The 72,089-nt window shown below is 36.2% G+C and overlaps 5 protein-coding genes across 6 annotated transcripts in view; 4 read left to right on the top strand and 1 right to left on the bottom strand.

Annotated features, from left to right (window-relative positions):
- LOC110682130 (protein HOTHEAD-like) overlaps positions 1 to 1,810 on the top strand; it is a 3,246-nt gene extending 1,436 nt beyond the window's left edge. Inside the window, exons 3-5 of the mRNA XM_021858377.1 lie at positions 4 to 392; positions 595 to 1,130; positions 1,448 to 1,810. Of these exons, the coding sequence (XP_021714069.1) occupies positions 4 to 392; positions 595 to 1,130; positions 1,448 to 1,514 (992 nt within the window). The 3' untranslated portion in view covers positions 1,515 to 1,810. The remainder of the gene's footprint in view (positions 1 to 3; positions 393 to 594; positions 1,131 to 1,447) is intronic.
- Positions 1,811 to 41,619: 39,809 nt separating this feature from the next.
- LOC110682129 (homeobox-leucine zipper protein ATHB-40-like) lies at positions 41,620 to 43,864 on the top strand. Its single transcript, XM_021858376.1, has 3 exons — positions 41,620 to 41,872; positions 42,052 to 42,359; positions 43,419 to 43,864. The coding sequence occupies exons 1-3, from the start codon at positions 41,794 to 41,796 to the stop codon at positions 43,674 to 43,676; spliced, it is 645 nt and encodes a 214-aa protein (XP_021714068.1). The 5' UTR covers positions 41,620 to 41,793; the 3' UTR covers positions 43,677 to 43,864.
- Positions 43,865 to 47,106: 3,242 nt separating this feature from the next.
- LOC110682128 (protein PIN-LIKES 1-like) lies at positions 47,107 to 50,374 on the top strand. The gene is made up of 10 exons (XM_021858375.1): positions 47,107 to 47,371; positions 48,042 to 48,121; positions 48,221 to 48,345; positions 48,483 to 48,604; positions 48,696 to 48,860; positions 48,962 to 49,075; positions 49,267 to 49,367; positions 49,464 to 49,516; positions 49,616 to 49,801; positions 49,967 to 50,374. Exons 1-10 carry the CDS (start codon positions 47,237 to 47,239, stop codon positions 50,089 to 50,091), a joined length of 1,206 nt encoding a protein of 401 aa, XP_021714067.1. The 5' UTR covers positions 47,107 to 47,236; the 3' UTR covers positions 50,092 to 50,374.
- Positions 50,375 to 60,198: 9,824 nt separating this feature from the next.
- Positions 60,199 to 64,866, top strand: LOC110682126 (protein MID1-COMPLEMENTING ACTIVITY 1-like). Of its 2 annotated transcripts, none has more exons than XM_021858371.1 (8): positions 60,199 to 60,439; positions 61,066 to 61,728; positions 62,724 to 63,121; positions 63,448 to 63,557; positions 63,695 to 63,766; positions 63,936 to 64,042; positions 64,219 to 64,309; positions 64,587 to 64,866. In XM_021858371.1, exons 2-8 carry the CDS (start codon positions 61,324 to 61,326, stop codon positions 64,637 to 64,639), a joined length of 1,236 nt encoding a protein of 411 aa, XP_021714063.1. In that variant the 5' UTR covers positions 60,199 to 60,439; positions 61,066 to 61,323; the 3' UTR covers positions 64,640 to 64,866. The 2 variants fall into 2 exon arrangements, with proteins under 2 accessions (XP_021714063.1, XP_021714064.1); XM_021858372.1 differs by lacking the exon at positions 60,199 to 60,439 and adding an exon at positions 60,465 to 60,825.
- An 82-nt stretch (positions 64,867 to 64,948) lies between these two features.
- LOC110682127 lies at positions 64,949 to 66,401 on the bottom strand. The gene is made up of 5 exons (XM_021858374.1): positions 66,223 to 66,401; positions 66,052 to 66,114; positions 65,894 to 65,968; positions 65,405 to 65,777; positions 64,949 to 65,277 (listed from the first exon to the last, which is right to left on the bottom strand). Exons 4-5 carry the CDS (start codon positions 65,758 to 65,760, stop codon positions 65,220 to 65,222), a joined length of 414 nt encoding a protein of 137 aa, XP_021714066.1. The 5' UTR covers positions 65,761 to 65,777; positions 65,894 to 65,968; positions 66,052 to 66,114; positions 66,223 to 66,401; the 3' UTR covers positions 64,949 to 65,219.
- Positions 66,402 to 72,089: the final 5,688 nt, after the last annotated feature.

The following is a 72,089-nucleotide window of genomic DNA, read 5'->3' as shown; positions in this document are numbered from 1 at the left end:
CAGGGCAATATTCTCAAAAACCAAGAGCTCATGGTGTAATATTTAGGGACTCAAAGGGGATAAAGCACAAAGCATATGTAAAAGCAGGGGAAATGAATGAAATAATATTATCAGCAGGTGCATTAGGAAGCCCACAATTATTGATGTTAAGTGGAATTGGGCCAAAAGCCCATCTTAAGGAACTTGGGCTTGAGTTGTTAGTGGATCAGCCAATGGTGGGCCAAGGCATGACTGATAACCCAATGAATGCTGTGATGATTCCTTCACCAAATCCTGTTGAAGTTTCTTTAATTCAAGCGGTTGGTATCACTGAGTTTGGTAGTTACATTGAAGCTGCTAGTGGTACAAACTTTGCCAATTCCATTATTCACTTAATGCCTACTTCTTACAAGGTGCAATATTTCACTACTCTTATTATTATTTAGCGAGTTTATTTAACATTGTTGCGTTACCTGAATATGATATTATCTAAACTTATTTTCTTGAAAAGTGTTTAAAATGATTAAAAAAAAAAAAAAAAAGCCTTAATTGAAATTTCGAAAAACACATATTTCTAGCCCGGACTAAGTTTTGAAAGTTTGATTTCTTTTGCAGACTAGCCAACCCACAAGCAACCAAGAATACATTAATAAAGTAGCAAGTGAAAAATTATATGCTGGCCTAATACTTGAGAAAATAATTGGGCCTATTTCTTCAGGACATCTATTACTTAAGACCAAAAATCCAAGTGACAACCCTTCAGTCACATTTAACTACTTCAAAGAAAAGGAAGATCTAACAAGGTGTGTTAAAGGGATGGAGACCATAATCAAGGTAATTAAATCAAAATCATTCTCCAAATTCCGGTACTCGGAATTAACAATCGAAAGTCTTTTGACCACCATGGTGAACCTCCCTCTCAATCGATGCCCTAGGCCGGCCAACGACACCGGACTATTTACAACACTTGAACAATTTTGTAAGCAAACGGTCATGACAATATGGCATTACCATGGAGGTTGTCAAGTTGGTAGAGTGGTTGATAAGAATTACAAGGTTTATAATGTTAGTGGTTTAAGGGTTGTTGATGGTTCTACATTCTATGCCTCTCCTGGGACTAATCCTCAAGCTACGGTCATGATGCTTGGAAGGTATGCCACTAATTTATCATTTTTACATTGTTTTTACTACGTCTAGACATTTGTGATTGTGTGCGCGTGTGTTCTTTACACCTGAAAATAAATCCCGTATATTAACCTATTGATACAATTATTTTGGTTGGACTTTATCTGAACTTATTTCGTATAGGACTTATCTTATAGAGTTAAGTGGTGAATTCGTAATGTAGATGTACATCTTGAATAGAGAACTATAGAGTTTATTAGTCCGAAATGATAAATGCAACCTTTGTGTGTGTTATATGCTACAAGAAAATAAACTAATGGTTTAATTCATTTGTTATATGCAGATACATGGGAAGAAGGATTTTGCAAAGCAGAACTGCTGCATTAAAGAAGAAGAGTTTCAAGGATTAATCATTTTAAAATGTCACTTTTTTTGTTTTTGTTTTTTAAACCTCTTTTTCCTCTAACTTAAAGGGGGAAAAAAACTCAAAATTGTCAGAGAATTTTCATTGATAGCATACGTGTCTTCTTCCATTGTTAATCATTTGACTAGAAATTTAGAATTGATTTTCCTTTTTTAAGAATTGTCAATTCAAGGAACAACAAATATTTTTTTTTTGCTTAAAAATAAAATGTAAACATGCTATACTATGAAGCGTGGACAAAACTTTACTGAGTAAACTAGCTCGCACTTTGGATATGCTCAATTAATGTTCATATTAAGGAGACTATAAACTTAAATTGTAGATTGGTAATCAATGCTTCAAAAAAGTTTAATGCTTGATTACCCTTTCATTATTGTTGTATGTAACCACAAACTAGGACATTGAAATGTAATGCCGATAAAATAATAATAAAGACAAAAACTTACTATAAATTGTACGGGGCAAGTAAACTGAGGCATTCTACCACGGAAAAACAATTTAGATCATATAGGAAAATAGCACATAAGCAGATTCGTCTAACTTAATTACTTCGTATCACATTACTAGTTCAGATCATATTGTTATCGCAGAAACAGTTTATATACTATCACTATGGTAAGATGAAGGTGAATTGTAAGATTGGACCAAGTTTCAAACCCAACATCTGAGAAAATAAAACACCATTGGGTCTGTAATGGGCCCAAAAGTCCATTACTTGGGTATACTTTAACTAATTGGATCCTAAAGCTTGACAAATGCTTAAACTAACGGACCTGTAAAAGTACAACTGTTGGCCCAAAAAAATTGATCCTCTTTAAGAGCCAGTCCGGCCATGTATTATATTGCTTACTTCTCATAGTTGACTTTGACCGATGCCAAATAACGAATAGTATATTACTACCTCCCCCCATGTATTATATTGCTTCATGCATATTGTTTGCAATGATTAGACATTTTTCCTCTCTACTTTATGTCAAATCGTTACAAATAATATGAAACGGAGGTAGTAGTATGATTTAGGAGAAATATGTTTTCCCTTCTCTTCCTTACTTTTCTCTTCCTTTCCTTTCCTTTATTAATATTGAATCAAAAAGGGTTGTAAAGTTGCCCCAACAACTCCATATATCTTTAATTGCGTATAAGTAAATGGAATGAAATTGTTTAATGTACTAATCTATAAACATGGTCATAATTTTATCACACTAGGGGATTATAGACAATAATGAAAAATATTTAAACTAAACCACTTCAAATTCCTATTAATTACCAAATTACCTTAATTTTGACTAAGAGAACACAATCTAGGTCACTTTCTTATGAAGATTATTTAGGTATGTTCTTGTCACCTTAAAAAATTGTTGTAGGTCACAAGTTCTAATAAATAACATTCAAGTCCAATAAATTCTAGTACTTGTATTCTCTCTACAATTAGGTCTAATCAACTTAGATAAAATGTAGCCGGGTTATGTAGCGAACATATTCTAAGTTAATTTTCTTATAAATTATTCCTCCCCTTAGGCTAATTAGAATCGAATTTCCAAACTATGTAATGAGAATATTCTCCAAACCTCCATAATACCCCCAAAAATATATTCTCTATATGTGTACTCCATTTATCTTCTTTTATTTTTATTTATTTATTTATTTATTTTTATTTTTTTTGAGGTTAAACTTGAACTAGGGCATTAATTTTTAGTTGTACTCTCCTAGTATGGAGTAATAACCTAGCGACAGCTATAAGTGATAAGTGATTTGACTATGATAGGAGAAGGGGAACAAGGCATGACCTACACGTATTATGATACATGTAAGGATTATTATGGATAATCGAGTGGTAGTTGGATTATAAACTTTGAATTGAGTATATGATAATGTTTTGAAATCATATATAAATGAATGCATTGAATCAGAACTGTTTTATTTATAATCTATCATGCAAAACCCTAATAATACTATTATTAGATATTGGATTTAGTCCTAAAATAGTTGGAATAATTCTATATTTACACAAATTTATCTAACTATATATGATCATGACGATCAAAGAGGAATAACTTCATTTCCTTAACTTCCTTCATTCTAGTGAACGAATAGGTGATATTCGAGCTCATAAGTCCACAACCTAGCAAAGACTGAGATATATAACAAGTCGTCCTATCAACTGATGAGTTATCCTCACTTAGAATAGGTTATATTTAAATATACGAAGTATATCATATGACATGACTAATAATTCTACATGAGAGATCAACAAAATCAAATACAGCTAAAAATAAAAAGTATAGTATAAATATATAAGATCAGAACAATATGATTAATGTATGTATGTGTATGTAGTATACTTCATCAATCGAACTAATACATACATATTGTTGTGTATTGTTGTACTGTATACTGGAATGCAATTATATACATACAATTAAACATCATACAGTACATAAAATGCCTAGTGCGTGCATGATTTTTCAGACATTACGATAATGAGCTAAAAAATTGGTTTGTTACTCGGCTAGATATAGATATGTTACTCGTACTATGTTGGAATTTTCTTTACTTGTACTGGTGCATGGCTATAGCTTAGTGCAATAGTGCTTGTTTCTTTTTTCTTTCAAGCTAAGTGATAAACCATTATATATACAAGTACAATAATGTAACGTATACATGCAACACTTTTATGCGTACTTGAGATATATGATATGAATTGAATTTTAGAGATTGGATAAGAAAAATAGCTAAGGTCACACACATGGAACATGATTGATCGAACATTATTTATACATTCTTAATCTCTTTAGCTTGTTTTATCCTTTCATATCCTTAATATAATTAGGTAATGAGCAATATAGTGATCTTTTGTTTGTTACTCATGGTTTTCATTTTCTTTCTAGGTTTTCCATGTTAGTTACTAGTAAGATTGTTAGAGATATCGGAAAATATATTTTCCGATATCTAACAAAGATTTTCTCATCAAAAAATTAGGATAATAATGGTGTTTGGACCCCCTGTGGGCCCACGTTCATTAAATACATAAATTACCAAAGTGCCCTTAGTTAAACCCTAAACAGGAAAATTCAATCATCATGCACAGCACGCATCCCGAGAAACCCTAATATAGTCCAACAGGGCCTAACACGGCCCAAAACGGCCAGAAGCCCCAATCCTAACCCTAATCAAGTTAGTTAATTCTTTCCTATAAATGCTAATCTTCACAGATTAGCGAGGTAATGAATTCTTTCTCCACACACTCTCTCTCTACAAATTCTCTCTCTAAACACAGTTTACTGACTTAACCGTCGGAGGGGCTTTCTCGGGAACACCCCCCGAGGCAGTTGACTTTCGTTGTTTTGCAGGACTCGGTTCGACCAGACGAGCAATTCCCCTTCAACTTCGATCCGAAATTCTTTTGCAGAAACAATTGGCGCCGTCTGTGGGGATTCGTCAAACAAAAAGTCATGGTTACCACTCGTTGAACCGATCCTTCCCAAAACGCTGGTGGGCAGAATCAAACTCAAGGTCAGTCACGCCCACCTCGTCAGTCGCGGAACAACCCGCAATCAAACCGTGAAGATGAAGGTGACAACATGGAGGTTGAACAACCCGTTGATCAAGGAAATCAGCAACCTGTGACTAGGCAAGATCTAGAAAAGCTGACCGAGCAGTTCAACACAACTCTCCAAGACACCCTCAGACAACTGACTGAAGCTGTGAAAAACAACCAAGCTGGTCCCTCCCGCCGGCCACTGCAAGACCAGGGACGCCAGGCGTCGCGAAACAGTCAAAGGGCACAACCCCACAATGTTCCCCGACGAAACGGTGGACAAAGCCGTAGGGCACAGCCTGTCGGTACTACTAGATCCGCCCTAAGTAGATCTGGAAACCGTTGTCGATCTCCTCATTATCGGCCTGTCATATCACCGGTCTGCATAGAATCCAGTCGGAACTCTACTGCAAGCCGACGCCGGAGGGAGGGTGAACCAGCTAACCGGGTTAGAGACCCAGATGCTAGACGACTCATCGATGAGATGCGCTTACAGCGGCGCGAGATGGACGCCCGAGAACTCATTAACAGACACAGGGTAATCGAGCAACGCCAAGCACGTGATAACGATGAGAATCGGACACGGAGTCGTAGGCAAAGTCAGAGTCCGAGATCGCCTGATCAGCGATCACCTTCTCGTCGAGAGGATGTAGGAGAATCAGAAGATCCTCCAAGGCAGGACAGATCTGAGCGAGATCCCATATCTCGTCATACAAGCCATAGACCTCGGGAAGAAGAAAGAACTCGAAACCGAGATGAGCAGCCACCACGGTTGCCATCTCATTTGTCTGCGCCGCTGACTCCATTGAGCCAGGAGCTAATGAATGCCCCAAAAGTAGACAAGGTCAAGATGCCTACCATAGAGCCTTTCGCTGGAACTATCGATGACCAAAGCGAAAGACAACCTACGAACCTTGCAACATCAAGTGCTCAAGGTCACACCCGTTTCAACGCCCTCTTCGCCTATCATGACGTTCGGTGGAAAGTTAGAGCGCCCTTTGCAAATCCCTCATGACGACCCTTTGGTCATTGAGATGAGAATTGCCAACTTAAGAGTTAGTCGAGTGCTCGTCGATAGCGGGTCATCAGCAGACCTCATCACCCTTGATTGCTTGAGGTGTTTAAAATACAATGTAGAAGATCTAACACCCGTAGACAGACCCTTAATCGGCTTTGGAGGACAGTCCGTCTTTCCCAAAGGGACAATCCGTTTACCAGTTCGACTTGGTCCTAAAGGGAAGGGTAGATCAGTGATTACCCACTTTTTGGTGGTGGACACACCCTTACCCTACAATGTCATACTCGGACGACCGTTATTGAACAAGGTAAAGGCAGCCATATCAGTCTATCAGCTGCTCATGCAATTCGAGCTTGAAGATAGAACAGTTGGAAAAGTATATGGAGACCAAGGATCCGCTAGAGAATGCTACGTCAATAGCTTGAAGCGAGCATCTGAAGCACCCGCTGAACCATCGAAGAAGAACAAGGTAACCGACCCTTCCGTCCTTTTCACTGAAGAATCTAGGGGGAGTAGACAAACCCCAGCCCGTAGAAGAAGATAAGGAAGAAGTCATTGGCAGCGCTGAAGAAACGGGGCGGGTCGGAACAAATATCGACGCTGCATTGCGCACTCAAATAATTAATGTGCTTAAGGCACATCGTGATGTCTTTGCCTACTTAGTAGGCGAGATGCCCAGCATAGACCCTGCCATTATGACTCATCGCTTAAACATCAAGCCAGGCTACAAGCCTGTTAAACAAAAGTTGAGGCATCAAGGCCCCGAGCGTACCGCAGCAGCTGCAGCAGAAGTAAAGAAGCTACTCGAAGCAGGGTTCATTAAAGAATGTCAGTATACAGATTGGCTTGCGAATGTTGTGTTGGTCAAGAAACCCTCTGGGGCATGGAGGATGTGCGTCGACTTCACTGACTTAAACAAGGCGTGCCCCAAGGATGACCATCCTCTCCCTAAGATAGACAAGCTTGTGGATTCAACGGCTGGACATGCTCTATTCAGCTTCATGGATGCAAACGCGGGATATCATCAAATTCCTGTGGTAGAAGAGGACCAACCGCATACCGCGTTCATCACTAACCAAGGAGTATATTGTTACAAGGCCATGCCTTTCGGCCTCAAAAATGCTGGAGCCATATACCAGAGGTTAATCAACAAAATCTTCGAAGGGCAATTAGGGAGAAACGTCGAAGCCTACGTTGATGACATGATAGTAAAGAGTCGTCATGAGAAGGACCATGTCACAGACTTGGTCGAAACGCTTGCGACATTGAGAAAATATGGGATGAAGTTAAATCCCAGAAAGTGTGTGTTTGGAGTCAAGGGAGGCAAATGCCTTGGTTTCCTTGTGGATGAAAGGGGCATTGAAGCTAACCCCGACAAAATCAGAGCCATCCTAGATATGCAGACCCCTAGAAGTGTAAAGGAGGTGCAGAAGCTGACCGGATGCATAGCCGCTTTGGGCAGGTTTCTTTCAAAGTCGGCAGACAAGAGCTTATCCTTTTTCAACACACTCAAGAGAAAAGTGTTCCAATGGGACGCAACAGCCGAGATCGCCTTCCAACAGCTAAAAGAACACTTGGCCTCTCTTCCCAAGTTGGTTTCCCCTCTGCCAGGGGAGATATTGTTTTTATAATTGGCTATATCAGAATACTCATCTAGCGCAGTGTTGGTTGCCGAGAGGGATAGATCACAACACCCGGTATATTTCGTCAGCCAAGCTTACAGAGGAGCTGAGTCAAAGTATTCCCAAATTGAGAAGTTGGTGTTCGCCCTAGTCATGGCAAGCCAAAAGCTGAAGCCATGCTTCCAGTCTCACCCCATAAAAGTTTTGACTAGCCATCCTATAAAGAAGGCAATCGAAAGGAGAAACCACTCAAATAGAATGATAGATTGGGCAGACCAGCTTGCAGATTTTAGCCTTGAGTATGAGCCTAGAAGGGCAATAAAAGCACAAGCTCTAGAAGACTTCATCGCCGAATGCACTCATCGCCCTAATGATGATGGATCCAAACCATGGCAGTTATATGTAGATGGCTCCTCCTCCAAGGCAGGAAGCGGGGCCGGCATTTTAATTATGTCACCGAGTAGCGAGAAGTTTGAGTATGCAGTCAAGTTCGACTTCAACGCCTCAAACAATGAGGCTGAATATGAAGCCCTCATCTTAGGGCTAGAGTTGTGCCAGGTGGCGGGAGCCATGGCAGTTCATGCCTTTTCTGACTCCCAATTAATCGTGATCCAAGTCCAAGGGGAATTCGAAGCCAAGGAAGATAGCATGCGCATGTATCTCAACAAGGTCAAAGAAACTGCTTCGCCGTTGTCCGAATTTCAGATCAAGCATCTTCAAAGGGCAGATAACCAACAGGCTGATGCCCTTGCACGAATGGCTAGTTCCATCCAGGGGCTCGGCCCTCGCTCTATAATATGGAAAGTTCTCAAACAACCAAGCATCAATGCGCCTGCAGTTCACTACTTGGACCGATCAGATACTTGGATGGATCAAATAGTGCACTACATGCGAGACAACAAACTCCCAGAAGATCCTAAAGAGGCCGACGCAATTAAGAAACGAGCAGAATGGTTTGTTTGGCACGAAGAAAACCTATACAAAAAGTCGTACACTCATCCCCTCCTCAAGTGCATCACCCCTGAAGATGGAGATTATGTGCTACGAGAAATACACCAAGGAGCTTGTGGAATTCATCAAGGGGCTCGATGCATAGCAGGAAAAGTACTAAGGGCAGGGTTTTATTGGCCTACCCTAAGGGAGGATGCAACCAAATTAGTACAAAAATGCGACAAGTGTTAGAAGTTTGCCAATGTGCAAAGGCTCCCCTCGAGCCCGCTACAAACAATCATCGCCACCCTACCATTTGACAAGTGGGGCATGGATTTGCTTGGACCATTCCCAGCAGCTTCAGGGCAGAGAAGATTCCTCATGGTCGCCATAGACTACTTCACTAAGTGGATCGAGGCCGAACCCCTAGCCTCAATCACTGATAAGCAAATTCAAAAGTTCATATGGCGCAACATCATCACAAGGTTTGGCGTGCCCAGAAGTCTCGTGTCAGACAATGGGAGACAATTCTATAGTCGACCGACTGTTGAGTATTGCGAGAGGTTTGGAATACACACAAACTTTAGTGCTGTATCTCACCCTCAAGCGAATGGCCTAGCTGAGGCTGCAAACAAAATCATACTCCACGGCCTACAAACTATGTTGGAAGGGGCCAAGGGGTCATGGGTTGATGACCTACCAGGTGTTCTATGGTCAGCTAGAACAACTCCGAAAGATGCAACGGGCCAAACCCCGTTCGCCCTTTTTTATGGCAGCGAGGCTGTGCTACCAGTCGAAATAGGGATTCCCTCGCCCAGGATCACATTCTATGATTATAGGAGGAATGAAGAAAACAAAAGCATGGATTTAGATCTATTTCCTGAAATAAGGGGTAACGCCGTACTCAGGGCAATCGCACAAAAACAGAAAATGACTCGTCACTTCAATAGGAGGGTCAAGGAGAAGCAGATCGGAGTAGGAGATTGGGTGCTACGCAATATAGAGGCCACATGCCGCAAGCCCGAGCTAGGAAAGTTATCACCTAATTGGGAAAGGCCTTATAAGGTCACAGAACAAGTTGCAAAAGGGACCTTTCGCCTAGAAACTCCCGAAGGCAGAGCCTTAGAAAGGCCCTGGAACGCAGAGAACCTCAGAAGGTTTTATGTTTAAATTCATGTTTTTCAGTATTCAATTTAGTATATTTTCAACGCTTACACGATGAAATGGGAGCATGGGTACTACAAGTAAAGGCTATGTGAACATTTCATCATTGTAAGACGTTTTGTCATAGAATAAGTGCATTTGTTGCCACAATAGTAATCAATTTCCATTAATAGCAAACTTAATATTTTCCATTCGCAATTTTCGTCTCCATTTTACCACAAAGTTACATGTTTATCATTACCGCCTATCCATTGGGCTCATTAGCCCCACGGGGCACTAAACACATTGCCACCCATCCAAGGGGCTCATAAGCCCTATGGATAGTCAGACACATTACCGCCCATCCATGGGGCTCATTAACCCCACGGGGCACTAAACACATTGCCGCCCATCCAAGGGGCTCATAAGCCCTAAGGGGCGTCAGACACATTACCGCCCATCCATGGGGCTCATTAACCCCACGGGGCACTAGACTTATTATCGCCCATCCGAGGGGCTCATTAGCCCCAAGGGGCACCAAAAGAAGACATCAAACGTAATAAATACAAGTGAACATAAGTGAGCCAGAACAATCTGTTATTTCATTGAAGTTACCTTAAATACAAGTCTGCTTGAAAATAAAAGGATACAAGAACAAGGAAAAGCAATAAAAAGGAAACTAGTCACGATGAGAATGAGTGCTAGAAACATCATCCTCGGAAGCATCACCCTTGGAACCACACTTTTTTAGCACATGATATTGATGATTGCCCACGGGGTATTGATCAAAGGTTGGTTGATGCTCGTAGGCTTGACTACCTTGGCCCTCACCACAGAGCGAAAAATTCTTCATCATCTCATCAAGCTCGCTCTTGAGGATTTCTTGGTACTTGCCATAGAGAGGCTCGAACTGAAGGTCAGGGTGAACAAGTTCAAAGGCAGCCTGTAGGCGACGGACTCGCGTTTCTTGCCCTAGCTCGTTAGCTTCGACACACTCTTCTTCAACATAGGCCCTGTCGTCTGGTGTTTGGAGCCAAGCCTTCGCCACCTCTTGTTGAGTAGCACCAGCCGCCCTCAACTGCTCCTCAACACTTGCCAACTTTTCCTTTGCGGACTCCAACTCCTCTAGAGTCGTCCTTAACTGTTCCTTGATCTGATTCTTTTCTTTTCTAATCCGGAGCTTCTTCGTGATAGCAGCTTTCTTAAGGCTCGTCATCTCTTCGAGCTGCGACTGTAAGTTGGCAACCTGCTCCTTAAGCAAATTGACCTCTCGTACAAGTGCATAATTCTCCTTAGCTAGGCCAGCGACCATAAGCCCTCGCTATGCTAACGCGGCGGCCCGTACCGAATACTAAAGATGACAAATAAGTCATGTTAATCACGGTATGATAGTAAAAGTAACGATAAGAAGAAAGAGGGTCACAAACCTCAGCCCATGATTGCTGCATAATTCTAAACTCTTCCTCGTGATCCAAGCTTTTAAAGTGGTCCGCATCAACAGTTGAGTAAAGGTGACCTAAAGCCGACTCAGCACGGGCCTCTTTTCCCGAGCCATTGAGGTCCCAAAACGAGGCCCTACTAGATGAGCCACTCCCGTCATCGCGCCTACTCCTTTTAGGGCTTGGCGGACGCCGAGGAGATGGCACCACTTGTCGAGGGGATGGCACCGTCAGGTCATGGCTTTCTAGCATTGTTGAAGGCTGAGTTTGGTAATCTTCAGGAGCCATACTAGAGGTTTGCCCTGATATCTCCACCGGAGCCAAGGTAACTTTCCCTTGGGTCCTCTACAAAGTAACAGATCAGTGAGATTCAAACCATTAAAATGCATTCAAAGACAACAAAGATAGCTTACCAAGGGTGGGGGAGGTATCTCCCTGGAACCGCTCTTTACTAGCTTCCTCACCGCAGCAGCTTGCAGGGCAAGGGCCTTCCGAGTTTTCAAAGCTTCTGAATCCATGAATCCTGCATAGAATTAGGAAGAAGTTAGAACAACACAAAGATACCTATAATCAAAATGCGTGTGGAAGACCCCCCCTCTAGCATACCCTCTGAGCGGAAGCCAAGGCCAATTGTACAAAGCTTCTTTTCATCCTTTAAAAAGGCTCGGTTGGGTATCCAATTCATGGGTAATTGAACAGCGTCGCCATTGACCACAAGACCCTTAGTTTCCAACAAAAGGGCAACTACAGCTTCCTTCCCGTTCATGGGTGGAACGTCGAAATTTAAACTCAAATTGGGTTCCCCTAAATTTGGGATCAATGGGATGTCCCAAGTACGATAGTAAACAAACATAAACTGGCCACGCCAGTTTTTGACATTTGATTGTTGGTCGTGCACCACTTTGTAGCCATTGCGGATGCGAAAGGCCCACGAGCCATGACCGAAATTTAAATCCTTAGAGGGTATCAATTTGAACAAGTTTCTCCAAAGCCTTAAAGTTGGAGTGTGCCCTATCATGGTACAAACCACCAAAAAAGAGTACACTTTCAGCCAAGAGTTAGGTGTCAAATTGCAAATAGCTAAGTTGTACTCCCGCAACAAAGTCCTGACAAAAGGGTGAAGGGGAAAGCGCATCCCCTGTTTTAGTAAACCCCAATATACGGCGGTACACCCTGGAGGTGGAGTCATGGGAGTGTCTCCATCTTCAGGGGCATACCCCACGTATTGGCCGGTTACACCATATTGCTCAATCATGGACCGTGAGATTTGGCCTAGGCGGATTCTTTCTTGAAACACCGCCCTCAACCCATAGGCTTGCAGGCCTCCCCCGAGTGGCTGCGCGTTGCCCTGGTAATTGCTTTCTTCATTGTCCTGGCCTTCAGCATCCTCCATCACTTCAACTACACCATTTCACAAGGTGCCTATTAAATAAACCATATCCCTCCGAGAAGGCCACAGTCACCTCACCCGGACCATAGTCCTCCTCATAGGATTAGTACGGAGACCCGCCAGGGAAATCCGGCAACACATCGGCATAAGGGATACCGGAAGTAGCAGACCAATCTTGTGCTACTTCCACGGCAGGTTCACCTTGTTCAACCCACCATGGTTGTCTAATGCTAGAAGAACTTGACGATGATGCCATTAAAGAAAGAAAAGCATAAAAGAACAAAGGCGTACCTTAAAGTGTAGTGTCTTACAACTAAATGAAGCATCGGCTAATGCTAAACCACGATCACCGCCTCGACTACCTCTGAACAAGAGCGCACAAGCTTCCTTCCGCCAAACAGTGTTGCAAACACTTTCTCTCACTAAATTTTATCACTGCTTTCTTTCACTAGAAATCTTTTGAGAATGAAATTATGAGTGAGAAATATGTGTTTATGTGGATATATAAAGAGGAACATTTGCTTCGTAAAATTAGCCAAAGGACACTTGTTACTCATGCGAAGGAAGGGTGTCACAGACACTTGTTACTCATACGAAGGAAAGGTGTCATAGACACTTGTTACACATGCAAGGGAAGGTTGTCACAGACACTTGTTACTTATGCAGAAAAGCATCAATTATATCATCGCCCACCCAAGGGGCTCTTAGAAAGCATCAATTATATCATCGCCAACCCAGGGGCTCCTAGAAAGCATCAATAATATCATCGCCCGTCATAGGAGCTCATTATGGGGTGGTCCAAGCCCGTACCGTTCCAAGATAGGCCTAAAAGTGAGACCGTAATCAGAAAAATGGCATTTTCACCACGCTAGAGGCCTTTTTTCGCAATTCCGGTGGGCCGAAGCTCCTTCGAATATTTAATATCACGTAGAGCTCGAAAAAATACACAAGTTGAAAAAAAAATTTGCTTGATTCGGACACCCGGGGACCAAGTTATGGCCTCCCGAAGTATTCGTCAAAATTTACTAAGTGACGGACAACATAGCTCCCCGTGGGTGACGAGATGGGTCATTTTTAAGCATTCTTAAAAATAATATATGGTTTTCAAGACACTCCATCACCCACATGACACCCCGAGCGCCAAATCGACCTCTTTTATAAGTTGGAAAAACGTGCAAACGCGATCGAAAAAGTCCGAAACTGTTGGCCGAAGGTTGAATCATCGCCCATAAAGATAAGGGGTTAAAATGCCCAAGAGGATCATCGCCCACCATGGGTTGACCTAAGTCAAAATCGTCGCCCCTCCAAGCTAGGGCTAGGCCTAACGTGTGCTGGTGCGAGCTAGTGCCCAGCAAGTGTGCTAGGCATCAGCGCCCAACAAGCATGCTAGGCATTAGCGCCCAGCTGCTGGTGCGTGATGGTGCCCAGCAAGCTCACCAAGCATCAGCGCCCAACAAGCCTGCCAGGCCGCAGCGCCCAGCAGCTGCCAGCACTAGCGCTCAGCAGCAGCTAGATGCGTGCCAGGCAGCATCAGCGCCCAGCAGCAGCAAGCTGCGTGCCAGGCAGGGTCAGCTAGCTGCGTGCCAGGCAGCGTCAGCGCCCAGCAGCAGCTAGCTGCGTGCCAGGCAGCGTCAGCGCCCAGCAGCAGCTAGCTGCGTGCCAGGCAGCTTCAGCGCCCAGCAGCAGCTAGCTGCGTGCCAGGCAACATCAACGCCCAGCAGCAGCAGGTAGCTGCATGCTAGGCATCATCGACGCCCACCAGGAGCTCGACAAAAAAAAAATGAAATGATGTGGTCGATTGATTTCATTCGATCCATATTTTTCCGACAACCTCACAAACCGCAGAGTGCGCTTTACGACTTTGTCGTGGGGCTAATGTTTGGACCCCCTGAGGGCCCACGTTCATTAAATACATAAATTACCAAAGTGCCCTTAGTTAAACCCTAAACAGGAAAATTCGATCATCATGCACAACACGCATCCCGAGAAACCCTAATATAGCCCAACAGGGCCTAACACGGCCCAAATCGGCCAGAAGCCCCAATCTTAACCCTAATCAAGTTAGTTAATTCTCTCCTATAAATGTTAATCTTCACAGATTAGCGAGGTAATGAATTCTTTCTCCACACACACTTTCTCTACAAATTCTCTCTCTAAACACAGTTTACTGACTTAACCGTCGGAGGGGCTTTCTCGGGAAAACCCCCCGAGACAGTTGACTTTCATTGTTTTGCAGGACTCGGTTCGACCAGACGAGCAATTCCCCTTCAACTTCGATCCGAAATTCTTTTGCAGAAACAAATGGTGTTGTTACTTCAGCTTAACTATTTATACTTTAATTAAGTTGTTTATCATATACATGCAAGTAACTTGAAATCTTAAATGCCTTGGTTAATGACATTGCATGGTGCATGCATGTACTAGTTACAATTTATTGCAAAGTAGTAGTCAAGTTAAATTACATCAAACTTTAGTAATTCTAATTATTAGTACAGTAGTATTTGGATTCAAAGAAATAGTAGTTATGGAATATGTGTATTGTGTATTTATAATGTTTGTGATCTTCTTACAACATAGATGTAATAATTGTAATTATGGTGTGATGTCGTCATTAATTCATTTGTCTATGACATCATTCGTTTTTTCAATGGTTGTTCTTTTTTTAAGTCATATATGCTTTATTACTGGACATTTTGAGAACGCACAATTTGTAAAAAAATCCTTACATCTATCTCATACAATTAAATTCAATAATAATAATTCTCCTTATAAAAATATTAATGAAATAATAATTGATTCTTATTTAATAAGTTTTCGAAATTAAACCAGATTAAATCAAATCAGATTGAGATTTTTGATACCATGATGACACAACATGAACATGCATCACCATTCACCATGACTCAATAATTTACCCCACACCATATTGTATGCGTGTAATAAGATAAAATTTACCCAAAGATAAAAAAACCAAAAGCAAATGAACCAATGGGAAACAAAAGAATGACGCCTTTCCTTGCTAAAGATGGTGTGCTAATATGGTACTTGTACAATATAAAGGGGTTTCCAGATACCATTGTCTTTGGATCGACGACAATTCATTTGCTAATAGAAGACTCTAGCAGAAATCTATGACTCATTTTTAGATATTCTTCTTTTAACAAACAAAATAAATAAAAATACCAAGTAAATATTAATAATTTACATATTTCACAAAAATTATACTATAAGAAAGCAATACGTATTAGTCGCCATCAACCTACCACGTGTGAAGTAAAACAAAATAGGGAAGCTCCCAAGTCCAAAGAATGAGGTGGTGTCCATCATGTGCGTTGAGCTAAAGTAAAAGTTTATTGGCTTTTTAAAAATTAAAGTTACTTCCCTAAATTCCACCATTCCTTAGCTTATTTATGTCAAAACATAAATTGCATGAGAATACATGCATTGTCATATTACCATCTTCAATATAAGTAATATACTCTTAAGTATTTTTATATTAATCGCATTTTCATGTACGATCAATCGATCATATAAATTTTACAGAGTAACAAATTTAATTTAGAATAATTGGTAAGTATTTCACCTTTCAACTCTATAGACTATGATCATATAAAATGAGTTACATACTACAATAGTTCATAATTCTTACTAAAGAAATTTATTATTGACAAGAATTAAGTGCGAAGATATGTCTAGAGGATATAAGATTATACGAGTATCTAGATAAAGTTTGCTAAAATCAGTGTTAATGTATACAGTAGAAGTTAGTAACTTGTTGTCAAAAAAAGAAGTTAGTAACTTGAAACAACAAAAAATAGTGAATCAATTTTAGTTCAATATATATATTTAAGTGAAGAAAGGCCTAAAGAAACGTTTTTATTTTTGAAAAAAAAAACCTAATATCGTTGTTTTGAAAAGAAAGATTCTTATTGTAAATCGGGACAATTTGGAGAAAAGAAACAGTGATTACACTGTAGGACACATCTAATCTAGCTTGTTAATTAATCACAATTAGTAAGAATTGCCCACGTCTTAAGGATATTAAATATTTAATAATCATGATTTGTGGATTTGTCATAGATTTGGCCTACTCATAGAATCTTTGGATTGTAAAGTATGGCAGCTAGAAGATCCTTCTTAGCTGGTAATATTAATTAATATTGCTAATTTAATTTAATTATTGAAAGGAATAATTTTAGCTTTTTGGTGGTTTACGTGGATAATTAACTTTATTGAAAACATTATTTTATGAGGCTTTTATACCAATGGTGAGGGTCCGAGGGATCAAATTAACTTTCACTTTTGTGTGTTGTTTTCAAGAATTTGACAAATTGTTCTAGTCGTTAATTAATGGAGTAAGATATTATTACAACATAACTTATTTAGGGACCCTTCTCTTCATACATTCCTAAGGATAGTATGATATATTGATATGACTATTGATAGATAAGTTCTTAATAATATTAGCTAGTTATATACAATTTAATCAAGGGGGGATTCATGCATTTTTAGAAACTATAATGGATATCCATGTTGTGAGCTTAGCATATTTGATATATGCGTGTCGTTTTATATTTATTTGATTAGAAGAATCGAGTATCTAGTGGATGTGCATGTATTAATTTAATTGGTAAGATGTAACCATTTTAAGAATAAATAAATAAAATTGGGATTCAAACTCCATCTAATCAATCATCTATATCATGACCGTTATCTTTGAGGTGTACACATTGAAATAAAATGAATCATTGTTGTACCTACTATACCCTAATGCTTATATGGTGTAATGTGACTCATTATTATTAATAAAAATTATCCTTAATAAAATTTCATACAAAAGTACTGAATAAATAATATTACGGAGTAACTTTTAAACTTGTCAAAATAGTACTTTGTATATTCTTGAAATGATTTTATTTCGCCATAAAAAAAATTTCGTAAAACTATAGTATTGCATGCGTATAACGTTTTATTATAGGATAAAGAGAAACAATGCTAAATCATAAATTATTGAATGTTGAATAATCTTATTAATATTTGGAAAAAAAAAGGTATAAAAATGCTCAATTTGTTGGTAAAGTTTAAAACTAAGACCTTCTACATATTGGCTGAGCTAAGCACTGTTGAGTGCTCCTGAGGGAAGATTAGTTCATTATTTTAAGGACACACTTATATATGGTTGGGTCTTAAGACTTTTTTAGTAGTAGTTAATCTTGAAATTGGAGCAAATTGCCTTAAAGTCATTAGCACACAAAATTAGGACCTAAATTAAGGCATAATTTGGGGGTTAAGTTAAAATATAGCTCTAATCCTAGAATTTATCTTACTTACTCATATTAGTATATTTTCTTTAGCACTAGAAAAATAACTTTACGTTTCTATAGTAGACGTTTTGTTTTACTCTTATAAAGCATGCATGCGAGATTAATTTTTAATTAACTAATAATAATTTAATCTAGGCATGTACTTAAAGGTGGTAGGGATAAGCTTGAAAAGAGATTAGTATGTAATGAGGGAAACAAGGAAGTTAACTGTATGCGGATTATACTACATGACAACTCCACTAAGATTGGTTTATTAGTAAAGTTTAGTTATATAATGTCATTTTCATCAGTTAATTAGGGCCATAATTATGGAGAAATGCACATTTACCAATTAATTATAATTATTCTAGCATAGCTTAATTTAATTGGGTTAGGCGATGCTCGAATTTCATAAATGGTGGCCTATTCAAGTGCACCTAGCAACGTACTATGTGCTATCTAGCTATATTTCCTAGCCAGCCATGTTTGAAATTATCATGCATGTATTAAGAGAATATCTTGTTGAGTGGTCCAACATACTACTATATGTATTCAGTTTTTTAGGGGCCGGATTTCAAATTACTATTGGCTAGTACTATCACTTGAGGCGATCTATGTTGCTGAAGACACTATACCTATGAAAAATCACATGTGAGTGTCCCTTTAAAAATAAAAAATAAATACGTGGTAAATTGAATGCATTTTAAGCAGGTTTATAGCTAGTGCTTTATAAATTCTTCATTATCCATTCCATCTTATCTACAAAAGAGAATGAAAATACATCATTAATCTCCAAAAAAAAAAAAAAAAAAAAAAAAAAAAAGCTACAATTACTACTCGCAAAGAATTGGTTTCAGTCTAAAATTTGAGTTGGGCTTTCTAATCTTCCATTTGTGTGTGATCATAAAATTTACCACAAATTATATTCTTTTACAGGCGCGACTAAATAACTGATGTGAATACTATTTTTAAATTGATAATTATAATTATATTCTCCGTATATATAATTGATCAATAAATTTGATCACACTGAATCAACCTCTGAGCTAGTTGATAAACTCTAACAAGTCTCAAGTAATACACATATAAATATAATCATCACATACTATTTAATTATCCAGATTAAGCTTTAATCAAATTCGTTCTCACATGCATATTTCACATGATCAAAACTCACATATTGCATGGTATTCCTATAAAGCAAGATCAATCGAATTCTTAACTTGCGAATAACAAACACCTAATTAGATTAAATTTGATGTATGCAAAATTTTTGGTATTCATGCACATGGCTGACATTTGTGTCCCAACTTCCAACGTTAGCAACTCTAGGTACTTATCCATCCATGTTAATTATATACTTATAGCTAAGCTAAAACAAGTAATATATTGATTAATCTCATTAATTTAGAATAATTATCACCTAATTAGCTGTTTAACACCAAAATTAGTAAGTTTGAAGATGGGAAACAACAATGGCCATTGTCGGAATCAACGTGCACATCATTTAATCTAATGATTCAACTTTAATATAAATATCATCAACACTAAAAATAAAGTTAATTAGGAGTACTTCGTTTAATTGTTTTTCTAATTAAAAGGTTGGATGAAGGGTCTGGAATACTAATTTTAAAAATTTTAAAAGCATAATTAGGGAATCTCAGCACAACATGCGCATCTTATTCCAAATCTTTTCTGATTACCCAATAAACAAATATTAATCAAGGTACAACTTAGCTGATTAAGTTTGCCAACTTGGAAAGGTATCTCTTAGGAAATTGCCAAGTAATTGATTTCTTTAAAAACCTTCAACTTTGTTTATTTTAGATGTTAGTTTTATTTTATTTTTTATAATGTTTTAGTTTGGTTCGTCCTTATCTTTTTTAAAGTTTACCCTAATAAAAATTACCACTTAATTAAATTATTATCTTGTGTAATAATTAGAAAGTAAGTTATTATGGCACCAACTTGACCTAAAATTATTTAACTTTTTTTTTTGTTATTTATTAATTTATACTGTGGGGTACTCAGGGAATTGATGAAGATTATAGAGGGTGTAAAAGGAAATTTTAAAACAATAAAAAGGGAATTAATGGTTGTCGTTTAAAGAAAGCTATCACCCATCAATCTCAATCAATACCATTTCAGGTATTTTAAAAAGTCTAATGATTAGGGGTGAGCAAAACCGGGTACCCGGTCAAAAACTAAGGACCCAGTCCCGGAACCGGTTAGTACCGGGTCTAAGATTTTGCAACTGGTCCCGGAACCGGTATCAACCGGGTCCCAAAATTTTAGACCCGGAACCGGAAACGGTGGGTACCGGTTCTAGAACCGGGTACCCGGTGTTATAGTTGACCAGCCATTAAAAAACTTGAAACCATAGAAAATTTCCAGAATATTGAGATGAACAAATTAAGATCTAAAATCTAACCAATACATGAATTATACACTACCAAATTAGTATGAGTCAAATAATCTATATAAATTATAATTTAATATATAATCGAGCTTCTTCTTCGGGTCACCGCCCTTAACTATCACCTCTTCTCTCATTCTCTTAACATTGACGTGTTCTTCGTTGATGTGGTGGTGGTTCCGACTTCTTCATATGCCATGAATGAGAATTTGTAAGAGAGAACAGGTTCATAATATGTTTTTCGTCAAAAAAAAAAACAAAAAATAAAAAAAATAAGAATTTGATATAGATCTAAGAATATGGAAAAGGGTGGTTGATGAATTATAAGGTGATATTGGCTGGTGAAATTTGTGAAGATAGTGCATTTGGTGGGCGGTGAAGAGTAGTTTTAGGGTTTTAATAATAAGTACTCCTTATAAGATGAATGGGTTGTGAGTAAGTGGGCTGGTAATAACAAAAAAGGCCCAATATTTCATTTGTTTAGTGGCTGACAGAAACCCTAGCAGAAATGAATTGGATGAAATGGGCCTAATGTTGTATTGGACTGTGGATTGTTGGGTTTTTTAAAAAAAAAATAATTTTTTATAACTAAATCAGTACCGGTTCCGGGTACCCGGATTGTCTGGATCCGGGACCGGGTACCCGGAACTGGAATTGGTTTAAACCGGGTACCCAGTGGGTACCGGGTCCGAAATTTTAGGACCCGGTCCCGGAACCGGTTACAACCGGGTCCGACATTTTGGACCCGGTCCCGGAACCGGTGGGACCAGTTCCGGGTCCGGACCCGGCGGATCCTAACCGGTTCCGGGTCCGGTACCGGGTACCCTGGGTCTTTGCTCACCCCTACTAATGATCATGTTCTTCCACAATTTCACCAACAACTTTTGGAAAGCAATGCATATATGTATGTATTTGTTTGTCAAGGGTCCTATTTCGTTGATAGATTTTAAGAATTAGGAGGATAACATCAGTTGTGTTATTTCTTGTCATCGTGAAATTAATTAGTTTAATAAATATGTGCAATGTCTAAGGGCATCATCATAGTTTTCATCCTACACATTTATATATACATGTACGTATATAAATCAATATTCCCATACAAAGTAAGTATGTGTAGAGCACACTTATAGAAGAGTGGCCGAGGGTGAAATTTAGACACTCTGGCAAGAGATGACAGCCTATTTACGACACATATTAAATTCAAAATATATGTTAAATTATTACGTAATGCTTTAAACTCAAATTACAACGTAATTCAAATTACTACGTAATTCAAAGTAAAAATTCTTAACACATTTCACTTAAATGATGAAGAGCAGGGAAAAACAGGTAGGAAAACTATTAAAAATATAGTTAATTTCAAAGATTCTTTATTATAAGGAGTTTAAACATGATACTACTTTCGTTTTTTTTTTTTTAGTTGACGCGTTTGATTTTGTACACTATTCACATAACTTTCTTTGACCTTGTTTTGTGATTTAATATTTAATAAAAAACATAGTCATGTGAGATCTTGTTAGTTCGTTTCACCATCTAGTTTTCGAATATCAAAATTTATCAATTTTTGCTAATACGTAATTAAAGATATTTACATTTAAAAGTATGCGTTAACAAACATGCCTAAATGAAAGGTGTCAACTAATAAAAAACAGAGAAAGTATGTAGCAAGTACGGAGCACATACTCAATGTGAGTTTAATAACTATTGTCACATCATAATTACAAATCTTACTAAATTTAATCACAGAGTCGTAATCTTTATATGTCAAAATTAAACATTGTTTCAATGTTAAATCATCAACTGATAGAAGTAAAAATAACATTTAGAGATAAAAGAAATAGTTCGCAACGCAAAGACATAGTGACAAATATGCTTAGCTAATAAGTGAGTGAGTTTAGTTTAGTTTGTATCTATTCGTCGTTAAAAATTTGCCATGATTAAATTAGAAACAGACATGAGTACGGGTTGTTGAAAAGCATGGCATGAAGTAAAAAAAAGGGGTGAAATGAAATTCGCACTATTAATAAGATAAAAAGCTGGAATTTCATACCCAATTTTAGGGTACTCAATTTATCCACTCAATTTGACCAAACAAAAAACGACACGGATATTGAAAGCCCACTCTAGACCAATCAATTTCCAAGAGCTTTTACTATTTTACCCCACCATTCCAAAGATTAGGCTGCTGCAGCCTTATCTATTAACCATTTTTATTTTCATTTTATTTTTATTTTTGGACCTACATTATATTTTCATGCATGCATATATAACTTTTTTTAAAATAATAATAATATTATTTTATCTCTATTTTCCTACTCATTCTTTCTACTTTCACAGTTGGTTGTAATATGATGAATGCATAAATGATGATAATAAAAACAAAGGCTTTTGCCTGACAATGTAGAAAAAAATCAAAAATATCCTTCTTGTGTTGCCCAATCAAATTGGCTAGGGTAAAAGGTAAGAGTAGGCGGCTAAGTTAGACAGTCTTGTAAGCTTTTAATTTAAATGTGTGATGTGTCGATATGTTGTGATCGAACTAACTCTTTAAGTGGAAATAACATCTGTACATAGATGTTTTGTGAGATGTTTAAATGTTTATCGTTCTTATTTTTGTATAAAGTAAGATAAAAGGTTTCTTTAATACATGGGTGATGTGTCGATATGTTGTGATCAGAGTTGTATTCTCTATAAAAGTAAATAATAAGAGTAAATATACTCTTGAGATATTTAACTGTATTTGTCATTTTTACATAAGAGAAACTATTAATAAAAAAATTACAATACATCAGTGATGTGTCGATATGATGTGATTGAATTGTTTTCTATGAAAATATTACATGACGACCACATATATTTGTAGGATGCTAAAATAAACTTTCCATTCTTTAAACTCAAAATAAATTGAAGTTAGAATAATTCTAAACACACTTCACTCAAACGAAATGGATGATAGAAGAAGGTAATGGGGAAACCATCAAATAGAGTTAATTTATAAGATTCTTGATTATGAGGAGTTTAAACATGATGTGATAATACTACTTACCTTGTTTTTTTTCTTCTTTTTTTTTTTTTTGGGGGGGGGGGGGATACTTGAACTCACTTCTTAAGTTCTAAGTAGTCATAATTACAATTAGATTATTAGTATTAAAATATTATTCCACAACTTCACTTTTGTACTATAATCACCCATTTGGAGTAGGTTTTATCTAGAACGACATTTAGTGTATAAGTGTATAACATACAATTATAATTAACATAGCAGAGAAAGAAAACCTATAGCATAGGTTGTCGAGAATCTCAGTGTAAAGCATAGCTCGTGTACTTAAACTAATTTGATCATAATTAATTTTTGGAAACTCAATCAGAATCCAATAAAGGTCCGATCAAACTTGGAAAATATTTTGTTCGAGTGATCAAGTGGTTAGCTTAGGATGGTTTTTAATTTTCCCTGCTCTATTTCACTTAAACTTCTTAATAATTCGCAATCTTTAAATAATATAGTTTTAAGTGATAGAGAATATCCATAAAATATTCTCATCCTAGGTTTAGGATATATTTTGTATAAGATTATCTTTGATATCTGTACATAACTTATAATTACCTAATATGATTAGGTTTCTCATTGTAACCCTATAAATATTGATCAATGGAAATCACTCTAATCAAGAAGTTTTACATTATCTGACATGGTATCACAACTTAGGTTAGATCTTGGGATCATATACAAAAATTCTCACCCTGCCGGTGGGTTAGAAAATTAAACTCACCGGCGGGATATACAAAGTTTTTTATGCTTCCGCAAACACACATATAGATTTTTTTTTCTTTTCTCAAAGTTTTTTTTAGAATCTTTATGTAACCTTGCGCCTCCTACCAACAATAACAATCGCGAAAACCTCCTCTATCGTTGTTGACAATCACATACACTACCGCCTTCCACTACTGGCAGTAACCACATCTGCCAACCTACTCCATGTGCCGCACTCTATTTCCACCTCCCATGACCAACAATGATTCTTACATTGCCTCGTTGTTTTTTTTACACATAATCACATAGATTTTGTTTTGGTGGTGGTATATCACAATAAGGTCAACTTTTGCACATCTCTTTTGCTATCAAGTTAGCTCCTTTTATTGTTACAGCACTTGGAATCTTTGTGGAGTATTAATTCTTGCTACCTGGTTTCTCTTTTGAGAATTGATTAATTTCAAGCGGTGGGATTTAATCTTTTCTTGAGCAATTTTATTTGCTTTTATTCAATTGTGCATATGATTTCCCGCAGCATTAGTGCTCTCTTTTTCGACGGTGGTCCGATCCTCTCCTTTTCTCCGAATCTGCAATATGGTCTAAACTCGCAACCCGTGCGCGGCCCTTCAACCTCTACTTGGCCCAGCAGCACTCTTTTCTCTTATGCGTAGATTGTGGCGATTGCTTCTCCTCGTCATCATCGACACTCATTGGCTGCTTCTCTTTTGATCGTGGGTTACCATAATATCCTTTACCGTTCGATGCGTGATTCAGATCCAACTCCCATAGAATATTCTCATCCTAGGTTTAGGATATATTTTGTATAAGATTATCTTTGATACCTGTACATAACTTATAATTACCTAATATGATTAGGTTTTTCATTGTAACCCTATAAATATTGATCAATGGAAATCACTCTAATCAAGGAGTTTATATTATCTGACATTAAGTTTTAACTACATAGACAAATAAGATATTTGAAGTCCTCCAATTAAGTCACGTTTAATTTGGCCGGGGTTCGGTTTTTATACATATAAATAAGAATTTTAGATTAAGGAAATGGTTTGTCATCCAAAACACATCCACAATTACAAAAAAAAAAAAAAAAATTAAATAAAATAAAAAAAAAAATTAAATAAATAAATATCATGAATAAAAGCCCTAATTGCTTAATTAAAAATTTAAAGTATAGGAAAAACTCAATGTGCATAACGCCATTACATTAACACGTTACATTAATTGAATATTTAAGGCTAGAGTAGCTAGGTGGCTGGGATATGAATTTTCAATTTGGAAGACAAAAGTCATAAGTTTAAGTATTGTAAAGTTAATTTAAATTGTACAGCCTTTTCATACTTAACAAACAAAGCATCATCATTTTCACATTCATCATTAATTAATTACACATGTACCCTTAAAAATACTTTCAGAGTTCTAGATCCGCCATGTTAATAAGTTAACATCAGGTTTAACCTTAATAGGGCTTGTTCCAATTTACTGAAAACAACTGAACTAAACTAATTGGGGATAAATTGAACTGAATTGAATAGAGCTAAAATAAATTGTTTATGAGATAAGGAAATTAGGAACTAAACTGATTGAAGTGAACTGATTTGAAATTAAGTTGAACAAAACAAACCCTAATTATTAACTTATAGAGTGCTTAATTATTGCAAAATCAAAAACCATCCATTTAACTTATAGGATTAATTTCGCACGTGATTAATTCCCTATTTACACTAATCATCGGTGTTCAAACATGATTTTTAAATTTATCAAACTTTTATATTTGAATTAACTTATGAAAACTAGTTATGAGATCTATTAGTGATCGATAATTAAATGATGCACCCGAGTGTATATTTGTTAAACGCTTACTTTGACGAATGAGATGAAGGCGGCGTGGAGCACGGCATAGGCAACACGAATACCTACCGTAGGACAGACGGAGAGTGGTACCACTATTGGCGGCACATATCGTTAAAAGCCTGTAACCAACAAACGTACAATTTGATGAGTGATGACTATCTGTCTAATGTCTATGTGTGAATTTAGTCTACTCGTACAAGAGAATTGGAGACTGGACAAACTTTATTGGTGGGGAACGATCAGGGTTCGAATCCCAAAGCAGAAGAAAAATTAAAACATTATTCCAATTATTAAAAAAAAAAAAAAAAAAAACAGATTCCATTGGTAGAAAATACAAGTACAAATAGTATACATAGAACACGTATATTAGTGGTCCAAACTTATGAAAATATAATATTCAAAGGGGTATTGACACGTGTCAAATGTTTTAGTTGCTACCCATGTGAGTTTTACTTGGTATACGACACCACCTTAACTTTTATTTTTATTCAGTCAAATCTATCTTTCTTCTTCTTCTCCTTTCCTTCTATTTTTCTTCGTGCCCTAATTTTTAGCTTCTACTACTAGATTTTACTTGTTCTGTATTTTAATTGAGTTAGATGTTAGATATTCTTTTTATATGTTGCTTGTCTTTATTGGTATATGTATGCTATGCGTGCATCCTTTCGATTTAAGATAAATACGCATTCTTCTAAAGTAAGATAGGTACGACTGGTTTTGTTTATATCAATAATTTATGATGATTTATATAAACAAAGTATTAATTGATTGTTGTCATTGGTGTACTTTTTTGGTTTTTTACTTCTTATGTACGTACAACTCATATCAATAACTAGTTTGATGCAATTTATATAATCTTTGTGAGTGGTGCATAGTTATATCTTTAATCTATGTCTTTTTAGTCTTCTTCTCTTAATTAAATAATAATAAAGCCTACAAGAAAACACACCATAAGTGAGGATTGGTGTTGTAAGGGATATATGAGGATTTTGGTGATATTCTACTCAATATGATTTGGGTTATATGGAGTTGGCTCTTTTAATAAAGGAGAATGAGAAATTTTTATTATGTTGATTGGTCTGATTAAATTCTTAATAGTTTCTAATTATATAATTTAGTTATTAATATACAATCCTAAGTACTACATATACACGATTAATTTACCTTTCCCTATATCTAAAGTAGGAGATATTGAAGTTATAACTTTATTTGATAAAATCATTGTACTAAAGCGTAGTACTATATATATATATATATATATATATACCACAAGTAATAGTTATTTTTTACGGATGGAAGTATTATATACAGGGTACTTAGTAGCTTTTATATAATCTAAGTCGTCGGATCGTCTTTTGTAAATATTTTTAATCAAACTGTTTTCATTATAAATATTAGACTATTAAAAGTGATTTAAATTCTTTTTCATATTAATATTGAAATAAACATGCATGTATTTTCAATGCTCAACTACTCTACAAGAACTGCTAATAAACAAGTAGGGTTATGAAATATTCAATGGATATCCTCCATCATTTTAAATGTAAATTGCAATATCTTGATATTTTCTCATAAATCCTCCCCCCCTCCCTTCCCACATATTTTTTCCTTCCTCTTTAACTAGTCACTCAATTTACTATGCAACTTTAATTTGTTTGATAGATATGAAATTAAGAGACCTTCATACCCATTTACTTACAACATTTAACTGTTATGAAATATATACCACTATACAAACTTCATGCTGCAAATCATATCACAAAATATTATACCAATTTACAATAATGCTTACAAATTAATGAAAAGTTACTCTATTACATAAATTGATGATACGATCTAAAAAGTTTAGACCAAGATTCTATGTACGTAAATATGCCAAATTGCCAACCAATCAATTAACATTTTTTATATTTTGTTGAACGCTAATTAATGAAATAGACGACATATAATCCATTCCTCAATCTATGGTAATGTTTAAACTCTTCATTATATATATGATCAGATCACATTTAAACGGTTATTAATAGCTACTAATTAAGAAAATGAAGAATATTTTATTCCTTTAAAAAATGCGCTAGTTGGTCAAATACATACTTAAATTAGCGAGTGAATGACACCAACATCATCAAAATTCACTGCCTTTCTCATTATAGATCGAGACAAACTTGATAATTTTGTTTAGTATATATACCCAAGGACCAAAGCTATATTGACGATTTCAAAATTCCACCAGCCTGCTTTACATAGAAATGTACCATGCATATGATGGTGCATGAATTTACTCCCTCAAATTCATAGTATTATCATTGTCTCGTATTTGGCAACAACAACAATTGACTTAAATAGGTACTTAGGTTTCTACACAATTCCATAGACAATTCAATTTGACAAGCAAAAAGCAAAAGCAACAAATCGTAAAGATCGAGGTTAAATTTATCATTTAACGAATTTAATTGAATTCATCAATTGACCACCTCAAATTCAATCATGTAAATAATAAAATTGACCAACTAAATAAGCTTGATTGGGCGATGAAGGTTGTTCTTGAAGCTAGTTTATGAAATCTTTTGGTAGGTGAAATTTTACGCCAATTGTTACTCTTACATCATATTTGTCAAATCCTATTTGCTCCTCTAATTTTGTGAAGAATTAATAAATCAAAATTTCACCAATAAATTAGTTTGTTTTTCTTAATTACATTGTAAGAATCTAGGCCCACGTTGTCCAATCACAAGGTTGCCAAGTATAGAAGCACCAAATTTAATGTTAATTTTTGTGGAAATCGATAAAAACAAATGTTAATAGTAGAAAGTTACTTTGCTAATACCCATGCTCATGCTTTGTTGTGCCCCATTTGAGGAAATTAATCTCTTTAACTAATATGATAAGATAAACATTAGTTGTATATGACACTCGTATATGATACATATATATTCTCAAATTAATGCACAGGTATATTCAAATTTTGGATCTCTAAAGTTAATGAATTATGCTCATTTCTATGCTGGTTCATTATGAAATAGATAATTGATTACTTAGTAATAAAAAATCCGATAATAAAATGTGTTTCGGTTGAAAACAATGGGACCTTGCCGAAGGTCCACTAAAATGGAGAAGACTGGATTCGATCCAAGCTGTGTTGGGCCGAAGGTTTCCTGCACAGTGAACACACGTAAACTAGCCTCGGGGGTGTTTCCGAGGAAGGCCCCTCCGATGCTAAAGTCAGTACAATGTGTAAAAAGGAAGACACTATGCAAGAGAGTTTGTAGCTTGAGGCTTTTGTGGAGTATTTCTCAATGCAAGAATGAGCATATGAGTTGGAATAATCCGTGTATGAGATAATGCATGTGTTGTTGTTGTGTCTGATCTCGTATGTGATGTTATGAGATGTCCTCTTGAATGTGTTAATATGAGGGCTTTTATACCTCATCATATTTGGAGAGGTTGGGCTTTAGCCCAATTGGCTTACTTTGTGGGCTGACTTTTGACTTTTGAGCAATTGGAGAGTTGAACCTTGACCTTGGGCTTTTAATTGGATCATTTAGTGCTCCGGCCCAATTTTGACTAAATTGGACCCAAACAACTTGCCCCCCAGACCCGATTTGGAAGAATGACGGGTCGGGTTTGATTTAACTCAGAAAAGGAGGGAAGTAAATGATTTAATTGATCCAAAAATTTGAATTTAAACCGTAATTAATGAGATAACAACGGTTAATGATTTGCGGAAGTTGGACGGATAATGGGCAGTTTAATCACAAGACATGTGTTTAATGGTTACTTAGTGGGTACTTAAGAGAAATTAAAGCACAGACTCTTCGTATCCCGTACCTGGAGATATAAACAGAGGCGCGTCATTCTCCTCACTTATTCACCAACACAAACCCAGAATTCTTCGAGAGAGAAACCGAGAATCCGTGTCAAAACTTCGCAAATTCCCCCGAGCATTGAGCTTAGAAACTGAGACTTGCCACTACGAACTCGTAAATCGGCAAATTTCGCTTCAGATTAAGGTAAATTCCTTTGATTTCAGTTTATTTTTCTTCGAATTCGAACTCCTTCCCTTTTTCTTTCGACTTTTCTCTTCGAAATAGTCCATGGCAAGAGGAGTTAGAGGTAGAGCCCGTGCTCCAAGAAGAGCAAGGCCGATTCCCGATCCTAGGAATAGGATTGGGACCTGGAATGGTCGAAGGCCGGAGTCTGACCCTGCTGATGGGATTAGGGCGACTCCCCTTTCCTCGGCTCCTCCTCAAAGAACGGATGAGCCGAGTGCTTCTGGACGGGATGATGAAATTCCCGCTGTCCTTTGGGATATCCTCCCTGGGTTTTCAGAGTGGGAGAATGCCGAAGTCGCTTCGGCCATGATAAAGAACCGCCCCTACTCATGGTGGGTAGAGAACGCCGATCAATATCGATTTGCTGAGCAAATTGAGTTGCACTACGGCATTTTTGAAGCTGATGGATATTGGTGCCGAATGCCCTCAGCATCCGATAGAATCCATCGTCCACCCCCGGGGTATGTGGGGGTGTACACGAGACAGCTTCAGTATGGGCTGAGGTTCCCTTTGGACGTTTTCGTCCGAGACTTGCTGATCCATTACAACATTTCCCTATGTCAGCTAACCCCCACCAGCATCCGAAGGGTGATGACATACTTATGGGTCTGCAAGTTCTTCAGATACGTGCCGAACCTGCACTGCTTCAGAAAGCTCCATCGGCTAGTGCCAAATATTCAGAGTGGGCACGGAAGCCATGGTTCTGGGTGGTATCGGATTGAGTCCCGGCCCCAATACTTGACCATGTGGCCAAATGACTCTTCAGACAAGGACTGGAGAGGTCAATGGATTTGGGTTAGGGCACCCATAGATCCGGGCCACCCTTGCGTCTTCAGCGCTCCCCGGTACTTAGCTGAGCCTGATCCCGAAATGGGAAGTTTAGGTCCCCCCGCAGATAACGGGGCGGATCCGAACCTGGATCAGCAACATATCTTCGGCAAGCTGCCGAACCCGAGGGGGAGTGGTCGAATGCAGCATATCCCGGAGACTTGGCTCCCCGATACGCATTACGTTTTCCAAGAGAATATGCTAGCAGCTGTTGGCCTCAGCCGAAAGTTTAAGGATGGTAAGCTTCTTCGGCTGGGGCCGAGGCTTTTAACTACCTCTTTTTCTTCTCTCGCTTTGCTTTTTTATGCTGTGCCAACATATCTGAGCTAAACTTTTTCCCTTTCCTTTTTTCAGAGCGGGACGAGACCAACGTTGGTATTAACTACGCTCGTCTTGGTGTTAACCGAGAGCGAGTTGTAACTGAACGGGCCCCGTCTATCACTGAGCCGAGGCATAGGGAAGTTCATCTGGACTCTTCCCACTTCCAAATTGAGGCTGTTGCTCTGTATCAGAGGCAGAAGCCTTGGTGGAAGAAGAGAGACCCTTGGTTTCAGCTGCTGAACGAGGAAGCTGAAGCTGCCCGCACAGCCGAAGAGGTTGCACGGGTACTTGAGGCTTGTGAAGGAGGAGAAGGGTCCTCCAGAGCTGCTGAAGCCGAAGCTGCAGCTAGAGCAGCTGAAGAAGACGAGGCTTTGCTGAAAACCTCGGTGAGCTTTCAGACAACTTTTTTCTTTTCTTTTTTTTTTTTTTTTTTTTTTTTTTTTTTTACTCACACTCTTCTTCCCCCCTGTCTGTTACAGTCTGAAGAGAGTAACAGACACAGAGAAGGCAAAGCTCCTGTTCGTCCCGAAGATCAAATACAAGAGTCTTCAGACTCAGATATGGACGAGCAGCCCCTTCTGAAAAGGCGCCGAAGGATGGCCATCATCGGCCCTCATGATTTTCAGCAGAGGCCGATGACCATCGGCGTCGCAATAAGGGAACCTGAGGAAGGCAATGGATCGCCGAGGGTTCCCCAGCCAACACCCCAATCTCCTCAAAAGACCCCTCCGCCACCTCCTGAGATGGAGGTGGATCAGAGAACTCCCGAACCTAAGGGAGGGGTCCAAGAAGAAACCAAGGAGAGTGCTGCTGAGCACGAAAATAAAGATGCCGTGATGTCAAGTGCTGAAGGCTTCACGGCAGATATCGCCAGAGAGGTTGAGGCTTTCGTCCTCACCCCTGAAGAAGAGGAGGTCATAGTACTTGACTCCTCTGAGAAGGATGATGCTGAGACAACCAAAGCTAATCAAGCTCCATCGTCGTCCTTCCCTTCTTTCCAGACTCTGCATTCTGGAGAAATGGGTTTCTCGGCCCCCCGAATTCCAATCCCAGATCACATCTGGGACCTCATATGGGGTCAAAACCGAGAAGGAGCTGCAGCCTACTTCGGCAATTTTGCTGGCATGTCCGAAGTAGACAGGGCAAGGATCTGGTCGCTGAAGGCCACTGCTGGGATGGGCGAATCCAGTAGATCAGTTCCTGACCCAGCCAGGTCTAACCAACTGCTGATGATGCAGGTAATTTTCCTTCATTTCCTCCGAAATTCAGCTCTATTTTTTTTTTCTTATTACTTATTTTTTTTTGTCTTCCTGTTTTCAGTTCGTGCACAATCAGACTCTCACTGTAGAGCTGATTGATACCCTACAAGATAGGGTAGACGCTGCTGTGCACGAAAGGAAGGTGGCTGAAGAGGAAGTTAAGCTTGCTAAGCTGAAGCAAGCAGCAGCTGAAGAGAAGCAGCAGGAGGTTGAGGAGTACGGTAAAAAAGCTGCCGAAGCTCTGAAAACCTTCTGCGATGCTATGGAGATGGAGGTTTTTCCCCCACTGATGGAAGGGGAAAAATTCCTCCAGGAGCATATGGGAGTGGACGTCTCCAAATTCAAGGCTGCTATTGAGAGCCGAATTCAAGAAGGAACTGCTGCACAAGCTGAAGTGCAGCAGCGTCTAGAGGCTCTTGAAGCCAGCCGAATGGCTGCTGAAGAGTTGCTCTTGGCCAAAGACGTCCAACTCTCAGAGGCTGCTGCTGCTGCTGAAGCTCAAAGAGCTAAATTCCAAGAGGCTGAGGATCAACTGCTGATCCAGAAAGTTGAAGTGGCCCAAGCTCAGACAAAGGCTTTCCAAATTCAGCAAGAGCTGAATGAGCTGAAGGGTTCCTCCTCCAAAGTCGCTGAACAGCTGAAGAAATCCAAGGAAGACTTGGAGGAGACCCAGAAGAAGCTGGCTGATGCTGAGGCTTTACTCAAAGTCCGTGTTTACACCCAAGAGGAATATGAGATGGGTTTCAGAAACGGATTCCGAGTATGCCGAAGACTCTGCCTTCATGCTGAGCCGAAGCTGGACTGGTCTAAATGTGCTGAGTGGGTCCAGAATCCCGAAGACCCTCACATGAAGTATGCAACTCCAGCTGAAGCTGAAATTCTTAAGGCTGAGGAAGCCGAAGAGGAAGCTGAAAGACTGGAGTTGGAAGCTGAGCAGAGGGAAAGGGAGGCTCGGCAAAATGCAAAGCCCGCCTCTTCGGCTGCTGGGGCTGAGGCCACCATGGGACTCAACGCTGATCAGTCTGATCCCCCGGCTGAAGCATAGGAACTCGGGCAGTCGTCTTCAGAATCTTGCGGTTCATCATGTGCTTAACTTTAGACTTGCCGCTTTCTGAGTTTTTTGCCTTGTTTTTTGCTTCAGCTTGCCTTGTCGTACAGCAGTTTTATTTTTTTGCTTATGTACGTATTTCGGCAGCTGTTATTTTCCGCTTGTGGGCGGCTGCCGATACTGAATTATTGAACTTGTAGCTCAAAAATTTTTTCTTCAGTTGCTTTATTTTTGAATGCTTTACTGTTTCTTTTCTTCAACTCTGCCGAACATAGCTGCACTGCGTGCTTCTTGCCCCCACAGAAATTGAAGTATGACTTTAGTTGAATAAGCAATTTCTGAACTTCTTCAAAATAGATATCCGAAACACAGGGCCAACTTAAGGCAATGCTTCTGGGATACAAGTCTTACTGAAGATTGACTGTCTGAAAGTTGGATATCCGAAACACAGGGCCAACTGAAGGCAATGCTTCTGGGATACAAGTCTTACTGAAGATTGTCTGAAAGTTGGATATCCGAAACACAGGGCCAACTGAAGGCAATGCTTGGGATATTAGCTTTCTGGGACTAACCTCTTTAGAACAAGTCTTACTGAAATTTGACTTCAGCTGAAAGACCAGCGTTCTTAAAGAAGACGTATATCCGAAACACAGGGCCAACTTAAGGCAATGTTTCGGATAATGGCTCTCTGGGATACAAGGCTCAGTTAAGGCAATATCCCAGGATTGTCCATGGACTCATGTCTTTGGAGAACAGGTCTTACTGATGTTTGATTTCAGCTGAAAGACCAGTGTTCTTTAAAAAGACTGAGTTTTGTAAGCCATCTGAAACCCAGTTACCCGAAGGCGAAGGTTTCAGACGAGGCTGATTTAAAAAGGCTGTTATCCTTGATTTTCTGTCTATCTTTGAAAAATGGATACCCGAAACACAGGGCCAACTTAAGGCAATGTTTCGGATAATGGCTCTCTGGGATACAAGGCTCAGTTAAGGCAATATCCCAGAATTGTCCATGGACTCATGTCTTTGGAGAACAAGTCTTACTGAAGTTTGACTTCAGCTGAAAGACCAGTGTTCTTTAAAAAGACTGAGTTTTGTAAGCCATCTGAAACCCAGTTACCCGAAGGCGAAGGTTTCAGACGAGGCTGATTTAAAAAGGCTGTTATCCTTGATTTTCTGTCTATCTTTGAAAAATGGATACCCGAAACACAGGGCCAACTTAAGGCAATGTTTCGGATAATGGCTCTCTGGGATACAAGGCTCAGTTAAGGCAATATCCCAGAATTGTCCATGGACTCATGTCTTTGGAGAACAAGTCTTACTGAAGTTTGACTTCAGCTGAAAGACCAGTGTTCTTTAAAAAGACTGAGTTTTGTAAGCCATCTGAAACCCAGTTACCCGAAGGCGAAGGTTTCAGACGAGGCTGATTTAAAAATTTTCAACTGTTGCTGTTATCCTTGATTTTCTGGCTATCTTTGAAAAATGGATACCCGAAACACAGGGCCAACTTAAGGCAATGTTTCGGATAATGGCTCTCTGGGATACAAGGCTCAGTTAAGGCAATATCCCAGAATTGTCCATGGACTCATGTCTTTGGAGAACAAGTCTTACTGAAGTTTGACTTCAGCTGAAAGACCAGTGTTCTTTAAAAAGACAGGTTTTGTCAGCAATCTGAAACCCAGTTACCCGAAGGCGAAGGCTTCAGACGAGGCTGAATAAAAAACCCTCAAAGAGTAGATAGAACAAAGAAAATTTTGAAAGGATAAACAGTTGTAAATTTTATATAAATGGCGGCTCCAAGGCCTGTCATTAGTTCAAAATGTACTTACAAAGATTGTTCTGCCCCGAAGGGTTTACACATGGTATTTTTTCAGTACATCAGCATTCCAGTGATTCTTCAACTCAGTTCCATCCAACTGCCGAAGTCGGTATGTCCCTGGCTGAAGCTCATCATAAATTTCATAAGGTCCCTCCCATGTAGCTGAGAGCTTCCCATGGATTCGGCCTTTCTGAACTGCAGCAGCATTCCGAAGGACAAGATCCCCAATTTTGAGAGGCCTTGCATGGACCCTTCGGTTATGGGAGATGAGGTCTGAACTTATCCCGGGCATATCAGCTGCCGAGAAAGCAAACACATCTCTGTTATCCCGCAGGAGCTGAATAAGTTCACAACGGGTGTTAGGATCAAGGTCCATCCCGATTGTTACACATTTCTCAGCATCTCCTTCGGCCAACTCAACTGTTTCAGTCTGTTGGTCCATGTCCATTGCCGATGGACTGGACTCTTCAGAATCTGGTCTGCTGCCAATGTCAGCAGGTGTCCCAGTCTTTATGTTCTTCGGCTGGCTCTCTGAGTCTTTCGGCTCAGCTGAAGAGTCAACCTTTTCCCTTTCGGGACCTTTTTCTCTGGGCACTGATCCTTGGGCCGAAGCACTTAGGCCTTTCGGCTTTTTTGTGCTTGGCTCTCTTTCTTTTTCCTCCTCATCCCTGTCGTCATCTGGGCGACTACTGGATGGCTTGAGGTAGTTGCACCTTCGGGCGTCCTTTTGGTTGCCCTGTATCCTTTCGGGGAAGCCGGCGTCTGAGACGTAAATCATCAGCTGATGATAAGTTGAGACGACCCCTTGGATCTCGTGAATTATGGGTCTCCCCAAAATCACGTTGTACACTGAAGGAGCGTCGATGACCAAAAACTCAATCATGACGTTCCGGGCTGCCTCATCGCAACCGATGGTGACAGGAAGCGTCACCTTCCCATCTGGATAAGTTGAAGCCCCATTGAACCCGGATACCGGATAGGGTACCGGCGTAAGGTGCTTGGGCTTCAGCTTAATTTGGTTGTAGGCCTTTCGGAACAGAATGTTTGCTCCGCTGCCACCGTCAACAAGGACCTTACTGACGTCGTGGTTGGCCACCGTGGCGATGATCACCAACGGATCCTCGTGAGGGAACGTAATCCCCCGGCAGTCGGCGGCTGTGAACGTCATGTTCGGCACCGGCGACTGGGGAGATTGAATGTCAGCGTTGTTCACCTGGTGAGTCAAAGCTCTAAGGTGACGCTTGTGCTCCCTCCGAGAGTATATTCCTCCCGAGATAACATTGATCGGAGGGAATTTCCCCTCCGGTTTTTTACTGTTTTTCCGGGGGAAATCAAGGTCCTGCCGAGAGTCCTTTGCTAACCTCTCGGATTCTTTTTTCTCGCGGTGATCCGCGATGTATTTTTTCAAGTATCCCTTCCGGACCATGTCTTCTATCTGGTCCTTCAGCTGGATACACTCCTCAGTGTTGTGGCCCGAAGACTCGTGGAACTCACACCACTGATTTTTATTTTTTCGCTGATACCACTCTGGGAGTGGTCTCGGCTTTCGGTAACTCTGCTCCTCCTTCGTCACACTGTAAATTTTGGCGCGTGGAAGAGAGAGCGGAGTGTAGGACTCGTATCTGCCTGTGTATGAGGCAAACCTGTCCTTCTTTAGGTCGCTGGCCGAAGATGGCTCCGGAGCCTTTGATTTTCCCTTTGCCTTATGGCCTTGGCCTTCAGACAAAGGTATTTGCCTCTGTTTCCCTCCCCCGGATTGAGGTTGGGTTTTTGCTTTATTCCATTCTTCGGCTCGGATGAACTTATCCGAAGCACTAAGAGCTTCCTCCAAGGTCTGCGGGGTATGCATGACCATGAAGTCTAGGAATTTTCCTGGCTGAAGGCCATTCTGCATTGCAAAAACAGCTAGCCCCTGGTCCAGCTGAGAGACGCTTGATGACTCGTTACTGAAACGGGTCAGGTAGTCTCGGAGGCTTTCGGTTTCCCCCTGTTGCAGACCCATGAGCTCTGCGGTAGTCTTTTCTCGGCGGTTTGCCGTGGAAAACTTGCTCCTGAACTTGGAGGACAGATCATCCCAACCTGTTATGGAGCCTTGCCTTACTCCCTTGGAGATCCACGCTTGCGCGACCCCCTTGAGAGTGGTTGGGAAATATTTGCACCAAGTTGCCTCGGATCTGGGGCAAAGATGCATATGAGCCTCATACGAGGCCACGTGGTCCTTCGGATCCGTGGTCCCGTCATATGTGATATGCGACGGTATTTTAACCGTGGGTACGCGCTCTTCTAGTATCCATTGCTCGAATGGTGAACTAGCGGGAAGCATAATGGCCTTGCCCTTGTTCCTGGCCGAAGGGACCGCGCTCCGCCCTCTCAGAGAGGTAGGAGTGGTTTTCGTCCCTGGCTGGGAAGTCTGGGCCTCGGCTGCAGGGAACGTGAGGCGACTACGCACGCTCGGTTCCTGGCCGCCGAGTCGGTCAAGGACGCTTCTGCGAGCAGTCTCAGGTTCCCGGCGAGTAGATTCTGGCCGAGAAGCTGAGCTGCTGCTCTTATGCGCTGCTGGTCTTGAGGATGAGGATCCTTTAAATAATTGAGAGTTCTTCTTCCTCTGTTTTTCATTTTTCCAAGAATCCTCCTCCCACTCTTCCAGTTCCCGGAAGGAAGGAAGCTTCCCACCGTCATGGTCTAACTTCCTCCGCTGATGCCGGGTATGCGGAGGAGTTCGATCACGAGGCGGTGGCATATTCTGTGCCCTCATTGCCTCCATGAGTACTGCCAGCGCTCTTGCCACCTCCTCCGAACTGGGCCCCGTCAAAGGGGTCCCCGGCCGAGTGTGGTAATGAGGCCGTGCAGCCGATGGTTGGCTTTGGGACACCGAATATGTCCTATGATCAGACTGACCCCTGCTAGACCGAGAGTGGTCCGGCCTATATTGGGAGTCATGCATTATAGGAGATAGGGAATCCTCCTTGTGTGATCCTCCCCCGAGCCGGCACCCTTGGGAGAGTTCCGGTCCGGCGAGGGCGATGGTGTAGGGGTTTTAGGCTTTTCGCCCGCTCCTTGACGGAGGCTTTTGCTCTTGCGGTTCTTAGCCATGGCTGCTAAGATAATTGCAAGATGATCTTGGTTAGGAATTTGGCTTAAAGATTTTTGAAAGTCTTCCCCACAGACGGCGCCAAATTGTTTCGGTTGAAAACAATGGGACCTTGCCGAAGGTCCACTAAAATGGAGAAGACTGGATTCGATCCAAGCTGTGTTGGGCCGAAGGTTTCCTGCACAGTGAACACACGTAAACTAGCCTCGGGGGTGTTTCCGAGGAAGGCCCCTCCGATGCTAAAGTCAGTACAATGTGTAAAAAGGAAGACACTATGCAAGAGAGTTTGTAGCTTGAGGCTTTTGTGGAGTATTTCTCAATGCAAGAATGAGCATATGAGTTGGAATAATCCGTGTATGAGATAATGCATGTGTTGTTGTTGTGTCTGATCTCGTATGTGATGTTATGAGATGTCCTCTTGAATGTGTTAATATGAGGGCTTTTATACCTCATCATATTTGGAGAGGTTGGGCTTTAGCCCAATTGGCTTACTTTGTGGGCTGACTTTTGACTTTTGAGCAATTGGAGAGTTGAACCTTGACCTTGGGCTTTTAATTGGATCATTTAGTGCTCCGGCCCAATTTTGACTAAATTGGACCCAAACAAAATGTATAATGAATAACAGGAAATAAGATGGCAAAATGATGCACAACAAACTTAATGCCTAATTTAGTTGATCTTAGTGACAAATATGTACTACGTAGGATATAATATTACATAGCTACTTGCCCACATTTTCATTAGCAATCCAACAATAAAATAAAATAAAATGAAAAGCAATAATCTTGATTAAAAATGTAAACCATATCTTAATATCCTAATCCAATAAAATCTCGAGCCACGCGCCCCAAAAAGGGAAATGAATTTGGTATTGGAAGCCAAAAAAAGTGGGAAAATACCACCCAATTACACAGCAAAAAGCAATGGATTATACCAAACCAAATTGAAACCCTTATTTATTTTGCTAAACCCTATGTGGTCAGGGTTTGGGATCCAAACCCATTTTCAAAATTGTGTAAATTTTATTTTTATTTTTTAATTTTTTTTATTGCAAGAAACCAAAATGGTCCTTATGAACCTTATCTTTGGTTTATAATTACCCAATTAGGCAAGCAAAAATGCACCATACCTTCCCATTGTGGAATGAGTGTCAAACTAGTTAACTATATTGAATGGTCTTATCCTATTTGAAAAAGAAGCATTCTCTCATGCACCGTTTTTTTAGGTTACTAACTTACTCAATCTTGATTGCGTTTTTACTCTATAGTTCAATGTTATGAAATTCTTATTATCTATAGGTACTAATCAGTAGGAGTTCCCATTTGATTAATTTAAAGGCGAAAATAAATTTACTAACTCCAAATCAATTTGTAATAACGTTGTGCATTATTAAAATCTTGCAAGGAGGAGAGAAATATAAAATAATTTTACGAATTTAATAATTACCTATTTTTATTAATTACTATGAAGTTTGTAGTAAATAATACATGCCATCCAAAATTTTACTCCATATATTTATTAGAAAACTGATATTGTGTGAATTGAACTTAAATTAGTAACTTTTACACAGAATAAAATGAATATATTACAAAGTAGATTTGGTATATTTGTGGATGTTCTTTCTTTAGGAATTCATTGAATGCAAATGATGATTTATTATTAGGATTGATGTGTAAGATTAAAAGATAAGCTTGCCTCAAACATCGTAGTTGCCATTTTTGTAAGAAGGTTGATCAACAAAGATTTTTGAACCTTATTAGAAATTCCTTTAAAAAGTAAAATAAGTAGTGTGTTCTCATGTTTCATTCCATTTTATTATACGTAATCTTACTATAGAAACCTTATTAGAAATCCCTTTGTTCCTTTTATCCAAAAAATAAAAATAAATTGTATCTTGTGAGTCATAAATACACCAATACCTCAGAACATTTGACAATGAAAAGACAAAGAATAAACTTAGGGTCTGTTCTCATTGATTGAACTGAGCTGAATTGAACTGAACTTATTAGAGCTGAACTAAACTTATTAGAGCTGAATTGAAATGAATATTTTATAAGAGAAGGAAATTAGGAGCTAAACTGAACTGAATTTATTAGAGCTAACTGAAAATAATCATATCAGAACAGACCCTTATAAGACATAAGTCCTGAGAAATCAATTATCCCCCCTCCCTTCAGTATAATTAAGTAAAAGAAACATTAGCCAAAATTTTGATGATAGGTGTGGAGGAATATAAAAGATCATCAACCCTATTTTAAAAAAAGAACCGCTCAAAAAAATATAGTAAATTAAGTAATAGACTAAAAACGATTTGTAAGGCCCTGTTTGATTCACCTTAATTTTGTTGAACTGAAATTATTTTTACTGAACTGAACTTATTTTACTGAACTGAACTTAATTTTACTGAACTTAAATTATTTTTACTGATTTTCTATTATAATTCTTCTTTAAGAAAACTGAATTTTACTGAATTGAACTTATTTTTACTGAACTGAAATTATCTTTACTTAATATTATTTTTTTTAAGGTGAAGAGAATAGGGCCTAAGTCTTATTAATTAAAAATCTATCCTTATAAAAATTTAACTAGAAAAATGCAATTCCTTTTTACAATGATATTCGACTCAAATAGTCACTAAAATCAGTTATACAGAGTATACAAGTGTAAATAGTCTAAGGACATGTGAGAAATCACTATCTAAGTTTAATTACTAAAATCTTCAAACAAAGTCGAAAAACAGATTATCCAACTAGTATTTTTCACGTTCAACACATTCAGTACACTTGTATATTTATTTAATTCGACACATTTAAATTATTCCAATGTTAACTTTTCACTAGTTTCACACATTCATGTAGCTATACCAAATATTTTATTGGTTTATACATGGCAATACATGTCCACATTCATAAATTTCATATGTGCTCCCTTAATCAGCAACTTCAACTTCTTAGTTCATAGTTCACGTCTCACCAAATGAGGAAGTTAGTTAATTGCTACTTATCATGTACCCTTCTTTAGAAAAAAAGAACCAAAAAAAAAAAAAAAAAATCAACATACATGCATTGCATTGGTAAAATTGTTAATTTCTCCAACTTTAAGACCCAATACTAACCTTTATTTCTAGAATATATGTAGTACATGAGCACCCATATATTAAACATTGTAGTAAAAATATAATATTGAATTTTAAATACAATAGTACTAAATTCCCAAATTACCCTTGGTCCACCCTTTATAAATGAAGTCACCCTCTATCATCCTTTATCCACATGCACTTCCTCCTCTTCGGTTTTCTTTCACTCAAACCTTGTAAGAAAACACCCAAATAAACCAAGTGAGAAATTCAAAGAATCGAATTTGTCAAGCAAAGCTATAATAGCAACAAACTTATTTAGCATATACACAATTAAAAAAAAAAAAAAACCATGCAAGGTGAAGATAATCCGGTCGGTTTAATCCCTCAACTCTACTCTGGTATATACAATCAAATGGCTCCGCAACAAGGTACTCCCTCTATTCTAAATTAGTCGCATCACTTTATTTATTTATTATGCGCGATTATTTACTATAAGTAAATTAAAGTTCCATGTTTTTGGGTTCACGTACCATTATATTTATTTGATGTATATATTGATTAAGTGATTAATTATAATGAGATCATTTTAAAAAAAAAAAACTTGTAGGAGATCCTCCAAAACGACGTCGGAGGAGAAAGAACAAAGGTGATGGGAGCAGTTTGGCTGCTAAGAAGAGGAAGCTTAGTGAAGAGCAAGTGAATATGTTGGAGATGAGCTTTGGTTGTGAGCACAAACTCGAGTCCGAACGAAAGGATCGGCTTGCTTCGGAGCTGAATTTGGATCCGAGGCAAGTTGCGGTTTGGTTCCAAAACCGAAGGGCTCGATGGAAGAACAAGAAGCTCGAACATGAATACTCCAAGTTGAAAAATGAACATGAGAAGACTATTGTAGAGAAGTGTCGTCTTGAAACTGAGGTATTGTATAGTCGTATAGATATCTGAATTTTAAGCTTAAGATACCTTTAATTCTATGATTTTTATAAATTCACTTGAGTTGAACGGAGTAGATTAAACATCAGATGAATACTAATGAATAAGTAAGAGTTAACGATTTCTCTATCATACAATAAACAAGTTTTAAGTATCTTATTATTCTTATTTTGGATTTATTTGCAAGTTATTTACAAAGAAACTTCATTACCATTTTCAAACATATTTATCCATGTATGTGGAATTTTTTTGTTTACTCATGTCTCAATCACTTTTTTTTTTTGAAAGAAAATAGATAAGAACAATTGACAATTTGACATATAGGAAGACCTATCATTACAAGAAAGTGACCAAAATTGAAAACAAGATGTAAGATTTGTAGGGCAAAAAATATAATGAAAAAGATTCTATTGTAAAAAAATAAATTATAATCAAATATTAGGTAATGAGTAAGGGGATTAGACTCTGCCATTGCCACCCAAATGTACAACAAAAAACATAGAGTTCACAAAATCCGTACAAAAAACTTGAAATTGTTTTGAAGGTTGGGTACTACTAGACAGTAGACACATTCATCAACTGTTGGAGCATATGAGCTTGCTTTTGGCTATACATGTGACATCCTCCACGTGTACCCACATCAAACCATGAAATACCATATTATATGACCATAAAATACCATATAATATATAGTGACGAAACATCTAGGCAAATGAAATACCATATTATATACAGAGTACTACCAATCACTAAGCTAATAAAGAAATATTTGTACTACTCTATGTTAACAAACTCCCTCTATGTTTTAACTTTTTTGTGCTATATATCATTTATCCCTTTTCTAAATTTAGCCCTCATAAAAATTGTTTAGATAAGTCATGTGGTACATACATGAAAATCGATGTGTTACTTGATCCACATCCTTAAAAGTTTTAACATATTGTGATAATATGGAAATGTTATTATGTTTTTTTTTTTACGGATTTTGTTTGGACGCGTTTATCAGTTGTGTGACTCATGAGCAAAATTACTTTTTATGTGTAGGTGTTAAGCCTTAAAGAGCAATTAAGTAACGCGCAAAAGGAAATGCAAAAACTAGTAGATAGGTCATCAACTTCATCATCGGCTATATCAAGCAACAGTCCTAGCTCCTCTTTAACAATGGATCAACATCCTAATGTGGTCGACCCTCAACTTCTTGAGGAACAAATTGGAATAGGAGGATGTTTCGACAGTATGTTTTATGTCCCAGATACTAACTATGGCGCTAGCATGGATTGGGCTGCTGGTCTCTATATGTGAATTGAGTTTAATTAAGTAGAATAATTAGGGAGGAGTTGGATATATATAAATTAATTATCTATAAATTGTAAATTATATTTATTATTATATTCACTAATCTAATTGTAATATTTTGCTTTTTAGGGCATGTTATGTTCAAACTATGTAATGGGAGTTTATCTTAATATATTAAGTAGCGTTTCCCTCAATCTAAGTTTCGTTTTACTTTTCTCATTTGCTATTAGAAATATTAGATTACAAATTGATACAATATTACAATCACCAAACTTTTACCACTTAAACTAAGTGAGGTCAATACATTAGTATCTGTTGGTCTTTGGTAGAGTAAAAAATTGTAAATAAATTTGTAAAATAAATTATTATAGGTGCAAAATGTCAAACTTAGTGATGAAATAAACAATGTCATGCATGACGACTTGTTAGGTCAACTTTCTAGACAATTTCTAAGTATGTAAGTAGTAGTGCAAGCTCATTAGATTCGCTTATAATAAACATATTGTTACAGTAGACAATACAAAATAATATTACGCCGTAGTAAAACTTTTGGATCCTACCCTAAGAAAATAAGGTATATCTAAATCTTCAAATTACCCATTTTGAGAACAGAAATTCTCTCAAAGAACGAAGCATGTATTGAGTAATTTTTACAAGTAATTTTTAATATTTCGTAATTTTTTTTATTTTTATAATTTCGAAATGGTTAGCCACTTAATGAAGTAATAATATTTGGTTAAAGTCTATTTATACCCTAAACGAAATTATTATGAATTTATGAGTAATATAAGCATAAGGTCATAACCCAAATATTCGGGCTTCCTTAAGCTTCTTGGCCTGTTTTGTTTGAGTACAAGAAGGCATAGCTCTTAAAAGAAGCTAAGTATATATCATTTGGATCTTTAGCCCATTTTAAAAGCCCAATTATAATTAATTAGTTTCACCCAGTTAATTGGGCTTCTGAAGCATTCGAAGCTTAGTAGCCCAAGAAGACCTTTCAATCACTCCAACTTATTTTCCCCATTCATATAATTGGAAGGTCAATCCAACTCGATTAGAAGTATCAATTAGATGGGGAAGATACATACGTTGGTTCCTCTATCATCAATTCGTCATTTCCTTCTTGTCAACCACAATGGTTACAAATTTTTCCACACCGGTAGAGTTGGCAAAAGTCGTGTAATGTTCGATCTTGTGTTTATTCCGTGTTGCTCATAAAACCTATAAGAAACTATTAGAATGTAGGATAATTGCATAATTCAACCAATTTATCAAAATCGGTCATGTTTAGGTTAGTTTTATGTTGACTTCATGTTTTCTCTCAACAATTTTGTGTTTATGTTGTGCAAGTTACAATCGTATTATTGTTTTGTGTCGTGTCAGAGATTGCTAGCTCTACATAATATTGGTACACAAATAAAAACATCATCGCCGGACTACCCATTAATTACATCCGCCTAATAGCCATTTTACTACGTATGTCCCAAGATCAACTTTGTGAATACTTATATAATAGAGTTCATGTACAACCAGTGGCGTATCCAGGATTCTAAGTTAGTGGGTTCGGATTTTTTTTTTTTTAAACTAGAGTAACTAACACGTGCGATGTATGTACAATAGCTAGCTAGCTAGGTTCGGGGAGCTTCAGTTTGGTCATGTGTCACAACTTTAATCTTGAAGGTGTAAATACATTTAAGAAAATAACTTTAGTAATTCCAATGATATTTCTAGAAAAAAGAAATTCATTTTTACCATATGTGAATGAACCTCTTAATATTAGCTTTGAAAAAGGATGGAATAGTAATCCCTCAAAAAAAAAAAAAAGAAAAGAAAAAAAAAGAGGATGGAATAGTAAAGAATAATAATAAATCTAAAAAGATTAACTTTTTTTAAAAATTAAAAAAAAAGGCACTAGCAAGAGTCGAACTGCTGACCTCAAGGGATTGAAGGAGTTAGGTTTAACACGCTGAGCACCAAGCCAGTTCAATTTAAGAGTAATATGCTGCATGTGCTTTATTTATAACATAGTTTTATTTTTTCTTTTAAACTACCAGATTTTTGGGACGGATCAAGTGGGTTCAATGAACCCACTTGAACCCAACGTGGATCCACCACTATGTACAACATATAATAGATATTTATTACAGTAATTGTAAAGTTGTATTAGTTTAGACTTTCACACGTTTTGGTAAGTGCTTATTATTTTTATATTTATATAAGTGTTTTTTGTAAGAAAATCAATGAAAAAAAAAACCAGTTCTTCAATATCCTACATACTTTTCTAATAAGTTTTTTGGAATTTAGGGTCACAATCCTTCACGAATTTCACATGACCTGCCCCTTTATGTTAAGTGAAGGGTGTTGCTCTCTACCCGTCTTTTTCTATTTCTGAAGAAGGTAAATTAATAAAGTGATCCTCTAAAATAATCTGGCTTATGCTTATTATGTCCTTGCATTAGTATAATTGATTGAGTCTCTTTGGCCCTTATCATTATCCGTCCACGTGACTAATTTGACTAATTTCATATTTATATGCCATATTTTACCAAAATAGCAATACCAATTCCCCGGGTTTACTACTTTACATGAATACCAATACCAAAAACCCCACTTTCAAAGGGCCTAGCTAGTTCTCGTGTTAAATCAGGTCGGAGTGAACTGTGAGAGATTACAATTCGATAGGGCCTTCAGCCCTCTCCTTAATTACCTACCAAGAAAATTATGATCTTATGCATGATATAATAACTGATTAAATTCTTTTAGCAAAACCTACATTTAAGTATTAATCAACAATAATTTTGAAAAGAGAAAATGTAATACTATACGACATGATTCATTATTGAATAAAATCACTGTGATGACATTTGGGTTCATGACGATCTTCACTGAAAATATCATAGGAGTTAGATATTTATGTCGTCTCTAATCATATGTTGCTCAAAATTAATCATAATAACTTACAGTCCTTACAAATTTAGTAGCACATAAACATTTGTAATAAAAATTAGATTAATAGATAGATACGCATGCATATTCTTTAAGTCTTAACAAGTTCCGTTATTCCATAATATTTTTCTCAAGTTTGATTTACACTCTTTACTAGCTTTCGCATAGAATATATAAAGCGTCCATTTTCCTGAATTATTAATTATTATTGTTAGTATTATTTTGTCGTCTAGCTTTTCACTCATTTTAGTTTTTATAATATAAGTTGTTAATCCACAATTTCCTACTCTAATTTTATATGTTTAATCAGTGTTATGACTAGCTAATTAAGATAAACACAGACCAAGCTACTACTTGTAACTTAGTGATAATGAAATAGGCAACACATAAGCTTTGAACAGGCAAAGATAGATGTAGAAAATATCCAATTACATATACATTAAAAAATTATCAATAAAGCTCTATAAAATTAGCTAAGTATAAGAATAACGAAATCATTTTCAGGTTGACTTTTGTAGTTCATTTCCTTTTGTAACTCCAATTTTTTTTTTTAATAAAAAAAAAAAAACCGAAAAAATTAAAAAATCAAAAATTAAAATTTTTTTTGGTGATCATCAAAAATGGGATTCTTAGAGTTGTTGATGGTGGCTCTAATGCCGGTGTTGAAGACGCTGCTGTTAACAGCAGTAGGGGTAGTTCTTGCCATGGATCGAATAAATCTGCTGGGTTCAACAGCAAGACATAATTTGAACAATGTAAGTACACATACATACATACATACATATATATATATATAAGTCATATATACATATTTATAATACAATTATGATCATGCTATCAAAATTTCATTTGGTTCATATTTTGTAAGTCTTGCTTTAATTGATTTACCAAGAAAAGTATGCATATTCATGATATACACATACTTGAACTTTTTATTTATTTATTTATCTTAATAATATGTTGTTGATATAAAGATAAAAATATAGTTGTGGATGTAATACACGCGTCTTTATTCTGTATGAGTTGGGTTCATAAACAGATTACTAAGTGTTACGGTTCCTAATGTTTTCTTAATTATATTTTTTTTACCTTTAAGGGGAAAAAAAAATTACAAAGTGTTACGATTTATGTTGTTAATGAGATTCAATCTCATGTTTAAAATGTCCTGTGACTGTCCAATGATTTCAATCACAAAACAAACTTGTACGCATGTCCTAGGACTTGGCTAAAGAAAGCAAGTCTAGTTCAACATATAAAAAAAATTAATTAATTAGTATTGTATCAACCAATCATTATTGATCAAAATTGTTCAACATAAGACGGAGTACTAATTAAATCATATTCAGATGATGTTTATTACTGAAGAAAATATGTATCATTTACCTTCCTTTATAACTAATGAAAGGAATTTTTCTATGACAACAGATGGTGTTTTATGTATTCAGCCCTTGTCTTATGGGCGCCTATCTTGCAAAAACAGTTACATTGGATGTTATGATGAACATGTGAGTAACCCAAATTGGTAAAATCTATACATTCCATATGATGTCGCGTTTAATTAAAATTACATAGTCTAATTTAATTTTATGTATTTGTAATTGTAGGTGGTTCATGCCAATTAACATTTTGATCACGTTTATAATCGGATCAGTTCTTGGATGGATTCTTGTTAAGATCACTAAAGCACCCCATGATTTGAAAGGCCTAGTTATCGGATGTTGTGCTGCTGGTATATTTTACGCGCTATCTCATAACTTCATATTGAAATAAAATGTTATCAACATCTAAATTATTATGTTAATAATCAGTCAATTTAATTATAATCTTGCATTCAGTTTGTTTATACATACAAAATTGAATAAACAGGGAACTTGGGGAACTTGCTTCTTATAGTCATCCCAGCAATATGCAATGAGCCAAATAACCCCTTTGGTGAATACTCAGTTTGCATGACTGATGGAGCAGCTTATGTTTCGGTTTCTATGGCGGTATTACTTCACCATACATATCTTAGTGACACTTATTAAGGATGTTGAATATAATGTACAACTTCTAACAAAAATGTGCTTGATTTTGTAGGTAGGAGCCATCTATATATGGTCTTATGTGTATGTTATCATGAAAGTATCAGCTGAGAAGAGCACTCGCGGTGATAGAATAGATACTCATCACTCTGTTGTGATCGTAAGGCCTTCTGTTGCAACTTCTGATAGCAAAGAACCATTACTAATTTCTAACTCTAAGGTAATTTGATCATTGTATTTAAGGCTAAGACTAGTTACTGATCATAATCCGTGTTATGTAAATCAAGAAATTAATAATTAGCCTGGTGTTTGATTTTACAGGTAGAAGGAACTGTGTCTATGTTGGAAAAGATCAAGACGGGTGCATTTGGTTTAGTCAGAAGAATCAGGGGTATCAACTTACAGCATCTATTCGCGCCTACTACTATTGGATCTGTAACTTTCTAAACTCTGATTAGTATTTTTTTTTTATCCTATATTCCAGTATCATTGAACAGGACTACAGATGATCTAGTAATCCTAGGCCATGTAACAATCTATCAGTCGATGACTGATGCATATATCTCAAACAATTTGATCTTAACACAAGTAGTATTCTTCCAACTAACAATAATATTTGCACGTAGTTAATTGGATTTGTCGTTGGAGTAGTCCCTCTACTAAAGATGTTGCTGGTTGGTAACAGTGCTCCTCTTCGAATTATATTCAGTGCTTCTGAAATACTGGGGTATGAATTCTTGCTAATTAACTTTCTTCACATATATATATGTATGAAATATATTCCCTGATTGTCTGTTTTTTTTTTTTTGTTTGGGGTCTTTAGAGGAGCAACTGTACCCTGTGTTACACTAATAGTTGGAGCGAACCTTGTAAAAGGTAATTATTATGTGATTTATTGTAACGAAGTTACATAATTGCTTGTTTAGCTCTTTAAAAATGGCTAGGTGTAAAGTCATAATTCTGTGCTTGTTTCAGGATTAAGAAGATCAGGGATAAGTGCATCAGTAATTATAGGGATAATAGTGGTGCGTTACATTGCATTGCCTTTGATTGGCATCGTCGTTGTTAGAGGTGCTCACTACTTTGGTTGGGTAGGATCCAACCCGTTGTATCAATTTGTTCTCATGCTTCAATTTGCTCTGCCACCAGCAATGTCTATAGGTATGTTTTTCGTAACAACTTAATCCATTCTATGACCCTATTCTCTTCAACATACTTGAAATAAATTTACCAAAAAACAGATGATGTGAAGAGGAGCTTAACAAATAATTTAACGTGTTTTATGTGTAACAATGGTAGAAGAACTAACATGAGCGTGCCAAACAGGCACAATAAGCCAACTATTTGAGTCGGGTGAAGGCGAATGCTCAGTTGTTATGCTATGGACGTATGCTATGTCGGCGTTAGCCCTTACTCTTTGGTCCACACTGTTTATGTGGCTGGTGTTATAGGTTATATATGTATCTCTTTGCATTGATGTATAAGTGAATTATTCACTCATATCACATAACATTGTGATATATATTGAGAAATTGTAATCAATGATCAAATTATGGAGAGGCTGTAAATTTCTGCCAAGATGGCTGAAGAAATTGGTTATGTGTGCCATCAAATTACCGTACCCTACTATGTTGTAATGGGGCCTAAACATGATTTAAGCTGAAATTGCTAAACTAGAAATTGGATGAGTTCAAGTTTGTTATGGTAAATTGCTTTAGAACATCCTTTTCTACATCTATAAACTTCATTTTTTATTTTATTTTGGCAACATAAAACTTGGTTTCAAGTAGTACCTTCCATTGCCTAAATACTTGTAATTTGTAAAGGGATTCTGAGATTTAAATCCTCAACACAACAAAATAATGAAATACAGTAACAAAAAATAACCTTCAATCAATGTGTAAAAGTTATTCATGTTTGAATGGTGATAGATTTGAACAAGAGTTTTTTTGAGATAAAGAGAACTATGTGATAACAACATTATCATTGTTCGGTCTTTTCAAGTTACAACTTAAGTCCGTACTAGACTATTGACTTTATCATTTAAATAATTATGGACTATATGCATCAAAAAAAAATAAAAATACAATGGCTATCCTTGCAACAAAATAAAATAAAAAATTATATTTAAGTAAATTATAGCTGACTTTCTTACTTTGACAAATTAATACATGTAACTATTTTTGAAAGATTAACAAATTTGTATAACTAAGCAAAGAAAAAAAAAAATACATTTTTTATTATAAATCCTATCAAGGAGATTTTTATTTAGGGAAGATATTTTGTTCCTCTACAAATATTTTTTGTAATTTTATTAGTTCAACTATTAATGTAAGACATCCAAATAGAATTTCTAAATTTGTAGCACACCTTTATTCAGAAAATTGATGGAATAACTCCAAACTTCCACCTACTGGCATGTCAATGCAAGCCCTTTCTAGCATTTTATATGGGCCCGGATCTTTTGGATTTCCTTGTGGTCCGTACTATTTGTGTGGCCTTCATTATTATCTTCGGCCCACTAAGCTTATATCAAGTTTTTTTTTTTTTTTTTTTTTTTTTATTTTTTTTTTTACAAGAAGAAAAAGGATTTCATCAATGAAAGATAGCCAAACGGCACTTACAAATAATTTCTAGGCAATCTAAAATTCCAACACAAGTACAAATCATCTTAGAACTAGTTACATTGCACTATTGCAGATTTGATCAATGACCGCCTTAATAAAAAAACTTCATCTAAACCAATACAATCTATGAGTTAGTATTAATTCAGCTTGAGATTCACGGATGCGTAGTTGTTTGGGTGAAAAAACTCATATGGCCTTCTAGATACTTTCGAAGACTGCGAAATCTTAAATCTTTAATCTTTAGCAGACGAACAAATAAAGAAATTAAGCCTAATAAATTAAGCTCCATCATAAAGATAGGATCCATTTATTGAAAGCAAATAAAATTTTTTTTGGGGCTTACTACCGGTAAAAACACCGGTAGAAGCCCCTATAAAAATTTACAATTGAAATCAGAAGAAAAGAGATGAAAGAAAAAGAAAAGATAAGAGTGGAGGAAAACCTTAAAAAAAAAAAAAAAAAGTAGAAAAAATATAGTAATGGATGCTAGAACAACCCTCTCAAAGGGTCGGGAAACCCTAGAGAGAACTAAAAAACCCTCCTAAGGAGAAAACCTAGAAAGAACAGGGTATATTACTCAAACTGCTTAATAGTATCAATCACAATTCAATAATAACTAATAAGGTCCTCTCTTTATGTCATTGCCAAATTTTAGTTTGTTGTTATTTCAAAATAAGTCGTATTTGTAATTATATTCCTATATGTATATGTATATGTATATCACAAATATCCGTTCAAAATAGAGTCGGTAGAAAAAATTTACAAATTAGAGAAATAAAAAGATACTCAAGCGATAGTGACATGTATTATGTTTATGGTCAAATTGAATGTATCTAATATTTTTATTAATAGTTGTATTTGTATTTGTATTATTTAATTTTGAAGCTATCGGTGTTTTTCTTCCTTTTTTTTCGATTGCAGGAAATTTCTCATATTATGATTGAAATTTTTTTTTTAAAAAAAATTAATTTAATTTACATATCTTGCTTTAGGGTGTTAAAAAAATATGAAAACAGAAATGATATCAAATACATAATTTTTGAATCCATATAATTGTACAATTGGCTATAATATTCATATTTAAAATTTCATATAAAATATGTTCTATATTAAAAATAAAACTTATTCTAACCAATTCATACATAGGCATTTAATTTGTAACAAGATTTGTTCATTTTTGAATAAACAAAACCTTATATTGCTAACAACATTTGCCTATTAAAAAAAAATCACTTTAAAAATTTTAACTTTTTTTTTTTTTTTGTAAAAAATATACTTTGGGGCAAAACCATGATTTATAAGATATACTTACATAGATTAATTGTGAGTTTGTGACCCTCTAATGTTGGGTTGGTCTTGGACTAGAGAGAGTTGGGTGGAACATTATTCTATAGGTTGGTAATTTAAGGCCACATCTAGCCAAGATAATAGGCATCCTTTGTCACTGGATCAACCATTATTATGGGCATCTCATGTTTGGATGGTAAATGACTAAATGGTAAATTCATCCACACTTCTTAATAGCTGCCATACTTAATTAGGTAGGTCATTTGATTATTATGGGGCTGTTCAAGGCGGGTCACTCTTTAATTAGAGGTTTGCTCTTCCTTTTTTTTTTTTTTTTTATTATTATTATTTTTTTTTTTACTATACCCTCCATCCCTTAACTAGGGGCATGTTCACATTTACTTAATTTCAGTTCAGTTCAGCTCCAATCAATTCCGTCCAGCTCCAATCAGTTCAGTTTAGCTCTTAATTTCCCTCTCTCATGAAAAATTAATTTCAGCTCAGCTCCAATCAGTTCAGTTCTATTCAGCTCCAATCAGTTCAGTTCAGCTCAGTTCAGTAAATGTGAACATTTTTTTTTTTGAGAAACCCTAGATTCTTACTTTTAACATTTATCCCTCACATAATAGGGAGAAGTAGGAATCTAATGAAGGAATGAAGGGAATAATAAAATTAATTTAAGAAAATATCAAGGTGAATATAACTAGTATTTTTTTTTTTTTTAACAAAACGTTTTGCTTCTTGTATAGTTGTATGAGTAGAAACAGCTAACAATAATTATAATAAAGTGGATTAATTAATGGGGTCAAAAACTTCAAAGTCATAAATGAAGTAAATAAAATTAAAAAACCAGAAGATTATAATATGAGCCACTTACACATAGAATTTTCAGTTGAAGACTCATAATATTTCTAGTATTCTCTTTTTTAAGAAAGTAAATTAATAATTGGTCCAAGTACTTTGATCAATTTTATTATTCAAAATCGGCATTTTGAAATATAGTGATATGAATACGTGATGTGATTTAACATTTAAGTATTTAAATAAACAGCTTAAACCTTAGTCCTTTACTTTGTTGTAATGTTGTTAATATTGTTGCAGTGTCTCCTAACTACATTTTGTCTCATTTTTAAACAAAATAATTGAGGAAGCCCTCCCTGCAATCTTTCTTAATCAACCAATATTTCTTTATAGTATATACTATATAGTAACCATGATTTAGTGTAACAAAGCCTTACATACCCCACTATCAATTTTGCCGTTTTTTGGTCTGATTAAGGTCCCACTCTCTTATTAGTCTCTATATAAGATGTACTCCCTAAAATTTCAAGACTTTTCGACATCAGGTCTCGAAACCTCCAAGATTTCTGTAAAAGCGTGTATCTTAGCCTTCAATTTTGGAAAATTTTGACTTTTTTTCACCCGGAAATAAAAATTGCCTAAATGTTTACCATTGTCCCTAATATCCTCTGGGAGTCCAATTGGGTGGGTGTAACCATCCAATTTGCCATTAAGCGGCCAATTTACCGGTTAATACTTGCACCGATTTCATTAAATAGAGCCTACCACGAACATTTATGACAACATATAATGATCATATATGGTTCCAAACGGAATTATATGACCCCGATATGTACCCCTTAAAATCTCAAGTCTTTTCGACACCGGCCCCTTAAACCTACAAAATTTCTCAAAAAGCGTGGATATTAACATTCAATTTTGGAATTTTTTGATTTTTTTTTGCCCGGAAAATAAATAGCCGAAATGTTGACCATGGTCTCTAATAACCTCCGGGAGTCCAATTGGGTGGGTGAAACCATCCAATTTGCCTTTAAATGACCAATTTACCGGTTTACAACTTGCACTGATTTCATTAACTCAAGCCTACCACGAACATCTATGACAACATGTAATGACCATATATGGTTCCAAACGACATTATATGACCCCCACTTGTATTCCCTAAAATCTGAAGACTTTGTGAAACCGGGCCCCAAAACCACCAAAATTTCTCAAAAAGCGTTGACATGCCTTCAATTTTGGAAATTTTTTACTTTTTTTCGCCCAGAATAAAAATTGCCAAAATGTTTACCATGGTCCCTAATACCCCTTTGGGCATCCAGTTGGGTGGGTTGAACCATCCAATTTTCCTTTAAACGACCAATTTATCGGTTTACAACTTGCACCGATTTACCGGTTTACAACGGCTAATTTAATTAACTTGCACCGAACCCGACTTTAATCGAAATTGACCCCAACCTGTTTTAACCCGTCAAAACCCGAATTTAACCCGACTTGTTACTAACCTGACCTGAATTCAACCCGAGTCGTTCCTAACCCGACCCTAATTTAACCCAACCTGTTACAAACCCGACCCGAAATCAACCTGACTTGTTATTGACCTGACCCAAATTAAACCCGACTTGTTATTGACCCGGCCCAAATTTTACCAAACCTATTACTTACCCGACCCAAAAAATCAACCTGATTTGTTACTAACTCGACTCAAAATTAACACGAATTGTTATTGACCCGACCTAAATTCAACCCAAATCATTCCTGACCCGATTTCAAATCACCTTAAATGCAATTAAGACCACCTTATTATTGTTAATCAAAGCATTTTGTCTAGGGAAACCAAGTCGGTTCAGGCTAGCAAAAGAAAGGAGCATCATCCTCAAATTTAAGAGTTAAATTAAATATAGTATATATTTGTTGTATTGTCAAAGGAGATAATTATCTTCCTAAATTATAGACTATAGTTCCCTAGTATATTTTCATATATATATATATATATATATATATATATATATATATATATATATATATATATATATATATATATATATTATAGTTAAAGGAAATAATTAGCTTGATAAAAATGATAATTATCTCTTTATAGTTAGTTGAACCCGAATATGACCTGACTTGAAAATGACCCGGCCTGATTGTAACCTGCAAATTATTGTCTTGAACATAACCCGACTTGAATCCGAGAATGACCCGACTTGAAAATGACCCAACCTGATTATAACCCGTAAATTATTGACTTGAACCGATCCCGACTTGAACTCGAGAATGACCCTACTTGAAAATGACCCGACCTGATTATAACCCGCAAATTATTTACTTGAACCGAACCCGACTCAACCCTAGAATGACCCGACCTGATTCTAACCTACAAATTATTGACTTGAACGTAACCAAACCCAACTCGAACCTGAGAATTACCCTAACCCGTTTTACCCGTGAAAACCCGAATTAAACCCGACCTATTGTTCACCCGGACCGAATGTAACCCGACTTGTTATTAACACGACCTAAACCCGACCCAAATCTGATAAGAAGTATGACCCGACGTGACCCGACTCAAGTATGACCCAACCGAACCCCGACCTGCATAGGTTATGGAATTAATCCGAATTGATCCGGCCTGAGTTGAACCGACCCACTCTTACCCGACCCAAATCCGACCTATTTACCCGAATTGACAGCTCTACCCGGAGATGACATGTGTCATTACCGGTGTGTCTTTAAGTATATAGTTACTGATATGACACCGTTTTCCTTAAATGAGATTATTGTACTGTTATAACATCACATCATTATAAATATAATTACATAATATGACATCATTAGATTCACATCACACTAATATTGTACTTATATTCCATCATTCGATTCATATGACATTATTACTATCAAGTCACAAGACTTCAATATACTTTTATGATATCATTATAATCAAGCCACATCACTTTTTTTTTTGAAGAAATCAAGCCACATCACTTCATTATACTTATATGACATCATTATATTTCAACATTTCGTTTCATGAATTTCAAAATAGAAACATAACTAATTCTTGGTACTTTATAGACATCTTTATTGGTGTATTATGGTTTCAAACCACCTTATATGACCCCAGGAGTCACCCCATACTTTCAGTTCATTTTTGAAAAAATGTCAAAAACTGGTCCGAAATCGTGTATTATAACCTTCAATTTAGGACAATTTTTCACTATTTTAGACTCGAAAACAAAAATTACCGAGATGCATCCCATGGACCTTATTACACCCCCGGAGTCCATTTACCCATTTACAACTTGCACTGATTTCATTAACTCGAGACCAAAGACATTTATGACAATATAAAATGATCATATATGGTTCCAAACAACGTTATATGACCCTGTGATGTATCTCCTGGTATCTCAAGACTTTTCGACACCGGGTCCTAAAACCTCCGAAATTGGCCAAAAAACGTGTATTATAGCCTTTAATTTTGCCAATTTTCGACTTTTTTTTTTATCCATAAACAAAAATTGTCGAGAAGCTACCTATAAACCCTAATACCCTCTGGGAGTCCAATTGGGTGGGTGAAACCTTCTAATTTGCCTTTAAGCATCCAATTTACCTGTTTCCGAAAACACCTAATTATTGGCTATATGCTTCCACGGGGCCTTTATGTAGTCGACTTATGGTCATATATGGGTCCAAACAACATCATATGATCCCGGGATGCATCCCTTACAATTTCGTGAATGTCTGACACCAAGTCCTGACACCTTCTAATTGAATTGCTCAAATTTAGTGTATTATAACCTTCAAATTTGGCCTATGTACATCATTTTTTCACCTGGCAAGATTATGCATCCAGGTACTTCCATTGATTCCCAAAGTTCATTGGGAGTGGTTTTGTATTTTTTTTTTACAAGTATAAACTCCGTGTATTATTTTTAGTATCATTAATGAAATGTTTTTTGTTAATTGAAATTATATAAATTAAAATACAAATAATTTTTGAAAGAGAGACCTAGGTGGTTTTAGTACTTAAAAAGCTGAGACCATCTATTTCGAATAGGTGGTCTCGGTTTTTTAGTTTTTCATACAATAGACCACTTTTAATGAAATGGTCTCTTAAGCGAAAGAGATATGTGAGCTAGAGACCATACCTAAAATAGTCTCTTTGGTTATTTTGATATGGTCTCTTTTGCCAATTTTGTAGTAGTGTAGCTCAACTCGACTCTTGACATATATCACCATGTGCAACTTTGTCGCACAAGTCATGCACTTGATCACCAATTGCACTAGATTTTTTCGGCCATTATAAATCCAAAACAACTTAACTCATTGAATGAAAAGTGCATACAATAGGAACACAATTAAATTTAAAATGACTGAATCCAACAAGATCCAATCCAAGCACATCCAATGACTCGAATTGAGACCTCCCAATTTTTCTCCCCTAAAATAGCTAAGAATATAGTCTTTTTCTTAGTTACAGGTGTAGTTAGTTGGGTAATTGGGCGTGATAATAAAAATGCAACAACCAAAAGGTAGGATATACACATAGATTCCAACTTCTGAAGTGACCCACTAATTAATAGTGCTAAAGTTGGTAAACATACATACTAACATACAACTATTTGTACGTAATATAAAGTTCCTTCAAAGATTCACCTTTAATTTCATATCATGTTTCGGCTAACAACGCATAATTTCATACTAGCACATGAATCCCTCAATGCTAAGACAGTACGTGTATAAGAATAAATAATCAAGTTGAGTGTATATTACATGATATCAATCATATGATTATTATTATGATTTTACGATTATAATATAAGAATTTACCATAATCTGAAGCATCCTTTTCATTGTTGAATAAATAATTGAGGCGACACCCGTGATTGTATTAAATGCATGCTAGCTTAATTAGGGTATCATATAATATAAGTATATTTTTGGGGGTCAGTCCATTTATATGATAGTGATCTACTATATAGTTGTAGGATAATGGTCGCGCGCAATAAAGACAATTATAGATAGATAACTTTTAGCTAGCTTCTTACTTTTATTTTTGTTCCTATGTTGTGGTCCATTCTTGTGTATATACTACTTGGTTGACTAGTTGTTTATTTTAATTACCCTCTAATAAATAATTAAGTATTTTTAATTGAATAATTCTAGAGATGTACATCTTAAAACTGATCCTAAAGCGGTTTTTAGTGGATTAGTGATTGTCTGGTTGTAAGTATGCCACTAATACCAGCAAGGTTTCCTGCTATTCATCTGACAAACCATTATAATCTTAATTAACCATAATAATCTTTATTAGCTTGATGATTATGTGTATTATTATCTACTTGAAAATTAAGATCTCATTTATTATGAGTATCTATACTCTTAATTAGCTTGATGATCAAGCTCATTGACTACTTGTACTGGATAAGTCGCCCCACTAATGCAATATATACTTATTTGAACCAGCTGTGATGTACATAACAACTCGTCCTAGTTCTGAAAAACAAACTATAACTCGATATTATATACTACGTATACAAATCAATTACGTACAATAATATTCTTAGGCGATTGTCGTGATACTACCACTGCACGTTCACATTGTCTCAAACTCAAACGTACCACTGAAAAAATAAGATTAAGGTCACCCCACCAATCAACTGTTTATCCAAACTAGACGTTCATATGCCACGAATTATTCCATTTCATAATTCTGAATGGTGTAGCAATCAAACTCAATCCACTACAAATATATAATTGAATTGGAACACTGTAAAAATTGTTACTACTTTTATCTTACATTACAACGAACTCAACCAATTTTCTTCATAAAAGTTAGTCTATTATGGACTATGGCCCAATAAATATCAATGACAGCGTTGAAAATTGATGGTGAACCTTTAATTAGAACACCTCATTATAACTTCTTAATTCCTTTTTTGCCGGAGTTTCATGCATGTTAAGCAATTATTTGATAGTAAAATAAAGTCTCTTTTTCTCGTCAACAATCATAATCGGTTTTTTTTTAGTTGACTGGGCTTAATCAATGTTGTCATGTACTACTACTAAGTAATCACAATGTAATTTGTGAAAAACGATTTTTTAAGTGGTTGCCTTGTTGTAAAAGAGCCTTTTAAGGGCCTATTCTCTTCGGCTTATTTTCAGTTTAGTTCATTTTAGCTCCAATCAGTTCAATTCTTAATTTTCTTTTCTCATAAAATATTTAATCAGTTCAGTTTAATTCACCTCCAATCAGTTCAGTTCATTTCAACTCATTTTAGTAATTCAGAAGAGCCCCTAAGTGAAAAAAAGACCTTTTAAGTTGTATTTTTTTAGGGGTATTTGGATGAATTTAATGAAAGAAATTTTAATTAAGAAGATATAAAAAAACATAAAAGATTAAGAATTTAATGAAAGAAATTTGAATTAAGAAGATAGAAAATCTCTATAGAACAAAGAGAGTTTTTTTTTTGACGGAAAACAAAGGGAGTTAAGTGCACTCAAGTAAAACACACTATTGCACACTACCCGCTTATTTGTTATGCATACAAAACCAATTGTGAGGTCGTACATATAAAGTGAGCCATACAACAAATACATTGATTGAATTAATTATTCAAATCAAGCTAATTCATTTTCAAATACCCAAATACTCATGTTAATTCATCATTACATTACCATGAACAATCAATCTATATTCGATCTATATGAATCATTTATCTAGTTTTATGTATAGTTCGAATTTGACTCGAGTAATCCCATGACAGAATTAGAGTACCTTTCTTATTTTAAACAAATACGAGTACAATACGAGGGTCAATGTTGTAATAAAAACGAAGAGTGAAGGACATAATAGTAAAACACCCTCACAAAGGACCTTGACAACCCTGTAAACTCCACTAAAATCCTTACTTACTTGTCTGGGCATGGTGTGAGTATTCACAGCATAACACCATAATCAACAGTATACCTCCAAATCAAAACACACTGCAAATTCTGCAGAAAATAAACAGCAAAAAAAAAGAAGAAGAATCAGTCAACCAAATGTGAATTTCATACACACCCTTCATTACAACCAGTAACTTCTTCTTCTCTCTCTGAAATCCCCAGATTTCTCTAAATTCTATGTTCTTACTTTTTCACGTCTTTCCATTCACGGACTTCAATGTCTTTTCTCTCTTTTTCCCTAGAAAATTATTTTGTTTAGTTCTATAATACTGTTATTAGTACAAATACTTATTTTATGAAACAAATATAAGTAGACAATTAAGAAATTAAATAAAGTATTTTACTTTAATTAATCCGAATGTTTTTTGACAGCGGTGCAGCAGCAGAACCACACTCCTGAAAATTTATTTTTTCTGGGGTTTTATTTTTATTTATATGTGACAGTTTTTTTCGGTGCAAATTAAATTCCTGTGAATCAGTTTGTTGGAATTCATAGCTTCTGTTTTTTTTGATAATGTAAGATGTATTAATGGCGGATTTTTTATTTTTACTTTTATTTTCTTTCTCATTTCTCTTTAACTAATTTATGCATGTAAATATTCTCTTTTTTTTTAATAATCTCTTCTGAGTTCTGACTTCTGGTTGAAGATATACATTCAAGTAGACAATGGAGTCTTTTGCTTTTCTTCTTTGACTTACTTTTTTTTTTTTTTTTTTTTTTTTTTTTTACTAATTTTCCCTAATTTTCTATTTCAGGTAATTAATTTTACTGATGAACTCAGTTCAAGTGAGAGAATGTGGGAATTTTCAGCTTAAGATCTATCCTCAATTGCTGCATGTTAAATCTTAAGATTAATTTGGGAAACCCCATAATTTAGTTGGGCTTTCTTTTTTAAGAAGATTTGATAATGTTTAAGAAAAGGGGTTTTTGATTTTGATTGAGATTGTTGTAATTCAGTTGGGGTTTTGTGTTCTTGATAATTGGAGGAGAGAGAATTAAGTTAAGATTTGGAGATGGATAACACAGGATTAGGAGATGTAGCAACAATAGCTCAGTTAACTGGGCTTGATGCAGTGAAGTTAATCGGGTTAATAGTGAAGGCGGCAAATACCGCCCGAATGCACCGAAAGAACTGCCGGCAATTTGCTAATCATTTGAAGTTGATTGGTAATTTGTTGGAGCAGCTTAAGATCTCTGAGCTCAAGAGGTACCCTGAAACCCGGGAGCCTCTTGAGCAGCTTGAGGATGCACTTAGGAGGTCTTACATTTTGGTCCATAGTTGTCAAGATAAAAGTTATCTGTACTTGCTTGCTATGGGTTGGAATATTGTCTATCAGTTTAGGAAGGCTCAGAATGAGATTGATCGTTACTTAAAGCTCGTTCCCCTCATTACTCTCGTCGATAATGCCAGAGTTAGGGTAATAATTCTCACTTATGCTTATGTTATATTCAATTTTTTTGGTTATGAAGTTTTGTTGATCATTTGGTATGATGTTGGCATGTTAGCAGCAAAAAATTTGGTACTGTATATTAGATTTTTGGGTTAGATTGAAGTTAAATAATTGTAATGATGCTGATATATTGATTATATTATGTCAATTTTGGCATAAAGCAGTTTTGATTTGATAGCTTGTTCTTTTAGGGGAATAATATGGATTTCTTATGTGGTTGGAGTGTCATTTTAGAGCATTTAGGGGTTGCTTACTTCATAATATGATGTATTATGTCTTCCTTTTTTTTTGAAGGGGGATGTATTATCTCTTCCTAATTGTCCCTATCTTGTGTTGTTGACTTGTCACTGGGATGAAAAGCTTTGGTATGAAGTTGAATGTCTATTCCTGCAGGTGCTACTGAAAACTTAATCTATTGCTTAGTTTGAAATTTTAGTCCTGATAGTGGTCTTATACGGCAAGTATCAATATGGCTTTTATCCCCTTGGAACGTTGTGTGGGCTTTGAGAAGGTTGCCTTTGCCTTGGCAAGAATGGCTCGGTCCCAGAGGTCTTGCTTAACCCTGGATAGGACCGAGCATAAAATCATATATTCATGGTATCTTCTTAAGCTCACATAAATCTGAATCTACTGACTTCTTTAACATCTCTGAATAGATTATTGCCTTATCTATTCCTTTCCTGAATTCCTGTCAATCTATCATTGTTCATGTGTTTGCTATCTTGTATGTGCAACATACAGAAAGAGATGATGTTTGAGATTTAAAGTACCAGCCTCTCATGGGTATGAGAGTTTAGATATAAATCTGGACTCTTGATGCATTACCATGATATCATTCACTTATTATGTTGGTTGATTTAAAAATTATTTTAATTCAGATATAGATTAGACTACTGGACATGTTTGGTGCTGCTACTAAAAATGTTAATGCCAAGCTAATTTATTGACTGAATATATGACAGGAAAAACTAGAATATATTGAAATGGATCAGCATGAGTATACTTTAGATGAAGAGGATCAAAAGGTGCAGCAAGTAATTCTGAAACCTGAACCCTGTGAAACTGATACTGTGGTGCTAAAGAAGACTCTTTCTTGTTCGTACCCAAAGTGCTCTTTTGATGAAGCACTTAGAAAAGAGAATGAAAAGCTTCGAATGGAACTCCAACGCTCACAAGCTAATTTAGATATGACTCAGTGTGAAGTCATCCAGCGCCTGCTTGATGTCACTCAAACTGCAACTGTGGTCTGTGAAACAGAAAAGAATGCATCAGGGAAAAGCTCAAAGAAATCCCAGCCTTCTTATGCTGATGAAAACTACTCATTTGACGATAACTCCCCCAAGAAAAATGGAACTTCCAGGTATATAACAGCCATACGAGATATATATATCAGGCAAATTTTATGATATGACTTGTAATCAATTATTCATTATAATTTACTTGTTGCTAATATAAGCTAAAGAAAATTGACATCGACTATTGCATTTTTTCTGATTATGATCTTTGTCTCACTTTATGACCACATCCTTGAGACATATCTACACCTATAATTTGTCATGTTATGCTTAGGTATCCCCTGTTGTTAATTGAGGCTAGGGAGTGGAATTGAGTTATTAAATGTTACAAAATCTGGTTACATTTCAGGATATGAATTTTGAAGTGCCTAATGTTTTCTCCCCTCTGCAGATCTGGCTCTACACTTTCTTCACGGCGTGATCTTCTGTCAAACCGAGGTTCATTTCACTATGAAGAGTGGCATAATGATTTACTGGACTGTTGTGCAGAACCTTGTCTCTGTATGTATCACGTATATCCCTGTTTCTTTTAGTATGGGTGATCATGAGCTAGGACTGCCATTGGCGTTTTGAACTTTAAGTCTGTTATAGTTGCATTATCCCTTTACTAGTTCAGCTGACAACCTTTTCTTCTGCAGGTCTAAAGACTCTCTTCTATCCCTGTGGCACATTTGCAAAAATCTCCACCGTGGCAAATGATAAATATATGTGTAAGTAACTAAGTATCATTGCAAATATGACTCATTCTCTGATGGAGGTGTTGCAAAGTTGTCGTCTTACTTTTAGAATATTGGTCTTGCTGTCTTTTGTTGCTATACTATGGAAGTTTAATTGCTCATAATATTGCAAAGCTTACTAAGTATTCACTCTTATGAACAGCTTCAGGTGAAGCCTGCAATGACCTGGTGGCTTATTCTTTGATACTCTCCTGCTGTTGCTACACTTGTTGTGTCAGGGGAAAGCTGCGCAAAACACTGAACATTAATGTATGTTTTTGCTTAATAGTTATTATTATATCTGAAAATGATAAGCTTCCCATGATTCACAGTAGTAGTTGATGGAGGATTAACTGCTCTTTGCCAAGCACTATCTATTGTTTAGTGTCCTATTTTATGTATTGAGAAAGCAGCTGCTGAATCTTAATATGCACTTTGACTTGCAGGGAGGTGCCTTTGATGACTTCCTCTCACATTGCATGTGTTGCTGCTGTGCCCTTGTTCAGGAATGGCGTGAAGTTGAGAGGCGTGGATATGGTAGGTTGACTTATAAATTTTATTTATCAAGTAGATTTAATTTCCTGATATGGTTTTTAGGATTGTTTTTGTTTTTTCAATTGATTGCCAGTGCTGGTTGTTCCAGGATGTACTGTTAGGAAACAATCGAGACATTAGAGTATCATATTTGCTTCGTTTGCTTCGTTTTGAACCTAAACTATTGAGCTTTGACAAAGTGTTGATGCCGATCATTTAATACTCTAATCCTCATTTCTGTACATGTTTACTCACTCACAGTTACTAACTCTAATCGCAGGTCATGGAAAGACAAAAACAAGCCCCCCGACTTCCCAGTTCATGGAAGCGTAAGATGCGGATTATAGATATAGTGGTAGCCGGAAGTTCATGCATGTTTAGTCTGACAGTGGTAATATGGTTGATTTGCTTCTCCTATAAGTAGATATATGTACTTAAAAGCGTTATATGACCCTGACTTTATGTAAAGTTTCATTTACTAGATGGTCATTATTGTAAACAGAGTTTTTTCAGTTGTTACAGTGTGATAAGGAGAGTTAAATAAAAACCCATTTTTTTTATTTATCTGCCTAGGTTTTTGAGTTTGGACCTGTTTCATGTAGACTGAATAATTTACCCATTGCCCAAATTATTCCTGCTTCATTATGAATCTTAGATTTTGTGGGAGTTGATTTCGGCATCTTTAAATGATAAGAGCAACCTATTGTACAGAATCTCTGGCACCCAGTGTTTTTGGTTGATTTGCTTCACATTCACACTGCCATAAAAATCACCCAAGCGTATAATAGACCTTGCACTTACATTCCTCTAATAAACGTTAAAAAATGAAATGAACCTAGTAACAGAAGATTGCCGTGTTTATCATTCTGATCAATGCTCAACAGTTCAAAGCTAGCTGCATCAAGGTCCCAGATTAGGCCTGGCGAGAGTTCCTTCTCACATGCCGTGATGAGGAAGAAGTGCTGATCCTGCTGATTGTAAAAATAAATAGAATGTTGTTAGCAAGGTATGATCAGTGATTTAAGCACAGTGAAGTAACTAACATTCAAAATCTCCAAAGGCCTCCGATCATATAACTCAGATTTCTAAACTACTCACTTTTTTGAAGAATTCTTTTTGTGTTTCGGTAAAATTCTGAACCACATCCTCATAACACCATCTCTCAGCTCATGTGTTACAGTCTCTGAGACGAAGCAGCAACAATCACAGCTTAAGGACAGTTTACAATAGTAAGACCGCCCTCCTTCATCAAGGTGATACTCTTTCGAGCCCATCGGTCCAAAAATTATACACCGTTTCTTCTCCACCTTCACTTCGCACATTCTTCCAGCACTGAAATCCGGCATGTCAAACCTAAAGTACATCCCCCACCCATCCCCATCCTTTTCCTGGAGGAATTTTGTTTCAAATACACCTCTAACCCCTTGCAGTGTTGCTGGGTTTATGAAAGGCATTTCTTTGGTGCATGTCCCTGCATACGCGAATTTTTATTTTGTTAGAACTTAGAAGTAAATCTTTATCAAGGTAAATACTACTCGGTTAATGCAAGGAACGAAAGAGGTTTATAACTACTTGGAATTCACTCACTTTCTTCGATGTCTGCTCGTTCTCCTTTACAGCAGCGGCACTGAGGCTTATGACGTTTTATACTAACCAATCCACCTTTGAGATTAACAAAAGAAACCGAATTAAAATCCTAATTATCAACGACGTGCAAGTCTTGCAGCCAAGTACAGAGTAAATACCTATAATGACATCAGGTTGATGGACTTGCTCATCAACAGGATTCTGACAAAGCACAGATTCTTCTGAATTTCAATTTGGATTGAAAAAACACATACATAAGGTCAATTAGAACTTATAAGAGTGAAAAATGAAAAAGAACCATAGATAAAGAGAGAGTTAAACGACGAAACCTTGATTAGTAAGGAAACTAAGGTGTCCATCTGCACTGGGTAAAAACAGCCGTAAACAGCCATTCTTGAATGTCTTTTCAAGAGGAATCGAGTCAGGATCACGATCCAGAGAGATCGACCCTGCATAAACTCTCTGAGAGTCATCAAGGGGCCAACTCTCATGCTTTGGGAGACTTGTTGTTCAATTTCACATCATCTGCTGATGGTACTCCAGGCATATCCACCCTAATGTACAACCCATTGTTCACTCGCTTTACTTCATAAGCTCCCTTTGGCCCTAGTTTCGAGTTGTTCTGCAGAGGATGATGGGGTGCTTCGCTCTCTTCATAGTTCAAGAGTAACAATTAACTTCTAATTTTTGTGAACATTACTACAACTAATATTAATAATCCAGCAGCTTTTTATATAGTGTCGTGACATTAATATTTATGATTGGAACTACTGTTCAATTCTACAGAGAAGAAATACTAGAGAATAATTTGGATTCAATATGTATAGTACGAAGTATATCAATTGATATCACCATTCTTCACATTCCATGTTACTCCGTCTAAAGGATTACAACCCTTACTAAATTCAAGGATATCGACATTACTTCTAACTTCAAATAGAGCCAAGAAATTAAAAAATAGAATTGGCCAAGAAAATATATGCCAATTAAATAAAAAATACATGCCTTAAAAAAGTGGTTCACTTAAAAAAAATAAAATAAAAAAACAGAGAGAGAGAGCAGATTGAAAACACAGAAATTAGGGGCATAGGATTAGGTTATAACGCAGAAAAATCAATGGCGGGAGATAACACTAAAAAATCAGATGGAAAGAAAGTTCAGTTAGAAGGTTGCTTTGGAATCGCAGACGAATAACGTATGTAAATCTCATATGAACAAAACTGATTTGTTCAACATATTATAATAAAAATATAACCATTGATATGACAACTACACATTCCAAGAGTTATACACTATAATTTCAACATATTAAAAGATAAAATATTCAAAACGATGAAAAAGAATGACCTGGGTGACTAGCAGCGTTTTCCACCGCCGGCTTCCCTGCCATCATCACTAAACCTATTTTTAGGGATTTGTGTTCTTCGTGAAAGTTACTCTTTTGGAAATTGATAAGTGATAACCGCTAAAAGGCTGCATAAATAGGGAGTTAAATATGAAAATAATTGATGATTTTTTATGGAAACAAAAATAATAGGAGTAATTGGAGTAACATGTGCAATTTTCGGTTATACAAATTGTGTAATAAAATAATTTCAAAGTTACACATAATAATCAAAGAAAGTTGTTAGTAATAATTATGTAATACTTACTCGTAGAGTTTTGTTAAATATTCATAAAACACAAAGTTTCATATGTGGCCAGCTACACGGTGCGACCAGCCATAATTTTTTTTATTTTTTAAAGTTTTCTCTCTCCTCTCCTCTCCTCTCATTTTCTCTTTCTAACTTTCTCTCTCTAACCATCAATGGCTGGAGCACTCACTTCCACCGTCGTCGTCTTCGACGTCGAAGCTCCCGAAGTTCCAAACCAACCCAGATCTCCTCAAAGTTTCAACCCTAACATTTTCCCCAAATTTCAATAGATTCAGATACAAATTTTCCAAACATTTTCCCTAAATTTCAATAGATTTAGATACAATTCATCAATTTCATTCCAATTTCCTATTGATGATCTGTCACCTCTGCCGTCATCTTCGTCTCTGTCGTCTTCGTCTTCGCACGCAAGAATATTAGTATATAATCCTTTGGTATCTGTGCAGATTCAAGGCATGTAAAAGGTGGGGGATTCATCTAATTATTTGAAAATGATGATGATTTTGATGGCTCCTCAAATGATTATAGCCGAAATTATACTGCAAGCATATTTTGTGAAATATGATTTCTATACTTTATACAGTGTTAGGAGTAATTTTTTTAATCATTTTTTTGTGTGTGTGAAAATTATTTCATAATATTGTATTGAAAGTTGTGAGTATTATTAGACTACTCCGTATTCTTCTGGTAATTTTGGTTGGAATGGGTGGTGGTTGATTGTTATGATGGTTGGAATTGGTGGTTTCGTGGCCGCTTTAGCAGTGGAATTAATGGTTAGGTCAGGGATTACTAGATTCGGCCAGGGGTTACTAGATTCGGCCAAGTGTTACTAGATCCGGTTAGGGGCTACTAGGTCGGGCAGGGGTTACTTTAGGGGTTACTAGATGGGATACTTCAGGGGTTACTTTAGGGGTTAGTTATTAGACAGGGGTTACTTCAAGGGTTACTAGATGGGTAACTTCAGGGGTTACTTTAGGAGTTACTTCGGGGGTTACTAGACAGGGGTTACTTCGAGGGTTACTAGACAGGGGTTACTTCGAGGATTACTAGAGGAATTACTTCAAGGGTTACTTCAGGGGTTACTTCGAGGGTTACTAGAGGGGTTACTTTAGGGGTTAATTCGGGGGTTACTAGACAGGGGTTACATCAGAAGTTACTAATGTGGCACCTTGCCACACCATGTGGCTGGCCACACCAGAAACACACTTTTCATAAAATTATACGGAGTAGATTTCTACTTCACCTTTTTTTTTTTTTTTTTTTTTTTGGGAAAACTCTACTTTTCTTCATTCTTCACTTTATTTTGTGAGGAATAAAGGATAGAAATAGGAATTTATTAAAAGGGATGAGGGAGTATTTTTTTTAGTATAAAGTTATATAGAGTATGTAGTAATTCCAAGAGCTACATATTATTCCGTATTTATTTATTACTGGTATTTTTTTTTGGGGGGGGGGGGTAAGGGGTGGGCCCCACCTTAATTTCCCATTACAGAAATATCAAGGGGGTATTATCCAAAGGGTCAGGGGAGTGGGATATGAGCCTCAAACCCGGGTCACTACTACGGGAACTGAAGCTTAGCTCCACTGAGCTTTAGGCTTCTTGCTCAAGAGCTACATATTATTGTCCATACTCTAATAACCTATTTTTCATAGGTTGTCTAACTAAGGGTTCATTACATTAGGAATCTATGTAATCGTGACCTGAACATACTTTCGTAAAAAAAAATTCAGAAGTATTTTTAACCATTAGTAAGAATAATAACCCATTTTCACACATTACAAATTTACAATACCTTTACAAATTACGGAGCATAAATTCCATGTCAGAAAATAATAATATAATTACAGAGTAAAAAAATTAAAATTACTGGTTATATAAACTCGTGAACCGACCCACATTGACTAAAAGCCCGGGCCTTTCCAATAAAAAGTGTGTCTAAAATAGGAGTGGGGATTATATAAGATGAGCAATATATATTAGTAGACTGTAGAGTATTTTTTATTTTGGAAAGTGTTCGTTATTATGAAGGATAACTAATAGAGAATATCCATAGAATATTCTCATCTTAGGTTTAGGATATATTTTGTATAAGATTATCTTTGATATCTGTACATATCTTATAGTTACTTAATATGATTAGGTTTCTCATTGTAACCCTATAAATATTGATCAATATCACTCTAATCAAGGAGTTTTATATTATCTGACATGGTATCAGAGCTTAAGTTAGATCTTGGGATTGTTTATATCTAAAATTTTCTCTTCCCACCACCGGCGGGATTCACAAACAATTACATAAAACTCCTTGATTAGAGTGATTTCCATTGATCAATATTTATAGGGTTACAATGAGAAACCTAATCATATTAGGTAACTATAAGATAATATGTACAGATATCAAAGATAATCTTATACAAAATATATCCTAAACTAGGATGAGAATATTCTATGGATATTCTCTATCAATAACTTTCTCAGTTTTTAAATATTTTCCATTTTTAAATACTTGTTTCATTTGTCAGGAATATGTATGTCCATGCAATCTTTGATCAATTATATCTTTAATTATTAATAAAAATAAATTCTAACAATTGAAAATTAATACTCTATTCATTGAGATGATTCCAGCTAGTACTCATAAGGCTATATATTTTTTTTCTTTTGTATAAATCAGAAACATTAGTCAAATTAGGATCAAATAATAATGCAAAAAGTAGAAATGGAGCAAGTATAATATACACAAACTTTAAAAAAAATTGGGTGTACAATAATTATTGTACATCCACTATAAAGATAGACTAGATTGATCAAAAGTTACCCCTAAAATAAATAAAAGTTACCCTAATATGCATAAAAGTAATCCAATACAATAAAAATTATTAGTAAAGAATCACATTTTAAATGACTAAAAATCAATTATTTGTGATTAAATGTAATTAAATTACCATTATAAAACTTTTCTTATTGTTTATTTATATAAAAATTGTATTATGTTAAAAGTTACCCAAAAAAGGCAAAAAGTTACCCTAAAATTAGGTAAAAGTTACCCTTATACTGCTCGATGTACAGTAAAATTAGTGTAAAGCGGGTGTATACAAAAGTTTTTGTATAATATATGATACATTTATATTTTGATTTTATGTGTATACCTAACCTGCTATCTTAATATTAGGCTAATCAATAAATAATTACACATTATACTAAAACAGAAATAAAAAATGACACATGTCACTTCATGGTGTCTTTATTTCCCTCCAAAAAAAAATGCTAATTTTAAATTTCTTTTTACAAGTATATTTTTTTTATTGACAACTTGCTTAAGACAATAAAATTAAACTTATATACTACCTCTCCGTTTCTTATTATGTGCAACAAATGAATATTTTATGTCTCACAAATAATACCCCTTTGTTGCACATAATAAGAAACAAAGGTAGTATATAATTTATATATTATAATAGAAATCAATTAAAGATTCTTATTACCACTATTAATATTACGTGTGATATTAAATTAAATATGTTTTTATAAATATTTTTGTTTGTTTGTTTGTTTTTTATTTATTTATTTTTATTTTATATAGAACCTTATATCTTCTAATTCCTACTATCATTTTTTTTATACATTCCAATGTTTCATGGGTTAAAGAGTTTTTTTCGGTAAATTAAGGTTGAATTAACATTATTATTAATAATTTCCTTACTCTAGAATTTTAGCTAGTTGTGTTTTTGACGTGCGTTTCAATACTCAAGCATTCAAACTTTTTCAGTTGCAACTAAAAAATTTAAAAAAGGCAATTGTAAAAAGTGGTTGCAATAAAAAGTTAGGATAGAGGGAGTAATATTATCAACTATCAATAACTTAACATTTTACAGAATTTGTCATCAAGTTCCGAAACATTTCTACTCTCTGTATTTCTATTTTGATTGAATTCTAGAGAGTAGCCTTTTTAAACTTTGTTTTATTGCCATGTTACGTAAGGAGAAAGGTGTTGGGAGGTTTATGCTAGTGACGATATCGATATGTGCCCTTGATACGGAGCTGGAGCTGATAATGCACTAATTTATTTAACTATGGATATGATGCCTGAAATCTATCAATTTTCCATCAACCCTCAATTCGAATTAGAAAAAGCAATATCTCCTAGCATAATATGGATTCCAAACATTCATGATCTGAATATGAATGAATCGAATTACTTATCCCTACGTATATTCATCAGTTCGTGAACTATCACTCCATGGATTGTAAAAGAGAGTCTACTAAAAATATTCAACACAAGGCCTAATAAATACTACTGCTTCCTCTATTTTTATTTAGCTGACATTGTGCGTTTGACTTTTACTCTATTCAACTCACACACTATATTTTAACTCGCTTTTGTGATCTATAAATATGATAAAATATAGTCATGTGAGATCTTGTTTGAATTATACTGTATTAATGTATACCTTAATTTTGCAATGTTGAAAATTAGAGATCTTAGTCATTAAAAACATGCGTTTGACAAGCGTAATAATAAAAAGATGTCAGTAAAAAA

This window comes from Chenopodium quinoa, unplaced genomic scaffold (genome assembly GCF_001683475.1).
Source record: "Chenopodium quinoa cultivar QQ74 unplaced genomic scaffold, ASM168347v1, whole genome shotgun sequence".
Lineage (NCBI taxonomy): Eukaryota > Viridiplantae > Streptophyta > Magnoliopsida > Caryophyllales > Amaranthaceae > Chenopodium > Chenopodium quinoa.
Note: the sequence above shows the minus strand (reverse complement) of the source record. Positions and strands in the feature narration are given on the sequence as shown.

Bases quoted from the DNA above. Each gene is read 5' to 3' on its own strand.
- LOC110682126 (XM_021858371.1), top strand. From the start codon at position 61,324: ATGGATAACACAGGATTAGGAGATGTAGCAACAATAGCTCAGTTAACT. The intron at 63,767-63,935 runs GTAAGTAACTAA...TCTTATGAACAG, and splicing joins GGCAAATGATAAATATATGT to CTTCAGGTGAAGCCTGCAAT. The intron at 64,043-64,218 runs GTATGTTTTTGC...TTTGACTTGCAG, and splicing joins GCAAAACACTGAACATTAAT to GGAGGTGCCTTTGATGACTT.
- LOC110682129 (XM_021858376.1), top strand. From the start codon at position 41,794: ATGCAAGGTGAAGATAATCCGGTCGGTTTAATCCCTCAACTCTACTCT. The intron at 41,873-42,051 runs GTACTCCCTCTA...AAAAACTTGTAG, and splicing joins TCAAATGGCTCCGCAACAAG to GAGATCCTCCAAAACGACGT. The intron at 42,360-43,418 runs GTATTGTATAGT...TTTTATGTGTAG, and splicing joins AGTGTCGTCTTGAAACTGAG to GTGTTAAGCCTTAAAGAGCA.
- LOC110682128 (XM_021858375.1), top strand. From the start codon at position 47,237: ATGGGATTCTTAGAGTTGTTGATGGTGGCTCTAATGCCGGTGTTGAAG. The intron at 48,605-48,695 runs GTATTACTTCAC...TTGATTTTGTAG, and splicing joins ATGTTTCGGTTTCTATGGCG to GTAGGAGCCATCTATATATG. The intron at 48,861-48,961 runs GTAATTTGATCA...TTGATTTTACAG, and splicing joins TACTAATTTCTAACTCTAAG to GTAGAAGGAACTGTGTCTAT.
- LOC110682127 (XM_021858374.1), bottom strand. From the start codon at position 65,760: ATGCCTTTCATAAACCCAGCAACACTGCAAGGGGTTAGAGGTGTATTT. The intron at 65,278-65,404 runs GTGAGTAGTTTA...TTTTACAATCAG, and splicing joins AAAAAGAATTCTTCAAAAAA to CAGGATCAGCACTTCTTCCT.